The sequence below is a fragment of the Triturus cristatus genome, chromosome 1_2, assembly GCF_964204655.1.
Source record: "Triturus cristatus chromosome 1_2, aTriCri1.1, whole genome shotgun sequence".
Lineage (NCBI taxonomy): Eukaryota > Metazoa > Chordata > Amphibia > Caudata > Salamandridae > Triturus > Triturus cristatus.
Window position 1 is genome coordinate 1,042,809,665 of NC_140580.1, and position 72,089 is coordinate 1,042,881,753.

A 72,089-nucleotide genomic window follows, 5' to 3' on the forward strand; every position below is an offset into this window, starting at 1 on the left:
AGGGCCACTGCAAATCGGCATTGACCCTCATATATTTGTGCCATAATGTACTAAACATAATAGGGCCAAGACCATGTTTCACATACATATCAAAATTAGGGCTGCCTTCAGGAGGCTCAGGCTGAGCTTCTTCCAATCGAACAACAAATTCCAAAGTTTGCTTAGGCCAGGCATTTTGAAAGGGAAACAAAATCGTTAGCATTACCTGGCAAAGTATTTGCAAATACTTTCAATCAAAACAATCCTCAGACCGTACTAAACTCAAACCCAAACGATACCGTATCCACAAAGAACCAAAACAAACTCACCTGATATCAGTGGTGCAAACGAACCGGTTCTCCACTGCCGATTCTTCAGACCAAACGGTCAGATCCAAATTCCTGAGTTCCATTTCCATGCTTGTAGGCAAGAGTTACAAGTGCACAAATGAAGAAGGAATACAATTTGGAGAAAAAAGGAAAAATAGCCAGTCAAGGAGAATTTAAAAAGGGTTGAATCTGATGTCAGATTATTTATATGGGGTTTTAGATTTGCGCATATTGCTGAGTTGCACTGCACGAGCACAAGTACTAAACCCCACCGCTGAACACTAATGGAAGAGATTGGGTTGAGGAGCGTGGAAGCCCTACTTAGGCCACAACGGCAATATGTGTCAGGGTGACAAGGTCACTAAATTAACCTGTGCCTAACCTTCTTGTTGCTTGGCACAAAGCAGGCAGACGTAACTTACAGGCAATGTGTAAAGTATTTATGTGGTACACAAACAGCAATAAAGTGAAAACACGGCACAAGAAACATCTAAAACCTATTTAGAAAAATAGAATAAACTGTAATTAATAAAAGAATACTAGAATGACAAAATTCAAATCACTAGAACCAGAGATATTGAATTTTAAAGTTCTAAGTGAAAAAAGCATCAAGAAACAGAAAGGGTCCCAACTGTGGTATCTGGTCATATCAGACGGCCATAATGTCACGAGTTGCATGGGCTGGGTACAAGACAAAGCTGGACCCTCTGGGAGTGGTACCTCAGTGTCCTTGGAGTTGAGATGTGAGGTCCTACGTCGGTCTGCACTGTGTCAGTTCTTGGAAGTCACCGATCAGGAGCTTCAAGGTGCTGTGATAGGAGGCCCGGCTTTGGGCTGCATCATGATGCATCATTCCAATCTAGCTGGCGATCAGGAGCTGGGAGGTGCTGCGAAGCACAGCTCTGAATCGGGTTGTATTACAATATGTCAGTTCAAATTAAACCCTTCAGTTTCGCCGTGAGGAGTACTCTTTGACTCAGGATAAGGTACAAGGACCCAAGGGGTTCCTCTTGTGGATCAAGACTTCCTCTAGCAGAGGCCAGAAGCACTCAGGCAGCTCCAGCTGAAGGTGCCATTGCAGCAGGTCAGCTCAGCAGATGCAGGGAGGTCTCTGAAGCATCTTGTATCCCTTTTAGCTCACACAGGAGGTCAGCCAACTGACCCTTCGAGTCATCCTGGTTAGCTTGGGATGAAGACAAAGAAGTTCATTCTTCGTTCTCAGATAGCAAGGCATTAATTACTTCAAAAAGCAGGGCAACCCTCTAGCAGTGGGGCAGTCCTTCTTCTGTAACTTTAAATGGTCCAGGAGGGTTCTAGGGGCCCAATATTTATATCTGGTGCCAGCCTTTGCAGAGATGACTCCGTGTCCTACCCCATATCAGGTCTCTGAAAGCATTTCTACCCTGGTCAAGGCTCCAAAGTGTCTGGGGGTGACAAAAGGCCGGGCAGGCCTAGTGAATGAATGAATAAAGGCATTTATATAGCGCACAGCTACTCAGAAGAGTGTCCCGGCGTGTCAGATTTGTTTGTGTTTGCCAGAGACAAATCCCTTTGAATTGTAAGTGGGGCAGGGTACAGTTCCTCCCAGTCATCCTGCCAGGATCGCCCATCCTATCCATACCTAAGCCCCCTTTGTGTTATAGTCTGGATGCAATACACAAATCCAAATAGCAGAGCCATTCACAGTAATGTGACTCAAGACACTAGCAGAAGTCATAAATGGTTGGGACAAGGACACATCCCAATCCATCTTTTTTTGCCCACCGTGCTACCTCAGTTTGGAACCAGCCATATGCAAATCAGTCTTGACCCTTCTCCAAGAGGAAAATTCCAGCTCAAACTACCAAGCCAGGTCCTCTGTGAAACAGAACACCAGCAACCCAGGAACAGTTTTGCCCTTACTAGAGCTCATCAGTCATGTATGGCTTGTTTCCCATTGCACAGTGAACACTTGTACTCTCTCTTTCATTCAATGTTTGAAGGAAAGAGTACAAGCACTTATCAATTTTTTATTAATCACAGTCACATATTTAAGTTCTCTGTCCGAAGTCTTCCCTGTGAGAGTATTTTGTTCTCCGTTCACCCAGTTAAGCTGTGCGTTGAGGCTGTCTACGATGCGGGCTTATGTTCTAGGTTATCCTTATAGAGGTTCATATCTTAGGTCTGCACAATAATGGCTTCCCTGATATCATTGTTAACATATTTTCTGTGCGTTGAGGCTGTCCACGATGAGGGCTTATGTTCTAGTTTATCCTTATAGAGTTTCATATCTCCACAGTTGGATCCTATGTTCTCAGGTCACCCGGTTATCCTTTCTGTCAGAGGTCTCCTCAGTGACGGTCTTCTATCCTCAGATGACCCAGTTAAATGTCTTTTTGATGGTCTCCACAGTGGATTCCCCTATTGTCAGGGAACACAGTTAATTTCCATATCTAGTTTCGCCAGAGTGAGTCCTTCTGTTCTCAGAGCACGCAGTTGCTCTTTCGGGCTGTGGCCTCCGCAGCAAAGTCTTCTGTTCTCCACTCACTGCCTTGTCTGGTGCTTCCAAGGTGAGTTCTGCTGTTTCCAGAATGCATAGTTAAGCTTCCTGATCCAGGATCTTCACTCCATAGTGTGGTTCTTTTGACTTCCTATCACCAAATTAAACAACCTGCATGGGTCCTCCACGATGAAGTTTGTCCACTTTTCTTACTGCAAATCAATTTATTGCAGCTAATCTCAGTCTTCACTGGCTCATGGCTTCTGTACGCTAATCCCTGCTGTGCTCTGCCTGTGTCTCCCCTTTCCCGGGTCTTCTCTTCAGCCCTCCCCCCTTGAGCTCATGATATATCTTCCTCCAAGTGGCAACCTGACACGTGAGAAGCGCTTCCCTTGATCCATGGTGCACGCAGGGTCCTGCTGGGGATTGCAGAGTGATTCTACTAAGAAATGATCAGGCTTGAAAAAGTCAATGAGAGCATTAAAAGAGATGGAGAGGAGTCTAACCATTCCCCCTGACTCACGCGCGCAGAGATACGAGAGGCTGAATGTCAGGCGACATCAATTCATCTCCAAGCCCGGCCAAGCGCTCTGTGGAGAAGTCTAACACCAGGTCCCACAGAGAGAGAAGCCTTGATGTCCTCAAGTAGCAAATATAAGACATCCGCAGAGTGAATGGTGGAGACTTCGGGAATGAGACAAAGCATGAAAATGATTACAAGCTTTTATAGGGCAGAGCTCATACACTCGCTTTATTTTCTCTCATTTTTTTTTTTACAATAATAGTGAACAAATAAATAATTTTATTCACTAATTGTGTAATAATAATGGAGTACAATAAGCTGGAATGTGCCCTTCCGTGGAAACTGAGATAAGTAAAGAATGCTTCCATATGATTGCATGTGCATGTGCTTGTGGGTGAGAGTGTGTTTATGTGTGAGAGAATGTATATGTGGGAATTTGTGTGCATGTGTAAGTATGTGTGTGTGTGAGTGAAAGTGGAGGTCAAAGGGTGTGTGATGTCGCTTCCGCTACCCCACGCATTTTTGTGAATTGATGTCTATGAATACATGCTCGGCTGAGTGCATCTAAGACAGTCGTCATACCATCCACAGAGGAGACTTCCTGTATAACAGCTCTTTCAGCTCTTCATTAGGAGCTGCCCCGAGTGGTATTCCCGGGGAGAAACCGCTCAATGTATGAGTTTTCCATGGTTTCTGGACCCGAAATTCCAGGTCCAGAAACACCGGTCCCAATTTTTACATTTGCACCCGGAAAACCGTGAGTGTTCTCCATGGGCTGTGGGCAGAGACATGGGCTGCCCCCCTCCTGCCACCTCTAGTACTACAGGGGGAGCAAACTGTGCTCCCCTCGTCACCCACACCTGCCCCCGCACATATTTTCCCACGCTAAAGCTGGTGGTAAGCATCTACATATGGGTAGATAAGAGATGATGACGTTAATTCAGGATCCAGTTTCTTCCGTGGAAATTATGACGAGTGTGGAAAGTTCATGAAATGCAGGGGCAGCTCCTCCACGTGGGCGGAGGAGTGTCGCCCCACTGCTTTCTCGCAGTGCGAGAAGCAGAAACATAAAATGGTATTTTAAATACTTGTGACAGAAGACTTATTCAGTACAAACCTCTTACAATACAGTTGCCATACAGTATTTAGCTCAAACTACATATTACAAAACACAGCTAACGAGGGAGTAGTCACTCAGGAATGAGCTCACCTACAGGACCATACTTTGCAGAGCTCAACTCAAAATAGAGGTCAGAGATTTTATAGCTCATTCAATACTCATACTTTTTGAAGACTATACATTACAAAGCATATACATTACACAGCTTATTCTTTACAGAACGCATGTATGACTGGGATCTTAAAACAGCTTTAAAACCAAACTTATACTTAATATATTATAAAGAGCTTGCACATTTTTGCGACTCACAATTAGGGACTCGCAAAATGTGATGTATGCGTCTCAGACACATTTAGCAATTCCCATTAGGATCGCAAATGGCCTACCTCATCAATATTCATGAGGTAGGTCACAATTTGCAACCCATTGGGAATGGCCTGTATTCACAGGGATGATGGCCTGCTGGGGTCAGCAGACCACCATGTTGGTGATTATTTAAAAAGCAAAGCAATTTTTTAATTGAAATGCAGCCCGTTTTTCTTAACAGAAAATGGGAGGCATTTCAAAAATAAAAATTAAAAGCTAGCTTCTCATTTTTGAAGAGCAAGCAGAGGTCTGTGGCTTTTTAGCGGTCGGGAACAGCCCGATTCTCCGTTAGCGACTGCTAAAAACGGTCATACATCTGGCCCATAGTTTTTACGTTACAGAACTTATCCAGTGCAGAAATCATATGCTACAGAGCTCATATACATTTCAGAGCCCATACATTAGATAGTTAATATATTACAGTGCCCTTACAATAAATAGCTCACACAACAAATAGTGCATGCGTTTATCTTCTTATAGAATACAAAAGTCATGCAATATGTAACTCATACATTACAGATTTCTTACAATATATAGCTCATGCATTAAAGAGCTTGCACACTTCAGTGCTTGTACAATACAAAAGTCTCGGAGAATATAGCTCCTGACATAAAGGTCACTTGGAGCAGGGCTAACATACTATATGAAGTCAGACAGGCCATAGAAAAAAAAGGAACACTAAAAGGATAATGCTCACACATGACAACACTTACATACACAAATGCAAAAATATAGGTCGTAGATTTTACAGAAGACAGAGATTATGGAAGACAGAGCTCATTGAAATGAGAAGTCACAAGCTGATATGGAAAATTCACTCTCATTGTGATGGATGTGCACCTCTACCCTGAGTTACCCAACTGTAACGATGTCTGGATCCCTGACTCTGATTGTTGTCATGGGCGGGCGAACAAGATCATGCTTGTGTGCCATGACAAAGTCCTGTTTCGCAAACTGCAGTCTTTTTGGATCGGGAGGGGCACCCAAAGTGCTGCCCTCATAGTGGTGAAGAACTACTGGCTTTGCCAGGACTTAAGCAAGCACGAATGCGGTGGTTGCAGCTAATCGACTAGGGTTCAGGAGGACTGAACAGGCCTTTTTACCTGTGTCACTAGAGTAAGGCCTACCGGCTCATTCATTTAAAGTTCTGCTGCTGTGTGCTTATCTCACCCTTGGTCTACATCAGAGTGGTATGTGGAACAGTGCAGTGTGGCTGCGTTATATACATGTGCTGGGCAGTCGCGGCCGGCATAGCTCGTGGGTGGGGTGTCGGGCACGGGGGTCGCGCGGGGGTATGGGGTGTGGCGGGGGAGGTCATGCAAAGGCATTAATACTTTTTTTTTCAAAAAAATAATAATTTTAACTTACCTTGAGGCCCGGTTCTGCGTGTTCTCGGCTCCTGCTCTCCTGTCTCCGACAGGAACAGAAAGCAGGCAGCCAGGCTCCCTAACCTAAGCCAATCACAAAACTGCAAGCAATGTTGTGATTGGTCGGGACAGCGCCCAGCCAGGGGATCATGGGGTGGGCATGTTCTTCATGCAGGCTGCATTTCATGGAGAAGGGCAGTGTGTGCATGACTGGTTTGGGCCAAACAGTCTGCGCACTTAGGGGTGGGCACACCACTCCTCCCCTGCCCTGATCGGAGGCATAGCAGCCACGCCCACCCACATTTGCAAACATAAAATGGTATAACTAAAAGTTATTACCATTTTATGTTTCTGCTACTCGCACTGAGAGAAAGCAGTGGGGCGACGCTCCTGAGCCATAGAGGAGGAGCCACCCCTGGTGGTAGGTGTATGTGTGCCTGTGAATAGTACAAAAGAAGGATGATGCAATGCTGGGCAGTGCACACGTGTCATGTACATCTGCTGGATGAATGTGTGCCTGTGAATGGTACAAAACATGGAAAATGTAGTACTGTGCAGTGTGTGTTATGTTATATGCATAAACTCGGTGCATGTGTACCTGTGAATGGTATAATATATGGTAGATTCTAGATTCCATTTTGGGAGGCCGAGGGGGAACTGAAGGAGCAAGAGGAAGAGGAGGACCTCCCTAGATAGATTTGTGGATTGCTGCATTCCTTTGAGCTGGGTGGGACACAATGGAGAATGGGAGAGCCAGGATCTTCAGTCTACTTCAAAGGGTGTTCTTTGATTCACAGAGAGATCACTGGGAAGGGGCCTGGGCACATCTCAGGAAGGAGATGGGTTGATAAGAGAATCATAAAGAGTGGGGCTAAGGCCCTGGGATATCCTTTTGATACACATATCTCTGCGGCTGACATCCAGGAGTGAACCTCTAGTCATTCCCATGGCCTTTGTTGTGGGGCTATTGGATTTGGAGTCGTTCCTGCGGTGACAGACTGATTTCTGGAGGAAAAGCAGGGAACAGAAGATGGCACTTCAAAAGGAAACAGACCTCCCAATTAAGCTTCAATGACCCAAAATCGAAATCACGTTTGTTGTCTGGAAATCAACTATAAGAAGAGGAGCTCGACGGCCCCAAAATCGTCAATTGTCAAGCAACCAGGTGGGATGTGTGATGAGAAGAAGCTCTGCAAGACTTCCGCCTGTGACCAGGGCTGAGGGCCAAGGTCTGCTAGTCTCCCAGCTGGGTGAGGTGACATCAGCAAGGAAGTCTAACATCACCAGCCACTGGAACCGGGATCACCAGAGTCTGCCGCTTGACAAGACCAGTGCGGTCTGTGGGGAAGAGGAGAGTGTTGGGGAGAGTGAGGTCCAGTGGGGTATCCTGGCAATTGAATTCCTGTAGCGAGGTGTGAGGAGACAGCTGCTGCACTGATCAGGTCAATGCCTGTCTACAGGTTAAAGTCAGGCACTATTGTATGCTGGAGGACATCCACTGTGAAGTGATCCATGAACTATGCTGAACCGACGGGTGTGTAGAGAGCAGAGTGAGGACAGTGACCCCAAATGCCAGGTGGGGCCACAAGAAAAAGGCAGGGAGAATGGTCTGGTTGAGATAGCTATCGAGAATAAGAGGGTGGCATTGAGACCAAGGCCCAACTGAGGACCAATGCCATTTTACTTAAACGCCTCAGTGCGAGGGCAGGGGTGGGCTATTGCAGGAATACAGCTGCTCCTGCAGTGCAGTTGTAGGGTTGGCCGGCTTTATTGCTATGGTCAGCCCTACATGACCAGTGCGCATCCATTCACTAGCTGTGAAACAGCCAGGGGATTGCTGGCACAGGCCCACAGCCTCAAAATGAGTGCTGGGTTAGCTTGCTCCCACCACACCTGGAGCTGCTCTCAAATTGAGACCAGCTCCAAGATTGGTTGCATTGGTGTCTACCTCCCCCCTAAGACTTCTTGGACTGCTCGACCCGCTCTACAACTGTGAGTCAAGTGCTGAATGGGTACTTGGCCAATAGCTCAGGATCCATAGTAGGTTGGGCCCTGGGGCATCAGAAGTAAAAGGTGTCAGCCCCCATGGATGGGCCCAGTAGCTCATGCTTGAACTTTGGTCCTCTGAACGTGGTTCTGACATCATGGAAGTCAGGGAATACAGAGCTCACTGAAGTAAGATCTTGCTGAAACACACGATCCTAAAGGAAGAGAAAAATCATGGAAGCGACAAATCAAGGAATTGAGAGTTCATGGAAGTGAGAGCCCAAGGAAGGTAGAACTCATGGAAGAGAGGGCTATTGAAAGACAGAACTCATGAAACAAGGAGCACACATAAGAAAGACTCAACAAAGAGACACCTCATATAAGACTGAGCTCTCATAAGTCGTAGCACACAAAAACAAAGGTCAAAGACTGGGGGCTGAATTCATAAAGGTAAAGTGAGATGAAAGTCTAACTTTACGACTTTCGGTATTCACAAAGGGCATTTGCTGCTTGTAAAAGCTCCTTGCGAATATCGAAAGTAGAACTTTATGACTTCCAGTATTAACAAAGGGCATTTATGAGTAGGTGATGCCCTTTATGAATACCAAAAGTCATAAAGTTAGACTTTTGTTTCACTTTACCTTTGTGTACCGGGCCTGGATTTGTAACTAACGATAAGGCCGTATTCTGTTTTCGTGTTTCTGTTTAGTTCTAATTCACTCAAGATAATCTGCCATGCCCCCCTTTGCTCTACCTTGTACTCTCTTTGTATTATCATATATATGTGTTCAATGACATCCATTACCACTTATGTTATTTGTCTTTTATGAATCGCTCTTATTATACTTACTATGGGGATCATCAGAACCTTGCCTCTCCTAGCCTTCACCTTAACTTCACTAATCCTGTGCTTCTCTCAGACACATAAAGGCTTCCTCACTTCTTGAACCGCACTTTTTTTATACAGCGGAAATTATTCTCTTGTCAAACATTAGCATTAAAAATAAAAACCCTCCCAGGGGCGAGTTCACCCCCTCTTATCGCCCTGCCTCAAATTGCGTCCCTTTCCCCTTTAATCATTCTAGTGACTACATGATATAGTTGCATAGAAAGGCCGCAGTTTTTTAAACATGTTTTATACATCTCGCAACTTTTGGTTGGTCATTCATAAACATCCATGTCCTTTGTAAGGGATGGGGAAACCAGCCGTGAACCCCTCTGCCAATTTTTGTCTGTCTTCCTTTCTCGGGTAGTTATTTAATAAGGATTAAGGCTCCTGGTTTTCCATTATACTTATTTTTACAGATAAATACAGAGAGAAAACAATGCGTTTCCTGTCTGTATTTATTTTTTAAACGGAAAAATACTGAAAATTGTGCTTTTTGTGAGAGACTCTCCATGCAGTCTTTCATGAATTCCAGGCAACAGCTGAGCAGATAGACAGCATGGAGAGTTAAAAAACAGGATGAGATTTCCTTCAATGCAGGCATATGTTAACTTATATTTGTAGTATAACGCAAATATGAACCTGTGAGTGTGTTGTTTTGTTGAATGTGGCTATTTAATTTCCTATAACGTGACAGGCATCCATATATGAGACACGTTGAAGAGTTTAATAAATGTGGAAATATACCATTTTACGACTTCATTTATTCTCAAAACACAAAATAAGTATGGATAAATACCAATAAGATGGTCCAAAAATAAATATGGCTAAATACAGAAGGAAATGTTGAAAAAATAAATGCCATAAATCCGGGAGCCCCAATAATGATATCAGTCTACGTGTGTTTATGCGAGTTGGCAGTGGTGGTTCCCTGCCCAACCCCTCCCCCCTTGCGCTGTCTCACCCCGGTCGTTATTTCTTTGAGTTGCCCTTGTCTCTGTTGGCACCCGTCGCTTGCAACTGACTGTCTGCATTGTACGGCAGGGTGGTTGCCCCCATAGGTCCCGCAGCTGTGCATACAGTCCCCCATTTGCATTCGTCTTTATCATATGTCCAACATGTTGCCACTTGGGTTTTCCCTGATTTACTGCAAGACTGGCCTCTGCCTCTGAAACCATGTTCTTGGCCTTCATATTTCCTTTTGAACCCTGAGGGACGAAAATTGGGTTCCCGCGTGCATAGCCCTTCCCTGGCTGCCACCATGTGGGTTGTGAAGCCCTCAATGTCCTGGCAGTCCCACTCCATTATCAGCCACATATGCCTCTTCTGCCTGAAACCTTCATCGTACCTCAGCCATGCTTCTCCCTGATACTTCTTCTGTGCTTCATTGACTTTCTGCTCGTAGAAGATTAGTGCTGCCGCTCTCTGGGGGAACTTCTCTATGAACACGCATGCTAGAGTCCTGAAGGCCCTTAGCCAGTTCTCTATGTTTTTTTCTATCCTGGGCTTGCATCTATCCCATCTGTCCTCGTCCTTTTTATCTTGAGCTGTGAGGTCTAAGCCCACTTGGGGCACCTCCAGCAAAGAGAATGTATCTATATATTCCTTTCCCCAAATCATCTCCTTCACTGTTAGTGGGATAAGGTTTGCTAACCCCGGGAATTTTGAGGTGGAAGGTGCATCGCCCAGGGAAGGGCGTATGTACTCACTTCGGGCTTCCCCTGTGGGTCCTGGACCTCTCCTGCCCCGGCCTTGGCTGGGTGTTCTCCCTCTAGCGCTGCTGTGCCACCCTGCTTGGTCAGGGTGGCCCTTTCTGACCCTACGCCCCCTTAATCCTCTCACCCTGTGGGCTTTCCTGCCTAACGCCTGCTTTCTCTTTCGGGTCTCCTTTACATCCTTTCCTTTGCTCAGGCCCATGGCCATCCCCGTTGTGCTATGTATTTGCTTGGGGTCTCCTCATAAGAGGTTTCCGGCCTAGGCCAATGCCACCAAGGCATCCATGCCGCTGGGTGTGGCAGCATTTTACCTCATGCTTCACCCTGGAATTCCTGTTGGTCCCCCCTCAGGTTTGCTAGCCGGGGTGGGGATGAAGGGGCCATGGCCTGTGTGTCGCCTAGTGGCTCACCCCTGGTTGCATGCCATAATGTGTGATTTGCCTGGGTCCTCCATTCCTTGGACCAGTTTGCCCCTGCCCTTTATCACGCCTTCTGCCCCTTTCGCTTAGCACGTGATGCGCACCACATCGGCTGTCCACCGTGAAACTTGGCCCGTTGAGTGCATCCTGAGGGGCCGCAGTGCTGGCCACAGACCCCTCCCTGTCGCTGCTGCCCTCCTTGGTGTCTGAGTTGGTCACTACCTCTGGTGGTGTGGTTGCCCTGTTCCTGCCCCTGTTTCTATTCTTTACGCTGGGGCCTTCCGCCCCTCCTCTTGGGGCTGCAGGGGGATGCTGTGGTGTTTTATTTGGCCCCCCCTTGCCTGGTTTTGATGGGGGTGCTGTGTTGGCAGCAAGATCCTTCTTGCCAGGCCATGAGGGTGGGGGGCTAGTGCCGGTGCCACAGTTGGTTTTGACTACTTCTTGGCTGGCCCTTCTGCTATGTGGTCATCCATCCATGCTTTCCCCTTTAGGGCCACCAACGCCGTTGCTTTCTTTAGCAGGTCTTCCAAATCTCCATCCAGCTCTGGCCCAGTGTCCTCCTGGGGCCTTCTCAGATCTTTTTGGGAGGCCTCGCTGCCTCCAGGTACATCCCTATACCGTGCTGGCATTTTCTTGTCCCTTATTGCCACCCCACATGTCCCTGCCATGCCTCCTGGCTGTGTTGTTTCTCCCTTTAAGGGGAGGGAGGGGGATGGGCCGTTATTTCAGCTCTTGTGCCCCACGTGGTGTCAAACAGATGCCGGTTTGTGGTCTTTCCAATCCAGCGTGCCCCTCGCCTCGCAATGTTTCACTTTAAGACAATGAATATTGCACAGTGTGGAGACCTCTCGATTTCCCATCAGGGTTGCACCGGCTTCCTCAATGCCTCAGTTCCTCGCCCTTACTTCTTCCGCCTGCTTGTTCCTACCTCGCTGCAAGGGGCTCCACCTCTCTCCTGGTCCCTGTGGGGGCTCCAGAGAACAGCAAACTTCCCTGGTCCATTGAGAGGCTAGACCGCTGTCACGCTTCTACTGTAGCCACCTTCGTGCAATAAACAGACCACGCTGATGTCTTTAATTGTAAAAGGCCATTTATTAGGACCAGGCTGCTCTGTCACTTTTGTTGGTTCCTGTGTCCTTTGCGGTGAGGCGTGTCCTGCTGAGGATTTTGCAACTGACTACGGACTCCAGGGGATCAGGTCAGGACTGCGAGGCCCAGGGAGCACTGCACCATCCTCATTGTCCGCACCTGGAGACCTCTTCTTGACTCCTCCCCCCCAGGGTACTTTACGCCTCGCGGCCCCCGCTTCGCGGGTGCCTCTCGCAGGCTCTGTCACTGTTGTTGGTTCCTGTGTCCTTTGCGGTGAGGCGTGTCCTGCTGAGGATTTTGCAACTGACTACGGGCTACGGACTCCGGGGGATCAGGCCAGGACTGCGAGGCCCAGGGAGCACTGCACCATCCTCATTGTCCGCACCTGGAGACCTCTTCTTGACTCCTCCCCCCCAGGGTACTTTACGCCTCGCGGCCCCCACTACGCGGGAGCCGCTCGCAGGCTCTGTCACTGTTGTTGGTTCCTGTGTCCTTTGCGGTGAGGCGTGTCCTGCTGGGGATTTTGCAACGGACTACGGGCTACGGACTCCGGGGGATCAGGTCAGGACTGCGAGGCCCAGGGAGCACTGCACCATCCTCATTGTCCGCACCTGGAGACCTCTTCTTGACTCCTCCCCCCAGGGTACTTTACGCCTCGCGGCCCCCGCTTCGCGGGAGCCGCTCGCAGGCTCTGTCACTGTTGTTGGTTCCTGTGTCCTTTGCGGTGAGGCGTGTCCTGCTGAGGATTTTGCAACTGACTGCGGGCTACGGACTCCGGGGGATCAGGTCAGGACTGCGAGGCCCAGGGAGCACTGCACCATCCTCATTGTCCGCACCTGGAGACCTCTTCTTGACTCCTCCTCTGACTATTTAAGCCACGCCAATTCCCCGCGTGAGCGGAACGCGAGCGGGCCGTAGACCGGGGCGAAGCCCGGGCAAAGGGCGGGCCCTCTTAGGCCCTCAGAGGCCGAGTGAGGCCGGGCAGGGCCCGGTTATTTACTTGTAATTCCCCTGTTAGTGACTTCAGCACTGTACTTCCCTGGTTATACTGCTATCATGGCCCCAAGCCCTGCTAAAAATGTTAATGAAATGCCGGGGGTTATGTCCTCTGGTCCGCTGGACAACTATTTTAAAAGGGTATTGCCCGATGAGGATAAGGATAATACTCTGGCCAAACGAAGGACTGAGCGTCGTCGCTCAGTCGAAAATCTAAAGCTTAGGGCTCCTGACGGCCTCATTTCCCAGGTCTCTCTTTGCGTCGGCGCTAGTCCTAACGTTTTTGGTGATCCTCCCATACAGGTGAGCGACCCTCTCTTGTCAGGGGAGTGCACTCCTATACTTAGTGCCCATAAGGTTCAGGATAGTAGCGAAATTTCCCCCCATAGTCTCCTTAGTATTCCTGATGTTTTAAACATACCCACCCCCTCTCGTGGTAAACAGGCTAAGAAGAACACCAAGATCTCTAAAGTGGTTAAGACTCAAGGCCCACCTCCGAACAAAAGAAGACGTAAGAAAGGGGGGGACCTGGCTAAACCTAAGTTTAGCCACTCCGAGTTTGGGAAGTACTCATTGAAGGCCGTTAGTTCTGCACAAGGGAAAGCAGCTGCAGGGATTTCCATGCTTAAATCACCTCTTCCTTCTTCAACTGCTATCCTAGAACCCGAGGTGAACCCCACTGAGTTACCCCCTACCCTTGCTGAACCATTGCTATTAGCTGTCCCTTCTGCTGTCCAACAAGATGCTCTGGGCCATCTGATCAAGTCTCTCATCTCTCCCATCATTGAAAGTTTAGTGAGATTGGAGAAAAGACTTGCGGATATAGAATCCGCCATAAGCAGAAAGGTGGACCCGATTATAGATCAGGCGAATGTGGCTGTGCCCATTGACTTAGTACCTATTACTGAGGTACTCAAATCTAACCCCCACTCTACTAAGGTCATATCCCAGCCCACTAACCAGATAGTTTCCAACCACCAAAGGTTATTGCCCCCCACGATTGTGAATACTTTGGATGAGACTACATCTAGTGACCTTGGGGGGGGGAAGAGCAAATGCACCCAAAGGGACCTCGTGGGAAGAGAGGGAAAGATCTAGTTATAGCAGATCTTTAATAAACAACATGCCGCAAGTTGATCTGCCCCCTGAAGCTGCGCCCTTGGTGGTTGTTTTGACGGGGGTGCCGCCTTTGGCCAATAACAAAAGAGAAGGGTATACCCAGCTGAAAAACAAAACCATGTATTGGCTTAGTATTCATAGACCAATTGAGGAGAACATTAACGGTGAGATACTATATGTTAGGCGCCTTTCCTGGTTGGGCGGCAGAAGCAAAAACATCGAGGGAGACATTGTCGTAGTAAATTTTAGAGACCCTCGTGCAGTTGACTATATCCTGAATTGGGATTCAGGAAGTGTTAACAACTGCATCAGTCCACGCGCACTAACATATTTTTATCCTAGATCCTTGGTGTTCCCCTCATCCTCTATAAATAAGCAGGCTTTATTTTACCCAAACCCACCCGACAGTATCCATTCCTAGTCATCAAGCACACAACCCTTACACAGCTTTTGCTGCTGATATTCCAAGGTGGAACTTTGTTCCCCCTAGATCTAATAGAAACTTCAACAGGAGATGGGACCTCTCGAGGCCCTTTACTCCTTTGGAGGTAGTGAACCGGTTTGATGTGCTTACTAGCATGGAAGACTGCGATTGAAGATTACAGGCCCCGCAGGGCTCGGAGGGACGAGTAGGCTCAGCTAGCCCTGAGGCCAGTGTTTGTGAGATGTATACAGAGGCCACTGGTTTTGTCCCTGGGTTCAAGGGTTTAACCCTGCCAACTGGATTCGATACTGGAGGGATTGTAACCTCCACCCTACCCGTGTCCACGGGCTGCAGTGTTGTAGGTTCTCCTTCGTTAAACTCACTATATCAAATAGATTCCATAAATGTCTTCACTCCACAAGTGCTGGATGAGAATGTGGGGGTCTCTTCTGACTTGCAGGTAGAAGACAGTATGGTTATCCACTTGGTCTCATGGAATGTGGCTGGTTTGCAAAGAAAGTTGGCTCTCCCTTAATGGAACTCTTTCATCGAGAAGGTCGATGTATGTATGTTCCAAGAAACCTGGAGTATGCTCCCAGTACACAAATCCGGTTATACTACCTTTTTCCTGCCAGCTCAAGGCTGTGGAAGGGGTAGACCAGCCGGGGGCCTACACGTTTGGATAAAGATTTCTCTGAACTGGGATGTTACTAATCACGACTCTGGGAGTTGGGACATTCAACACATATCATTTGCGGGACCAAACAAGGCCAGAAGGATTGATTTATTTAACATCTATTTAAGAGGATCTACGGGGGATACAACTTCAAGCACAGTATCCATTTTAGATCAGGCATTAACCAAGTGTCCCCCCTCCTCCAAAATCATCGTGGGGGGGGACCTTAACTGTACCTTTGAGCCCCTTGGTGGAGACGACCCATTGGGCACTGAGGAGGTGGACTCTAGATGGTCTATCCCGGTCCTGTCCTTGGCCCCAATTAAAAAGTGGTCATCAAAGGTAATTCAGATCAACGCTCTTACTGTGGAACATAACCTTAGAGCTCTTAATGGCAGGACTCCCTCTGATCCCGACGGTGCGATGACCTTTAACAGGCTCAGTAGCCCGTCGAGAATTGATTATATTTTAATAGACGTGTCACTGTGGTGTGAGTTAATAGACATGGAGGTGAGACCTTCACAGGACAGTGATCACAATTCTTAATGTATGAAGCTAAGATGGGGGAAGCGAAATGATGGCAAGAGGTTAACCCATCTGCGGTCCACCAATGAGGTGGTACCATTCCAAGGTAACAGTAGGTTGAAATGGGACAAAGTTCAATCCCAGGTTGACAACTTGGTAAGGATTAGGGCGTTCGTAGTAGATCTGACCACAGAACTGGTGGCCCTCGACCAGGGTCCAGGGAGCACCCAGGGTAAGTCCTTTGCACAGGCATATAAAAATGTAATAGAGGAGGTAGGGAATTTTTTTTCAATCCAGAATAAAAAGGGCAGAGGGGACAATAAAAAAATTAATAAGACAAAACCAAGTAATCCCTGGTACTCGGCCCAGTGCAAGGCAAAAAGAAATGAGATTAGAGTTGCCCTGCGTAAAAAGAGTCAACCTCTAGTTAGTGTAGCCAGAAAAGAATATGCAAAGGCTTTGGAGCAGGCCAAACGAGAGTGGGAGGAACAATACTGGCAGGATCTCAAAGCAGCTTCCAAAAGGAAGAACCCACTGCTGTTTTGGGAACTGATCAATAAAGCTAGGTTGTGTAACTCTCCTCCACTAGTTAATCACATAACCAGCCAGCAATGGCTTTCCCACTTCTCAGTATTGTATGGTGGGTCAGAAGTGGCCCACTCCCCCCTCGATCTTGCTTCTAGGGTTCCCCCCTTACTGCCGATTGAGGATCCCTTTTTGACTTCTGAGGTGGAGCTGGCCATCAGACACCTGACCCCGAAGAAAGCTGCTGGCCCAGACGGGATACCAGGAGACCTTCTATTGGAAGATCCGGAAATATGGGCTATACTTATTGCCCAAATAATGAATCTGATCTCCAAGGGATTCCCTGTCCCAGATTCATGGAAGGGAGCAGAGGTGATCACTGTGTTCAAGAAGGGTGCCAGAGAAGATCCTGCCAACTACAGACCGATCAGTTTGATCGACGTGATACAGAAGGTGGTTGGCAGGGTCATTATTATGAGGGTAGGCATCTGGATGGAAGAGAAGCATGTTTTGTCTTACCTCTAAGCTGGGTTCCGCCAAAGGGTGGGCACGATGGACCAGGTCTTCCGCTTCTTTGCGATCTATTGGAAGACAGTCACCATCAACAAAGGTAGTTTATACCTGGCTTTCATAGATCTCAGGATGGCGTTCGACCTGGTCCCTCGTGATAGGCTGTGGGAAGTTTTAGAGAAGATGGGCTTCCCAGGCTCTCTTTTGGGCCTTATTGTGCAACTCCATGAGGGGAACTATGCGAGGATCAGATGGGGTACTCAAGGTCAACTGACCGAGAGGATACCCGTGAGGAGGGGTGTATGCCAGGGATGTGTTATGGCTCCAACGCTGTTTTCTCTCTTTGTGAATGGAGTGGTGGACCACCTGAGAGAGGTTCCGGCTGATGCTCCATCCCTGGCAGGCGAAAAAATCCCTACACTCCTCTTCGCGGATGACTCCATTCTGATCTCCAAGACCCCGTCAGGCCTCCAAAAGCTTTTGAATCGCTTTAGCACCTTTTGTACTGAGAGAGGTCTTACCATCAATACCTCAAAAACAAAGCTCATGGCCTTAGCACCCTCTACCAGATTCAGAAATAATCTCTTGCTCAATGGTGAGCCTCTGGAGCTGGTAGACTCCTTCGATTATTTGGGCATCAGGGTTAATAACCGGATGAGCTGGAAAGATCACTTGGCCAAAATGTTGCTAAATTACAAAAGAGTTTCAGGGGCGGTCTTGAGAGAACATCGGGAGTCCAAGAGCAAGCCTGTGGCACCGCTCCTTGCTATTTATGAGGGCCAAGTTCTACCATCTGCCCTATACGGCTCTGAACTATGGGGGTTCGAAAATATCCCAGAACTAGTAAAGTCTGAAAACAAGTTCTTGAGAGATCTGGTTGCCCTTCCTGCTTCTACTCTGCTAATTCCCTTACGGGCAGGCGTCCTCTCAAAGATCTAGTGCGCCTGCGCCCACTCCTTTTTTGGGTTCGCTTGCGAAGGACTAGGGAGCTCCAAAAGTATGCCGCTGCCCTAGATGAACTAATCTTGCTTAACACTAACAATAGGATCAAGTGGTTGAGCAATCTGAGGCAGTTGGTTGTCCTACTGGGTCTGAGCGATACTTGGAAAAGTCAAACGCCACCACCCAAGTTAGTGATCAAGCAGCTGTACTGGGATTGGGTTCAGAAAGAGTCCCTCAGTAGAAATCTAGGGGGCTCTCTAACAGAGCGGTTCTTGTCGTTTAAATGGGTTAGGAGTTTCGAACCGTTTCTGGACTTTATAGAGATACCCCTGGACAGAGCACTTTACCTAAAGGTTAGGTTCGGGATTCTCCCGGTTAATGATTTCACTTCGGGGTGGAAAAAGCAGGGTGGCTCACTGAATTCATGCCCAGGGTGCGCAGCTCCTACAGAGTCTGTGGCGCATTTCTTTTTTGCCTGCCCAGCATATAGGGTAGCCAGGAGGACATGGCTAAAGCCGCTATGCAAGGGGTTGGGCCTCAGATGCCATAAAACGGCACTGCGGATTCTCTGCACCGATACATCTTCTATTGCTATGGTATGCGGAGTAGCCAAATTTTTGGGTAGTGCTTGGCGGCTACGCATGAGGCGTATCAAGGCCCTCCCCCACTCCACCTAATTGCGGAAAGGCCCTGGGCAGGATGCCCCCACCCTGTTTGACATTGTTCCCTTCGTACTTCTTATCTTAATGGTGAAATAGGAGTTGTTGGATGTATTTTAGGATCGGTGATTCCTTGTTTCATATTTTTATTGTATTGTAAACTGTTTTCTTTTATGATGAATTTTTTATCGAATAAAGAATTGATTGATTGATTGATTGATTGATTGATTGATAAACAATAACCCAGCAACATCAACATCAATAACAAACCCCCACATCTCTCTTCATCCCTTCACTCATTTCACCCACTCCGGACTCACATTTCCTACCACTCCATGCCTCTTCCGTTCCTCATCCATTTCCACAAATCTCCTAGCATCCTCCCCAGTATCATCTGACATTCCACTCATGCCTCCATCTCCCCCACATCGTTCACTCTTCCCCCACCAAGGGATGGGCGCGCCCGCTAATGACTCCCCCCACCCCTCCATAGTATCGCCAACCCCGCAGCCCGTCCTAAACTGGCACTCTTCGCCAACCCTACCCCCAACCATAAAACTGTAAGGAGGGTGGGTGTCCTTCGAAATGAAACCCTCCCGATGGTGCCGAACACAGCAAGAGGAATTCGCCAATCTCCCCAGCGCTCTTATACCCACCCCCTAACTTCACCCCCTTGACCGTCTCTGGTCCTCCCCTGCGCGAAAGACCCCGGGGGAAGACTAGTCTGTGACTCTGCTTCCCCCGGGGCCCAGCATTTCCCTTGCTCCTGCCGCTGGTTGCTGGCTCCGCTTCCACGCCTGCTATCCCAACACCCAGGCGCAGTTCCGATGCTGGGCAGGACATGGGAAACTTCCAAGAAAGCCGCTCTCGTCGCCGATGGACTTCCGATGATCGGTTCCTGCCGGATGTAACCGGGTCCACGCCGTACGCCTGGCATTCGCCCAGCCGCTGCTCCTGTCTAGGCCTCTGCTTCTCGATCTGCCCAGGACTCCGCTTCCCAATCCCGACTCTCTGCTTGGTCCTGGGAGAAAGGGCTCGGTCCTGGGATGATGGACCCGTCCTTCTGGGGCTGCCGACCTCCGTTGCTCCTCCGAGCGACTCCTCGGTGTCCTAGGTGACCGCATTTCCATCCTCGGCAAGCTATTCTCGGAGGCGATGGATCCCTGGCACCAGGTATTCCACTCAGACTGGGGGGTTCATGTGCCCAAATAGGGACCTACACCCCCTTTTTAACCCCCCGGCCGTTTGCCACCTCCCTCTTGGATTAGGTTGGTAGCAGTTTGGGGGCGGCGATCAATCTAGTGTGCCCGCATTTCACGGGCTTGTGGGGGGGGGGTTACCTATCAGTTCCAGCTTCTCCACTCGAGGCCCATGTTTCAGTATCCTGCTTTTATATAACATGTGGAAGTGCAGCGTGGCTGTAAACTGTATTAACATTACTCATACACCAAATTTCAGAAGGATAAAGGCATGACTAAGTCCTGCTACGATATAAACTTGTTACCTGGGATTCACACACAGAGATTTCAGTAACATATCCTTAACTCACTGACCCACTCACTGACATGTCAGAGGGCTAACCATGCATGTCTTATGACCACTTCATTGTAAACCCTGTGTACATTAATGTGAAATCTTTAATGTTCAGGGCTCTACATAGACCATCTGCATGCATATTTCCATCAAAACTCGCTAGGGCATCTATCTCATATCTGCACTAGTCACACCGAGTCCAAACCCTCTTCTCAGGGGGTGTGCAGGCCTGACTACGCCAACTAAAAAACTGTAACTCTGTACATTGTGCTGTCCGAACTTCTGCCTCCACCTGAGAACTGCTTGGCAGGAGTGGAATTGGTCTTCAGTGGAACTGTGCTCTATTTCGCTTTAGATGGGATATGTTTTTGAATCAGAATAGTGATGGTGATGCTTTAGTAATTACAGTTTGACTGCGGTTTGTCAGTGGGAATACTGAGTCTTCGTTCACAAAGGAACATTTAAGGTCAAGCCAGTGCAGCTGAGTGTGACTGTGAAATACCCACAAAGGGCCTCATTTACAAGCCCATTGCGCCACCGGTGCATCACTTTTGTTGACACACCAGCGGCACATTGTGCCTGTCCATATTTACAAGGCCACGTAAAGTCACCCTGTGTGACTTTTCATGGCCTTGTAAATATTGGCCCTTTTCACGCATTACTCTGTGTGAAAGAGGCGTTCCATGGGTGCTGCTGTGGGTGTTCCCAAGTAACATCCATGGAACCTGACATATTCCCAGATTGTCAACGTTTTGTAAAGCTGCGAATGCGTCAGAATCCTATGCCTTCCCATGAAAGGCGTAGGAGTGGTGCAACGAGGTGAAATACTTTTATGTTTCCTTGTTTTTTCCTCTTTCTACGCATGCTGCATTGTGCAGCACTCAGAGAAAGAGGAAAATGCCATCAATAATTGTTTTTGTGCAGGAAGGTGCCCCTTCCTGCTGAAACACAATCCTACTCACAACGCAAGCATCCTTGCAACATGACACAAGGGAGCCTGTGCTGTCGCATGGCAGCCAATTGTGTGACAGCGCAGGGGAAAGCACATTGATGCTTTTTATTTTTGTTAATACGATGCATCCCTGTGCTTTAAATATGGTGCGGTTTGGCGCAGCATAATGGCTTGTGGCACCACCCTGCTTCATTTTGTAGTAAATGAGACCTACCATGTGCTGATTAAACTCTCTGTATGGGGCACTTGCAGTTCAGTGGAATACTCGGAAGGAGGTTGTCAAGGTCTGGACATGACATGGGAGCAAGAAGCGGACTAAAGACTGGTGGGATGTGACGCCTGCCGATTTCCCTCTTATTTAATACAGCACGACTAGTGGGACTGTCCCTTTAATCCCACATATGAGGAAACAGAGGAAAATATGTACGGTACCTTTAACTGGGGCTTCGAGTCTGAGGATACCGCTCACAACGACGACGTCACAACAACCGGACCAACAAGAGTGCCGGGAACCAGGAAGGAGGTGTGTGTCATCACCGGGAGGAGAGAGTACAAGGAGTCAGAAGAGGATGTGCGCGGAGAGGAGAGAAGGACTACTGAGTGGGAGTAGTGGAGCAGAGACGCCTAAAGACCAAAGAAAGCCAGGAGGCCAACGACTCCGTGGTTCACTCAGCCACGCTACAGGAGGAGCGTGGCTCTCTCAGGTACGAGAGAGGTTTGTGGGTTGGGTTGGTTGGAGGGAGAGACCCGATGAATAAGGCAGCGACCTTCCTACCGGTTTCCAACGGGTTACCCCATCCTATGCACTTCACTATCCCGATTAGATGTGCGGTAACCACTGGTGATCCTTCACTCCCCTCCCTTGTGTGAACTTGTTCCCCACATTTACACCGTCTTTTGTATCCTTTTTCTTTTGCTTGACGGACTATACACCGGAACCCTTGTGCCTGCGAGACCCGACGGAGGTGGATGCTGTAGAGAGCCACTCGGCCTCTACGACACAATGCATACATGCACACACGCATCCCCCACCCCTCGAGGCGGGCTCGCCTTGAGGGTATAAATAAAAGTATCGGAAGACCGCTCGGGGTCTTTCCGGTTTAACTATCACTCGGCTCACCGTCTGTTTATTCGGCGACCCTGTCCACAACACGTGGCCTGTCCTGGGTCACCATATTGGCGACGAGGCCGGAGGTCCCGCTGCGTGCTGCCAGCTCGTCCTGCTGCCCCGCGGCGTCATCGGAGCCCACCCGAGACGCTCCATCGCTGTCAGCGCCTTCCGCCAGTCGCGCTCCTGCTCGGAGAGCTGCCAGCTGTCCCGGCACTCCGCGCCGCCCGCGTGTGTCTCCCGGAGGAGATACGATCCAGGGGTGTGCTGCGTCATCGCTAGGGCAGGCGTGGTCTGGTGAGGCGCTGCCTCGACGCGCTGAACGCGCTCCCTCACCCGGGCTCTGCACTTGTCCACGAGGCCCTCGGAGTGCCCCGCCCCCGCTGACATCGGAGGAGAGGCTCCTACGTGCTGCCTGCTGTGCCTCCCCAGGTCTCTAAATGGCTGTGGCCTGGCCGCGTGGTGGGTGATCCCAACACCCAACAAACATTGGCGAGTGCAAGACAAAAACAAGGGGAAATCCTGCCAGAAACAAGCACTGGCTGCTGCAAGAGGGTTCTTCTGTCTTCCCTCATCAAGCATTGGCTGCCACAAGACCCTCTTCTGGTCCTGGTGATTCCTGCAGATGCTGAGCGTCGCTGCCGCCCGTCAGGAGACACAAGGGGACGCTGCTGACGTATCCAGGGTCTGAGTGAGTACGCCTGCCACACGCCCTGCGCATCCTCTGCCGTTCACCTACCTGCCAGCTGTTTCGTGTGTGTGACACCAGGAGTGGTGCACCTGCAGATCGCGATGAGCAACCCGCCAGGTGCCGGAGGAAGCGCCGCGCCGGCTCAGTCAGCTGCGCCGGCTGGAGGGGGACGACAGGCAATTGACCCGCCCCGTCACCATGCGACGACTAACCTGCTCCCGCCATTCAGCGAGATGGCGGACCCGGCCACTGCTGCACCCCGGTGGAGGGCATGGGTCGGTCAACTGAACAACTACTTCACGGGGACCCGTGAGACGGATGGAACTGTTAAGCGCTCCCTGCTGATTTTTTATGGGGGGTCCGAAATCTATGATCTCTTCGAGACCCTGCCGAACACGGGCCGTGCGGATGACTACGATGGTGCGGTGGCGGCCCTCAACCGACACTTCGATCCACAGCTAAATCTAGATTTCGAGAAGTTCAAATTCCGACGGTCACTCCAATTGGAAGATGAGTCCATCGACATGTTCCACGCACGCCTGCGGAAACTGGCGGCCACCTGCGAGTTTGCCGACCAACGAGAAGAGATAAGGAGCCAGATCATACTCGGGTGCAAGTCGAAACTGCTCCTGAAACTGATACTGCGCCAGCCGGGCATCACGCTGGATCAGATCCTGGTGCTTGCCCGGTCACACGAACTTTCGGACGTCAGGGCGGAAGAGATGGCTGCGGCCCTACACAAGCCTGCCCCGGTGCAGACCGCCACCAGAGCCCCCCAGATCAAGGAGGAGCGCGTGGATGTTATCCGGAGGAGGCCGACGCCCGCGCCTGGGAGAACACGACCGCCGCCTGGAGGGCCCTGCGGGAACTGCGGGGAGGAGCACCTCCCCACAGCCACGTGCGGAGCAAAAGGGCGCGAGTGCTCCCGCTGCGGGAGATTGAACCACTACGCAAAGGTCTGCCGCAGTGGCCAGCCACGTCCTACCCCGAGGAGGCCGAGAGGTTTCACGCAAAGGGTCCGACAACTGTCGATTGCGGAGTCCGAGGGGACAGAAAAGGAAGTGCCGCACCAGCATAACCTCGACCTGGAAGAAGAGGACGACGAGATCTACTACGTATCGTTTGTGGGCCAGTCCGGGAGCCGACGAAGGCCGCCTCCCATGTGCTCGGTCAGAATAATGGACACCACTCTTCAGGCGCTCATAGACACTGGAGCGACAGTGAATGTCATGGACTCCCAGCAATTCGAGGCCCTGGAACACAGACCTCCGTTACTCCCAACCAAAGCTAGAATCTATGCGTATGGAGGAGTCGACCCCCTTCCCCTGAGGGGCACTTTTGAGGCAACAGTCACCAGCGGCTCCCTCACCACCATGGCCCGGTTTCACGTGACAGAAGGGAAAAGGGGCACCCTCCTAAGCTGCCACACGGCCGTAGACTTGGGTCTCGTGTTCTTCACGAACGAAGTGCACGAAGCACACGCGGAGGACATACTAAGAGAGTTTCCCGAACTGTTCAAGGGTCTGGGGAAGCTGAAAGGAAAGCAATTCAGACTTCACATAGACCCAACGGTCAGGCCAATAGCACTGCGACACCAACGAGTACCCTACAACCTGAGGCCCCAGGTTGAAGCCGAACTGGCAAAACTTGAAGCGCTGGGCGTCATCGAGAAGGTTTCAGGTCCCACGCCCTGGGTATCCCCGTTGGTGGTCGCCCCAAAACCGAAACAGCCCGGGGCAATCAGGCTGTGTGTTGACATGCGGCTACCCAATGTAGCGGTCAAAAGAGAGCGCCATGTCACGCCTACCATGGACGATATCATTACAGACCTTAATGGGGCCAGATGGTTTTCCAAACTAGACCTCAACGCGGGCTACCACCAGTTGGAGCTGGAACCGAGCAGCAGGTACATCACGACGTTTGCGACGCATGTGGGCCTGAGAAGGTACAAGCGCCATAGCTTCGGGTATCGTCGGCCGCAGAGGTATTTCAGAATGCCATCAAGGAAACCCTGTCTGGCTTAACCGGAGTGATCAACCTGAGTGACGATATCCTCGTGTTCTCATGCACCCTAGAGGATCACCATGCACAGTTGAGAGCCACACTCCAACGGCTCAGGGACCATGGCCTCACACTACACAAAGAGAAGTGTGTGTTTTATCAGGAATCCATCGATTTCTTTGGCTACACATTCACACGAGACGGCCTGAAAGTAGACCTTAAGAAAGCGATCGCCCTGCGGTCAGCCAGCATACCCAAATCACCAACCGAGGTGAGGAGTTTCCTCAGGATGGCGACATATTGCGGGAGATTCATCCCAAACCTGGCGGCGTTGTCAGAACCACTCCGCGTCCTCACGAGAAGTGACCAGCCCTGGCGGTGGACCGTAGAGACGAATGCAGCGTTTGTGAAGATCAAGGCGGCCCTACAAGACAAGACGGTCATGGCGTACTTCCGCCCGGGGAAGCCGACAGAACTTGTCGTGGATGCCAGTCTGGTGGGCCTCGGAGCGGTGCTGCTCCAGGAGCACGAAAAAGGCACATGGAAGCCGGTCGCGTATGCCAGTCGGGCACTGTCTGATACTGAGACGCGGTATGCTCAGATCGAAAGAGAGGCTCTGGCGATCAAGTGGGCCTGCCAGCACTTTCATCTGTATTTGTTCGGACAGGATTTTACAGTGGTCACGGACCACAAACCGCTGGTCCCGCTATTTGGGGGCACCACACGGCTAGCCCCGCCACGGATTGAACGTTGGGCGGTACAACTGCAGCAATACCGACTCACAGTGGTCTTCCGTCCCGGAGCACACAATCCGGCCGACTACTTGTCCCGGCACCCTGAAGACCTTCCCCCTGCGTGCGTCCCTGCAGACGTCCAATACTCTGACGCCTACGTGAAGATGATTGGCAGAGATGCCTGCCCAGATGCAATGACCCTGGAGGAAGTTGGCCAGGCGACAGACCAGGACGGAACCCTGACCAAAGTCAAAGAAGCCCTGGCGTCCCACAACTGGAAAAGGTTCCTGGAGGGTAATCAGGTGCTCACGGAGGAAGAGAAACATGCCCAGCAGCAAATGTGGCAAGTCCGCCACGAGCTGAGTGTTGGTGAATGCGGCACGGTGCTACGAGGCCATCTGCTGGTTGTCCCCAGCGCACTTCAGGAGAGGTGCTTACGCTTGGCACATGAGGGCCATCAGGGGATGGCGAAGACCAAAGCCCGCCTAAGAAACAAGGTGTGGTTCCCAACCATGGACGCAAAGGTCGAGGAGCTGGTACGGAGGTGCCGAGCATGCACGATCACAGGAGCGGACTCACCATCTACGCCGGTCATCACGGAGGAACCGTGTCATCGCCCATGTTGCAATGTGAGCGTGGACTTCGGCAGTTTCCCGGATGGGAGACAGATGCTGGTGATGGTGGACGCGTATACGAAGTTCCCGGTGGTGGAAGTGGTGGAGTCCACATCGTTCCAACACATCCGGATGGCTCTGGAAAAGACCTTTGCCATGTTGGGGAACCCGGAGGTGGTTCGGTCGGACAATGGGCCACCCTTCCAGGGCCAGGAGTTCAGGGACTACATGACACAACGGGCGATCCGGCACAGGCGGATCACCCCTCTGTGGCCGCAGGCGAATGGAGATGTTGAGAGACTGATGCGCACGCTGAACAGAGCCCTTCGCATCGCCGTCGAGCAGGGACAGGATGCGGAAGCGGCACTAACCAAGTTCCTTGATGCGTATCGGCACACACCGCACTGCACCACGAAGTGCGCCCCAGCCCATCTCCTGTTTAAAGAAGCCCCGCGGGATGGAATACCGACGGACCCGTCCTGGAGCCCACCGGCACGGGATGATGATGCGGTACAGGAGAGGAGAGAGAGAACAAACAACAAAGCCAGTGAACACCGAAGGGCCCGCGAACACCGCATAGTGGTTGGAGACAAGGTCATAGTGAAAGATCGACACCCGGGATGGAAGTTCCGGACGCCTTTTGAACCAGAGGTGTGGACGGTGCTATCGGCAAAAGGAACGATGATAACAGCCAGAAGAGGCGATGTGAGGGTGACCAGAAACGCATCGTACTTCAAGAGAGTCGAGGAGGAACTGGCGGGAGAGCCATCGAGTGAAGAAGCAGGGGAGGAGCTCGATGGCTTCCCTGAGCGAGCAGACACCCCGGAAAGGGCGTCCCCGAGGCAGTGGAGAGGCACTCCACCAGGAGCCTCCGGTCAAACCCCGACTAACCATCAGGAGAGTCAAACCCGAGGGGAAGAGCCTGATCCCCGGGGCCGGGACGAGAGAGGTGTGTCCAGCAGGGGAGTGGGCTCCAGGTTGCGAAGTAACCCAGCTCCCAGCCAAAGACTCCGAGACTGTGTATGCCCATCGCCTTGAGGGAGACTCTTAAATGAATGGCACTGTCTAAAATGTTGGAGGGATGTAGAGAGCCACTCGGCCTCTACGACACAATGTATACATGCACACACGCATCCCCCACCCCTAGAGGCGGGCTCGCCATGAGGGTATAAATAAAAGTATCGGAAGACCGCTCGGGGTCTTTCCGGTTTAACTATCACTCGGCTCACCGTCTGTTTATTCGGCGACCCTGTCCACAACACGTGGCCTGTCCTGGGTCACCACAGATGCGAAAGGGGTGGAGAGAAGCCGTAGCTCCGGAGTACCGGGATAAGACGCCATTATCTCCAACGCTCAGCAAAAGACTGGCTACTCAACGGAGACATGTCTTTCATAAGATAAAACCTTCCCTAACCCGACCTGGTCTCCTGCCCCCTCATTTCGACCCACTACAGAGGTGTTCATCACATCTTAATTGTCTTCAATCATGATGGTCTCAGGTACAGTTTTGCTTTCAAAAACCTACCTGAGACTAGTCTCATATTTGTTATGAGAGGGGTCACCAGCATCTAATTTATTGATCGACGTTAAAATGGCATTTTATATTTCAGCACAGTATAACCGCTTTAGATTGGCAAAATATCATCCGAGCCAACGTGGATAAATAAAAGGTCCTCCTGAAGCATATTTTTGCTCTTGTCCGAGCTCATCAGGGGCACTCAGTGAAGGTCCGTGCGTGGATAGTGGTTTAATAACCCAAAACTCTGATATTGTGCTGGAAATGTTAAAGGCTTTGCAATTTCTTATCTTGCAGAGGATGGCACTAGATAATCCTATGCTCAAAGACTTTGCTTAAAAAATGGCAAACAGGTTTTTCACTCTTCCAGATTGTTATGGATGGTATTAGGCTACTTCTGTGCTTAATATTTTGCTACATATAAAGGCATTTAAGGTAGACAGCTTTACAATACAGCAGTGTTATAGATGTGCTACACAGAAAGGAGCATCACTTCGCCTAAAGACTTGGAGCTAGCCAGTGTTCCCTTTTTGGTTTTACATACGTTTTGCAGCACTGTAGATGTGCATGGGCTTGATTTCTTTTTATTTACTTACACCCCACCAAATATATGGTTCCAGTGCCTCAATCAGACATGTAGGAACCACCGTGTTTCCAGTGACAGGGCCTGCACCAGGGCGGGACTGGGAGTCAAAAGTAGCCGTCGCACATTTTACCAGGTCAGCCACAATTCGGCATTTTATGGGCATGCAATCTTAGCCACTGTGAGGGATGTTTAGGGACGTTCTTCCCCAAAAACATTTCCATCATATGCTGCCTTTTTACCCAATATTTTGCCCTCTCTCCTCCATTCTTCAGCTCTTTCATCTTACTATTTTCCTCTCATTTTGACTTCATTTTTATTTGTCTACCGGCTCTCCTCTCATATTTCTCCACATCTCCTTTTCCTTGCCTCCTTCACAATTTCTTCCCATTCCTCTCTCTCATCTTTGCTTCTCTTTCTTCCTTTTGCTCCATTTTTCTTACTAATGTTAAAAACAGGGTCTCTAGTTGGCAGTGGTTTGCACCCTGTCCCAGTAGGGATCCTTGCTCTAGTCAGGGTAAGTAAGGTACACACTAAGAATAACCCATGGTCACCCCCTTGGTAGCTTGGCAAAAGTAGCCAGGCTTATCACCGGAGGCAATGTGTAAAGTATTTGGAACACGCACACCCAGTAACTCAGTGGAAACACCACAAAAGTACTCCACACCATTAAAAACAAATAGCCAATAGTTATCTGAGTAAAGAAGACCAAAACAACAAAAATCCAACATGCACAAATCAAGTTATGAAGTTTTCAATATTAAGTAAAGTGTTTGTTCTTAGGAAACAATAGCTCCATCTGGGGCTATCAGGTCGCGCTTCACCAGGACAAACCCACAAGTTCACTCCGACTGTGAGGAAATGTGGGCCAGATACAGCACAGTACCTTGGATACGTCAAAACCCAACGATGATGCGAGCTGCATTGGAGGTGAAATGCAGCGAAAGCAGGTGATGTGTCGGTTCCTTATTGCTGTACAGGGTCGTTGGCATATTGGATCTCGGGGACAGTGCATCGTGCAAAGGATTTGACACGTCACTGTAGCAAGTGAGGCATTGATTCCTGCAGTTGGTGCAAGTTTATTGAGCCGCTAACGGCCAGTGAGGATGCGAGGTCCTGGGGAGGTGATTCGTTGGTTGCATGTGTGATGCCTTGGTTCCTTACTGCTGTGCGATATCTGATGAAGTTGGCAGTCCACCCGCGAGGTCTTGGCTTCGCGGCATCTAGGTCAAACTACTGGTCCACAGCTGAGGCGTCATAGTCAGAGCGGTGTGTCAAGCATATCGGTGGCGCGATGCTCGGGACTCCCAAAGTGGCAATTCTTTGGAGGCGATGCGTCGTTGTAGGAGCCTAAGTTTTAAGTCACAGTTGGGGACCACAACTTCGGTGCAGGCAGTGGCACAGTGTCAGAATTGCAGACAGGTTTTGGTTCCAGAGTTGCAAAGAATCGATTTCTTCTTGTAGCAAGGAAATTCACTTCCAAGGGACCAGGAACTGGAATTGGCACACCCTTGGAGAAACTGCCCAGCAGTTCTTCTTCCTGACAGATTGACCTCAGTCCAGAAGTGTTCCTTACACATGGTATCAGAGGTCCGGTACTTATACCCAATCTAACCTTTGAAGTAGGGAGACTTCAAGAAAAGGACTTTGTAGGTCACAAGATCCTGCCCTTCTTAGCCCTGGCTCCAGACACACCACCGGAATGGAGGCTTCTTTATGCAGGAGCAAGCACAGCCCTATTCAGGTGCGAGGGTCAGCTTCTCCCACCACTTTAGCTCAGGAAGGCTCATCAGCCTAGGGATGGGCCTTCATGATATGCAGGGCACACCTCAGCTCCTTCTGTGTGTGACGTTCTAGAGTGAGTTCACAAAGCCCATATGTCACCCAACCCAGACGTGTATTCTAGAGTCATGCAGAGGCAAAGAATCATTAAGTAAGAAAATTCCAACTTTCTGAAAGTGGGGGTTTTGGACCTGCAATCTAAAAACCACCTCCTCTAAAAGATGTGTTTTTTAAATTGTGAGTCCAGAGAATCCAAACTCCAATTTTCTCTTAGAAATGGGGGTCTCTAGTTGGCAATGGTTTGTCCCTTTGTCCAAGTAGGGACCCTTCTTCCTAGTCAGGGTAAGGGGATACACTTCTAAAATAACCCCTGCTCACATCCTTAGTAGCTTGGCACAAGCATATAGACTTATCTCAGAGGCAGTGTGTAAAGCATTTGTGAACACATACAGTAATTCAGTGAAAACACTACAAATGGACACCACACCAGTTTAGAAAAATACGTGATCAAAAATGACAAAAATTCACAATACAGTAACCAAAATGTAGCTTTTAGAAAATAAAAATAGTTCTGTCCATAGCAAACTATAGATGCAACACTTTCTATACCAAGTACCTTGGATGCGTCAAAATCATAAACAAAAACAGCCACAGGCATGGTGATGCGTACGTTCCTTACGTGCAGGGAAGGTGATGTGTGATGTCCTTACTCCAGTGGAGGTGAAGCGATGGTTCCTTACTACCACGCAGGGGAGGTGATGCGTCGGCTACTTACTGAAGGGGAGGTGATGCATTGGTATCTTACTGTGCAGGGAGGTGATACATCGGTTTCTTAGTGTGTCCCTGTCGTTGATGTAGATTTGGTCTACGTCTTCTCCCTCTGTCATTTTGAATATGGCCCAATACTATGACCATCGTAATCAGAAGGAGAAGGATAAGACTGATAAAAAGCATGAGGATTTAAAGGCGAAGGTGCTGCTGCAGCAAGCTTTTAGGGGAAATAGTAGGGGACGAGGATGTCCCTCTAGACACTTCCGTGTACTAGGCAGCCTTCAGTGACACCTTTGGGCCTGAATCAGTGTGCGTATTGTAAGGAGGAAGGACATTGGCACAGTCAGTGTCCAGTGCTTTTACAGAAGGTTGCATCCCCCAAAGGACGAGGTTCTGGTGTTAGGGGCCGTGGGGCCAACAGAAATCAGAATGCTGCAGCTCCTGTGGGCCGCTCTGACAGTAATTATTCTGATGACCAGTGAGATGGACAGTATTACCATGATGATTATGACATGGATGATGTGACAGGTATGTCTTTTAGTTAGGGCAGCCAGAGACCTGTTCAGATTCCTTATGTCAAAGCAGATTTACAAGGCTCGGCTAAGGAATTTTTGGGTGGATACAGGTGCGATTAATAGTTCTGTTTCTCGACATATGGTCCCCAGGGCATCTCTGTCTGGCCACAATAATGTTTGGGTAGGTTTTTCAGGTGTACCGGTTGTAAGCCCAATTTCCCGACCCCTTGCATTGAGTGTTGGTCTTTTTACGGTGGAATCCCTGTTCTTGTTGACTTCTAGCTGTGGTGAAAATCTGATGGGTTTGGATTTGTTGAATACATTGCATGCTACTATTTATTGCTACCACCAGTTTCTACACAAGTTACAGATAATGCTATTCTACCCCACATTCCTCAGTATAAGATACCGCAGGCAGGAGAACGGGTTCTTCTTCAGATTATTCAAGATTTGATACGAAAGGGAGTGGTTGAGGAAACATCTACCAACATTTCTAATAGACCTATTCTCCCGGTTCTTAGGAGGACACCTTCGGGTTCCCCTGATGTTCTTGATGATGTTAATCATTTTGTGATTGATTTGCGAGAGGTTAATAAAATTGTAGTTCCACAGTTTCCAGTGGTTCCTGATATTACTACGCTCTTAACTATGATTCCATCCACTGTTAGCTTCCTTTCTGTAATTGATTTGATTTTTTTTAGTATTCCTATTCACCCAGACAGTAGGTATTTGTTTGGATTTCCACTGGCTGGCAGAAGCTTTAGATTCTGTCGCGCTCCTCAAGGCTATACGGAAAGTCCTAGTATCTATAGTCAGGCACTAAAAAGTCAGTTTGGATTCACTATCGCTTCCTCCAGCTAATGTATTGGTGCAAAATGTTGATGACCTCTTGATCGCTTCTGATACAGAAAAGGGTTGCAAGGATAGTACAGTGAATTTGCTCTTGCACTTGGCACATCATGGTCAAATTTCAGCATTGTCTACTTAGGTCACCTACTGTCGAAGGAGGGTAGGAGGTTAGCCCCTGAGCGTATGAGACCATTATTAAAATGCCCATTCCACAAACTCAGAAAGATGTACGCGCTTGTATAGGTATTACTTCTACTGTCGACAGTGGATATAAAATTATTCGCTTCTAATCAAACCTTTGCTTGTATTAACAATGAAAGCAGTGTATGAGCCCTTGCCCTGAATGACTAAATGCCAGCAGTCTTTAGAGCAATTGAAATAATCGCTTTGTTCGGCTCCGGTGCTTTGCACACCTAATTATAAATAACCGCTTGTGCTCAATGTCCACGAGATGGCTGGCTGCGTGCTTTCTGTCCTACCACAAAAGTGTGGTGATAAGCAGAAGCCTTTCGCTTACTTTTATGCTGTAATTGACCGTCTTGCTAGGGCCCTTCCTAGTTGTCTGAGAGCGGTCGCGGCTGTGGCCACTTCAATCAGACAATCGTCTGGACTCGTACTTAATACAGACCTCACAGTTATGGTACCCCATGCTGTGGATACTCTTTTGAATAAGACTAAGACACAGCACATAAACAGTGCACGTCTTACTGGCTATGAATTGACATTGTTTACTAAACACATTACGATTAAGAGATGTGCCACACTGAATCTAGCCATGTTACTACCCCTCCCTTCTGAGAATGATGCAGTCGACAAACATGATTGTATTTTTCAGACAGAGAAAGAAACGAAAGGACGGGTAGATCTGACTGATGTTCCCTTATCTGACCCTCAAGGAGAACTATATGTCGATGGCTCTTGTTTTAAATTACCAGATGGTACCACCACTGCAGCTTATGCTATCACTACATTGCGGACGGTGGTAAAGACATCACGAGTCCCCTATCAGTCTGCTCAAGCTGCTGAGCTTGCTGCCCTTATTCGAGCTTGCAAATTGAGTGAAGGGTTGATTGTCAATATTTATACTGACAGCCAATACGCATTCGGGGTGGCCCATAATTTTGTCCGGCTTTGGGTAGAGAGAGGGTTTCTTACTTCTCATGGTACCAAGATTAAGTATGGCCACCTGATATTGAGGATTTTGTCTGCTTTAACGCTCCCCAAGAAATTGGCAATCATTAAGTGCAGTGCCCATAAAAACGGCACAGATTATGTGGGTAGAGGGAATGCTTTTGCTGACCAGGTAGCTAAGGAAATTGCTCGAAGTAAAATGAAATGCTTGTGAAGCCACGATAGATGAATTGGTGCAATGGCTGGAGAGTACAGCACAGTTGAATGAGGAGGGGTGTTGGATTGATAAATCGGGCCAACAGAAATGGATGTTGCCCGATGCATATGTACATCCTGTGGTTACTATGGCACATGGTCCAGCTCATATTAGTGCAGAAGGCATTTGTAAATTGTTAACCCCTGTGTGGCATAATGATAATATCCCTAAAATTGCATATTTGGTGAAATGCTGCATGGTTTGTATGATACATAATCTAGGGAAGGGTACCCCTACACCACCTGGTAATTTTGCACAACCTACTTCTCCTTTTGAAGTCCTCCAAATAGACTACATCGAGTTAGAGAGATGCAATAATCTTAAATACGTTTTGGTGGTTGTATGTGCATTTTCTAAATGGGTTGAGGCTTACCCCACTAAAGATAATACAGCAATTACGACTGACAAGGTACTCTTTAAAGAGTTATTTCTCGTTTTGGCTTGCCCCGAATTATCTGGAGTGACAGAGGAAGTCATTTTAATGGGAAAGTGATTAAATTGATTTGTGATGGTTTACATGTAAAGCAGAAATTCCATGCTGCCAATCATCCATTGTCAGCGGGTTTGGTTGAGAAGTACAATGGTACTCTCAAATTGAAATTGGCAAAAATTCAGGAAACAACGGGGTTGAAATGGCCAGATGCTCTACTGTTAGCTCTTTTGTCAACAAGAACCACTGCTCATTGTAGAACAGGACTGTAACCCTATGAGGTCTTTTGTGGATGCCCGGCGAATGTCTGGGGTGTCCTTCGTCTTCATAGGTACTCCGATATTGAATATCCTGTGTTGCTTGATTATCTTGGCCAGTTAACAGAAAGTTTGCGTTCTATTCACCAACAGATCCGAGAATCTCTGACTTCTGTACCAGAGGGGCCCGGCCACGACATCCAGCCCCGGGACTTTGTGTTAAAAAGAAATTTCCAGTGGAAGAAAAGTTTGGAGCCGCGTTGGAAAGGCCCTGAGCAGGTGGTAATCCAAATACTGCTGGTGGGCTTGCAGCTCTAGTTGTGTCACCCACAGAAGCAGCCTGTAAAAGTGTGTTTAAGGCCTGCCATTGCAGAGCCTGCGTGCAGTCTGGTATTGTCATGCTGACTGGGAAAGTGCACCCACTTGCCAGTCCCTAAACCTTCCCTTTTCTTCATATAAGACACCCCTATGGGCAGGGTGCATTGTAAGTATAAGGTAGGACATGCCCTGGTGTGTGTGCCATGTTCTAGTAGTGAATTACAGCCATTTTCGTTTTTCACTATTGCAAGGCTACCTGTTCTCCATAGGCAAGAATGGGCAGTTTGATTATTACATCTTATAATACTAACTTACTCAGGGAACATGGTAGAAATTAAAATTTAGTATGCCTGAACTCACAATGATAAAATACATATTTTAGTGAAGTTGGTTTTAACATTCTGTGTTTGAAAATACCACTTTTAGAAAGTAGGTATTTTCTTGTCTAACTATTCAAACCTGCCTCTGCTAGGCTGTGTATTCCTTGTCTGGAGTTTGAGTGACAGGGCTGGGGAATTCCAGGAGACAGGGTGAGTCAGCCCAGTAGTGAATAGAGAGATCTGCATCTAGATGGGAGGAAGGAGTTGCACCTGGGACCTGAATAGGGCTGTGCATACCCTCCACAATGCTGGCTCCACCTCCTGTGGTGCGTCTGATGTCTCTGCCCGGCACTCTGAAAGGAAAGAAGGAGTCAGGTAAACAAAGTGTTCCAGGACTGACCAGAACTGGTTTGGACTAGGCAAAGGTCTCTCTGCCTTGAGAGAACAAAGGAAAACTTAGTATAAATATTGAGACCCCAACCCAAGATCTTTAGATCACTTTGGGAAACAAGAAGAAATCTTTGCTGATGAGTGGAACCAGAAGAAACTGAGGAGAGACTATCCCTAAGCTGAAGTGCTGCTTGGGGGATTGGCCTGCAGTGGTTGCCTGACTGCCAAGGAAAGGAGAAAGGACTTTTTGTGCATTTTAATTCAAGGATCTCCAAGGGCTTGGAAAGGAGCTTGCCTCCTGCTGAAGTCTCAGGGACAACAGACTTCAACCCCCAGCTCCCCAGAGTTCTTTGGAAGTGCCTGCTGCTGTTTTGGGCCTTCTGAGGAACTGCGTGTCGCAAGGAGCTGGAAGCACGACTCACGGAGAAGAAGCGTATCGCCGTCGCAGCTGCTGCCGTCGCATCACTGAACAAGGGTGTCCCCGCTGTAGCTGTCGTATTGCACCACATCACAAGAAGAGTCTCGCAACGAAGAAGAAGCGTGTCGCCATCGCAGCCGCTGCCGTTGCATCTCTGAACAAGAATGTCGCCGCTGTAGCTGTCGCATTGACCGAATCAAGAAAAGCGCCTCGCATCCACAGAGAAGCGTGCCGCCGTCGGAGCTGCTGTCATCGCATCCATGAACAAGGGTGTCGCCGCTGCATCTGTCGCATCGAGCCGAGATCTCTCACAACATCGGAGAAGCGTGCCGCATCAGGAAGATCTTCACATCTTTATTTCTTTGCACCAAAATCTTCAACGCATCACCGTCCTTGCAACACTTTCGTTGCCCTGCGTGTCGCATCTAAAGGTACATTGAACTAAAAGTGTAGCATTTAATAACTAAAGAGAACTAAGCTAAAACTACCATTTTAAGTAACAGTATTGTGGATTTTTGTCGTTTATGGTCAGGTGTTAAATCTATATAAGGAATACGTATTTTTGATATAAAACTTGTGTGTTGTCCATCTGTAGTGTTGTCACTTGATTACTGTATGTGTTCACAAATGCTTTACACACTGCCTCTGAGATAAGCCTGTCTGCTCATGCCAAGCTACCAAGGGGGTGAGTAGGGGTTATTTTAGGAGTATACCCCCTTACCATGACTAGAGGCAAGGGTCCCTATTTGTCACAAGTACTTACCTGTGCCAACTAGAGACCCCAAAATCTAACAGTTACCTTATGATCAGTGGGTGAAATAGGGTGTGGGTGACCCAGAGGGCAAGCAGGTGCCCAGGTTTGTCCCCTTCAGTGACACCCACTTGATATGGACGCAAATGGATAAGAAAAACAAAGACGTTTTAAAAGAGGCTGTCTCGCCAGAGATTCGAGCTATCCAGGAGCCTTTTTTGTTTGTTTATCACATGGTGCCTGGAGCTACCAAGTACAATTTGCGCCCTTGGCTGAGGGACACTGAGTCCAAGGAGAAAAAAGACTAGGGATAGACTGCACAAAATAGGTAGTACTGAGTCATAGTGCCAACAGCATTAATTGAAATTAGTGGAGAATTTAGTGCTCACTTTGCCTTTGATGTTTGCACTATTAGCTAAGGAGACCAGAAGTATACTTTGAAGGTCTGCCACCCATATCGACGTGGGATAGATTAAAGAGCTTAGGACAGAGCAAGCTACACTGCCGGTGCTCAAGAGCGCAACTTATTGATGGACAATAGGAACCTGTACCAGTGAGGCTCTGACGGAACTTGTATATTTTCTTTGCGTTCTTGCCTCGTTGCAAATCCATTATGCACCCTTTCGGTAGAAAGGTTGCTGATGAAGAGCACACAATGGTTCTTGTTGTACGGCATAATTTGGTGTGGACATAAAAAAGAAAAATAATATGTGTTGTTCTGTTGCTTTTATTGATAATAATATTGTGTGGGGTGTCATGGGTTTTGGAACATGATCAAAATGTACCTTTACATAGTAAGGGTAAGATTATCTCCCAGAAAAGAAATAAAAGAACGGCCCCAAACAATGTATTTTTAGAGACACATTAGAGGTTCTTCAGAGAAGGGACTGCTTGTTAGCCCAACTGAATCTGTCACTAGTTTGTGGACTGCATATCCCTTGTCACTTGTAAATTATACTCATACTCGGCCATCCCATTTCACTGAAATAAAAGGAGTATTTGGTGTTGGTTACCCGGGACCATGTCTGTATCATCGAAAGCCACTGGGAATGGGTTATCCAGGCTTTGATAACAACACATATTGTGATAATTTTTATATGGAGAAACAGAATGTCATATTGGTGGGTTGTGAATATAAGGGAATTGATAGTTACCCGAGAGGATGGTTATTACCCTGCCTGTTGCCCCATTTTGAATAGTACTGACACTTTGTTGTATACATATTGTTCAGGAATGGTGATATACAAAAATATGATTCCTTTGGTAAATGCTGAGGACCCCAGTACTTTTGGAATGAACTCACGGTATGCAGCAGTGGACTATGAGGGGACAATTTACGCACACCCAGGATTTGTCTTTTTGTCTAAGTAATGGGACGTATTGTAATGTTCACAATGGTACAGATAATGTAGCTCTTGGAATGGTACTGCCTTTAGGAGTTCCTTGTAAATATGCTAAGCCTAATATAAGATGGGTTAAAAGGACTCTCACAAAAGAATTCTGTGAGGGAGTGACCGATATAGAGGTCAATAATTATAGTAATGGGGTACCTTTTGGATACATTCTTTCTTCTATTTTCACTCTGGGTGGTACTTCCATGGCCAGGGGTGAAAAGGCTAGAGAATATTCCGGATGCAGCTGCAAATTCTGTCTAATACCACAGTAGCAGTTTTGCGTGACATCACCACTCAGTTGGAGAGTATGCAAATATATTTAGAACAGACTAGATATGCAGTGGATTTTATTTAACTCAGAGTGGTGGTGTATGCATGGTAGTTGACGATCAGTGTGTGGTCAGGATCAAGAATATGGTAAGAATATTACCAAACATATTTGAGATATTCTCAAAAATGTCAAAGGAATGGAAAGTGGGAATTGGAGTTCTATTTTTGGTATCTGGGGCTGGATTATTGGAAAAAGTGATTTATATGATTGCGGTGTTGGTGCTCTGTTGTGTTCTTATTCGGTGTCTTCCCTTTTGCTGTTTATATCGTACTACTATCCTCACACCCAAAAACAAAATATAAATTAATGACACAAATGCCGCAATAATGATCCAGAAGGTTATTGAGGATATGATGAACATTGATGAGGCAATTTTCAAGACTTATTCCCTCCTTATTGTTTCACTTCCTGATGTTGACAATATAGAGTGCTCATTATTGTTTATCAATTTAGTTTTTTATTACTGTTTAAAGTTTTGTTTCTTCTTGTTGATGTTAGAAAATGTATTTCACTGTTTTAGCTGCAGCTGCTTGGAAAAGTCCACTGTGGGCGTGTTTTAGCCCAGTTGCGAAACGTACGTAATGTATCTTTATGCTTGTTGATTTCAGTTCCCTCTGCAGTACTCCTAGTGACTGGGCAAATGGGGCTCCGCTCTAAGTGTATATGAATAAACAGTTATTGGTTTGTATTCTCCACTGTCTGACCGACTCTTCATTTAGTACGGAAGGCTGAGAGGTGGTCATTAGTGACCAGGGTGGCCCTAAACGGGTCACTTCCTTCAGTAGTTGCATCTCTTTTTCAGCTCCCAACAGCAAGAACAACCTCCAGAGGCGCAAGACAGCAACAGGCACCTCTTGGCAGGTCAGAACTCCCAGCAAGGAGGTTCAGGGGAGCTAGTGGTGAAGTTTTTTTTGTCCCTGAGACTTCAGAACAGGAGGCAAGCTCTACTTCAAGCCCTTGGAGAGCTTCGTCCAGCAGGATACACTGCACCCCACACCACATGCCACTTAGCAGTCAGGCTTTCCTCAGAAGCAATGTGTAAAGCAAAGACACAGCAGCCACTCATGATAAATACAGTGAGCGTCAAAAAAGAGATTTTACATAGGATGTGATGTGTAATAAACTGCGGTATGCAGGGACTCAAAATGACTTATACAGCTTGGAATGTGTGATTTGTTCTCTTTTTATTTAAGGTATTTATTTTCCCAACTGTCTTTTAATTGTTTCTTTCCTGTCTCTGTCTTCATTTCAGGGTCTTCTACGTCAGTCCCTGGGGCGGAGTCTTCCTGGCCAACGACCTCCCTCGGAGAGCAGAAATGCTCAGGTAAGTGCTTTTGTGTTTTGTTTTAGTGTAAGCATTCAGGGAGGAGAGTGGGGGACCACCAAACCAGGAAAAGAATCCAGCCAAACGTGATGAGAGAGGAAGGGGGGGCTGGGGGGGGGCGGACTGGACCAAAGAAAAAAAAACGAAAACAAAAAGGCATTCAGTAAGCTTAAAAAAACACTTTTTCTTTATCCTCCTTTTTCCCATGCGTCTTTTCCCCTCGTTCCCCTTTTTCCTCTCGACCCCCGTCCGCCTCTCCCCATAGATATCCCTGCAAACGCCCATGCACCTGGGAGAGCCACGACCCTCCGGGGCCGTGGCCAGATGCTTCAGCTCTATTCGGAGATGGCTGGGCACCTTTGTCTGATCCGCCTCGTGGAACGCCTGCTCTTCTCTTTATCCCGCCATCTTCTTCCCTGGACACGGGGAAATCCCTCTTCATGAAGGTTGCCTCTCCTCCTTGCTTCCCACTTACCGGCATTTCTAGCCTCTCCTCTCATGCCGCTCCACGACTCCTCTCTTCCTCTTGTCGCACTTCCTCATAGCCCACGTGTCCTCCCATGTGGGCCGATTCAGATGCACTCTTAAAGGGCCCACAACTATTTTTCTTGTCTCCTGTTGCGGTCGATGGAACGTCAGCTACCATACTACACCTGGGCAGTAAATAAAGGAGGGGGGAAATGTGACATGGAATGGAGTCCTTGTCTTCCGTCTCTTGTATTCCCCCATCTATGACAGGGGCTTTCTGACAGTCTGTGAATAATGTTTATATTCAACACACATATTTAATCATTATAACATGAACACCATATACTTTCGGACATAAAACACATTTGGAAATATTACTAGCCCACTCGTATTGTTACAATAGCAATCATATATTTGCACAGTGTGGACAATTCCTAATCTAACCCCTCCCAGAGAGAGAGGGAGAGAGCACCCTTATGCAGTACCCCACGCTGCCCACCCTAGGCCCACCCTAGCAATCCTGATAATACAGTCCCGCACCATTATAGGGTACACCCTAGGTAGCAATGGTATCCAAGATATCTACATACATGAAACGAAAACACTTTTTAGCAGCACCATGGTCTGGGGCCATGAGGGTAAACCCAAGGTCAAATGTATTGTGCTATTGGAATTAAATCAATGTATAAAGCGGCTCCGCTGACCAGTGTCATAAATCACAGTCGGTAGGCAGACTATCACACACACTCACTACACACGACTAAATGGTGCAGCAGGTATCAGCCCAGTCTGTATGGAATGGTCTTACACACGTACGCACTGAGCACCCTAATGCGGTGCTACTAGTACCAAGCAGGTCAATGAAAACCACCCTGCAGACTCCATGGCCCCTGCCTCCCTCCACCCTTTGTTGTTACCCTGATTGTCCTATGCCCCAGATGGAAGATAACCAGCCCCATCTCCCGGATACTAGGCAGCATGTGGCTGAAGTCACACTTAGTCTGCGTCCTCGGGAAGCAGTGAGGGACATATAGCATGTTTTAATTAGGAGGTAGACGTAAACAAGTGGAGTTTAGCACCAAGTCGGGAAGTTCACCCACAGGTCTTAAAACACAATGGAGTCACGCAGTCTCTTGACACGCTTCTTAACTGTCTCAGAAGCGTTCCTTCAACACAGTCAATCTCTCTTGCTGCTACCTGGCACCAAGATTTATTCAGGAGGGGCCAGGTGTGGAGAGGGCTGTTGGTCTGCCACAATGATAGTCAAAAGGAAGCAACTGAACAATAGGGTGAAATACAGGGGAACCTCTCGGTAGGCGGAGGCACCCTGAGCGGTATACGAAGATCAGGTTTGTGCCGAGGCAATCCACGTGCATCGTCTGGTGCATGTTGGTTTGGGTCGCCCCAGACACTTCAGGTCTCCAAAATAAAGAATTGCAAATTCCGTACCTCTCAGGGAATGAGGCACTATGGCCGTTGCACGTTAACATGGGTTTCACCAGGCAAATCCGCTCACACACAATGAAGAGTTGCAATTCCGTACCTCCCTATAAATGAGGCACAATGACCGGTGTACATTAGGATGGGTTGGCCCAGGCAATTCTGGTCATTCACAATTAAGAGTTGCAATTCCATGCCTCCCTGGCAAGGAGGCACAACGTCTGGTGCAAGATGATACAGGTTGCACCACACCTGTTCAATCACACACACAGCTGCAAGTTCAGCAGAGCCTCTTGAGGTAGAATGAGGCACTACTATGGGTACACCCCCATCTCTGAGAATCGGACACTGCACACAATGAGCATGCAGTTAGGTTGTTGCACGAGAGTGATGCGGCACGATCGGCAAAATGGGCCATGCAGGGTCCTGAAATGGGTGAATCTGTTCACTGGCAACTAGATGCTTATGAGAATCAGGGTGCCTGCGATACAGGCACCACAAGCCTTCGATGTGGGCACAATGTCTGGGCCTCCACACTAGACAATCTTAAGACACAAGTCTTAATTCATCACTCACACTGCACTACCTGGCGAGATTCCATAGCCGATGAGGGCTCTTGAGAGGGCACCGCTCTCCAGATGTCACGGGAATATGGTGTAGGTCCCTCGTGGTACATCCTTTATGCCCCTGAGATCTCTGGGAGAACAGGAGGCCCTCATTAGGCCCCTCATTAGGCAGGATAGCTTGAATCCAGTGGCAGAGTGAGCCCGGGACCCACGTCTGGGCATACCCGGCACACTTAGGGTGAGAAAGCAAAAGAAAAACAATTGATAGACAGAATGCAGAACAAATCAAAACATTCACTGTTTTGTGCCTTTGAAGATAGGGTTGGTTTCAGGAGTATTCCTTTGAACCACAGATGTCTCCCCTAAATTGTTAGCCTGTCTACCATGGGGCAGTGGAATTCTTGTCTTAATCTTTAGTGGGGCTATTATCTGGCTAGGGAGGCTAAGTGTCAAAACCTCTCTCTTCAGTCTATCCCATCCGGCCCTCAAATGGCAGACGTCTTGTCGTTCTAGTGGTATGTCCATGGTTTATGATGGTCACTGGGAAATGCACAGATGTGCTCTCCCAACCTCTTGTATCCACCAGAGCTAGACACCATAGAACACAAGACTCTTAGAGCATAAAATGCCATTATTCTATAAGTGGCATTTCAAGGTGAGTTAGGCCAAGCCCCCCTTTACCATTGGAAAGGGTTTGGCATGTTGAATCCATTGATAGGAAACATCATGAGGCTGTTCCATTACAATCCACTATTGCTATGTTAACTACTTCCCCATGTTTTCATATGGGTAGAGGAAGTCTCATAAGTAGTGGAAACACACATAGGTATTCCTCACTACCTGGATGCACATGCGCTAGTGCGCAGACAGACCTGTGTTGGCAAGTTGGACACATAGTCCCCAGCGGATCACTGACGAAATATCGAGAAGAAGAATATCGAATTGCCAAAATATCGAAGGAAAAATATAGAATGCCAAAATATCGAAGCCCTATGTCCAAACAGGTAAGTACAAAAATATAGAATCCTAAATATCGTTGTAAAAAATATAGGGGCATATTATTAAGCACGGCGTTAAAATTATCGCCACATTAGCGGCAGAAAACTGCCGCTAAAGCGGCGATAATGGGCTTGATTCCCATAGAAGCCCATGTTGACACCAGAACATGGGCTTCTATGGGAATTCCCAAGGGCATATTATCAAGCCTATTATCGCCGCTTTAGCAGCAGTTTTCTGCCGCTAAAGCGGCGATAATTTTAACGCCATTTCTTGATAATATGCCCCATAGTTAGTCACAATATCGAATTTTTTTAAATATCTTAAAATTAATGTAAAATTAATGAAATAAAACATATAATTAACGGAAACATACTTAAATATACTCAAATTACTTTACAATTAATAAATAATTAATGTAAGTTAAAAAAAAAAATAATACATATATATTAACGTAATATTTATTTAAAAAATGCTATATTTTTTGCGTAGGATAGCGGGCGGGTAAAATTTACTATTACCACTCCAGTAAGTGCAATAGTAGGGAAAACGGTGGATAGCGGTAGGGCAAAAATTACTATTCCCACTCCAGAGAGTGCAACAGTAGGGAAAGCGTTGGATAGCGGGAGGGTAAAAATTAGTATTCCCACTCCAGACAGTGTAATAATAGGGAAAGCATTGGATAGCGTAGGGGTAAAAATTAATATTCACACTCCATAGAGTGCAACAGTAGGGAAAGCATTGGATAGCGGGAGGGTAAAATTTACTATTCCCACTCCAGTGAGTTCAACAGTAGGGAAAGCATTGGATAGCGTAGGGGTAAAAATTACTATTCCCACTCCAAAGAGTGCAACAGTAGGGAAACCGTTGGATAGAGTAGGGCTAAAAATTACTATTCCCACTCCAGAGAGTGCAACAGTAGGGAAAGCGTTGGATAGCGTAGGGGTAAAAATTACTATTCCCACTTCTGAGAGTGCAACAGTAGGGAAAGCGTTGGATAGCGGGAGGGCAAAATGTACTATTCCCACTCCAGTGAGTGCAACAGTAGGGAAAACGTCAGATGGCGTAGGGGTAAAAATTACTATTCCCACTCCAAAGAGTGCAACAGTAGAGAAAGCATTGGATAGCGTAGGGGTAAAAATTACTATTCCCACTCCAGAGAGTGCAACAGTAGGGAAAGCGTTGGATAGTGTAGGGGGAAAAATTACTATTCCCACTCCAGTGAGAGCAACTGTAGGGTGAGCGTTGGATAGCGGGAGGGTAAAATTTACTATTCCCACTCCAGAGAGTGCAACAGTAGGGAAAGCGTTGGATAGCGTAGGGGTAAAAATTACTATTCCCACTCCAAAGAGTGCAACAGTAGGGAAAGCGTTGGATAGCGTAGGGGTAAAAATTACTATTCCCACTCCAGTGAGTGCAACTGTAGGGTAAGCTTTGGATAGCGTAGGGGTAAAAATTACTATTCCCACTCGAGAGAGTGCAACAGTAGGGAAAGCGTTGAATAGCGGGAGGGTAAAAATTACTATTCCCACTCCAAAGAGTGCAATAGTAGGGAAAGCGTTAGATAGCGTAGGGGTAAAAATTACTATTCCCACTCCAGTGAGTGCAATAGTAGGGAAAATAATAATTTAATATTTTATTAAAAATAAATAAATTAATAATACCAAATAAGAATATTAAAATTAATTACCAATCACACCATATTTAATAATTAATGTATTATAAATACCAATGTTTTTATTAATAACCTATTAATAATTAATTAACAACTAATTAATTTTCAATACCAAAAATGTATAAATAAAATTAATACCAATTAATAATTATTTAAGAATAAATTTATTAGCAATATACAAAAATTATTTAAATAATTCATTATTTACAATTAAATTAATTCCCACCATATTCCCCTATAAACCCACAACCCACTACAAATAATATATTAATACAATTAACATAATTATCAATTAAAAAATTAATACTAATTAATTACCAATTAATACAAATTATTTACCAATTAATAATTAATCAACAACCAATTAATTGTCGATACTAATTAATAATTACCTAATAACAATTAAATTACTTCCCACCCTATTCCCCTATAAACCCACAACCCGCTACAGAAGTAAAACACAAAATTAAATTAAACATAATTAATAATTCCTAAAAATTATTATTTAATGTACTATAATTAAATTACTTCCCACCCTAATCCCCTATAAACCCACTACCCGCTACGGAATTAAATTACACAAAAATTAAATAACATAAAATTCATTACTTTAAAAATATTCAAACATACATTCCAAAATATATACATACTTTTAACACATATACTAACACTTAAAACACTATAAAAAAAATCGATATTTTTAACAACTATATTATGACTGTCGATATTACTTACTTCTATATTATTTAAATCGATATTTTATTTCTTACCTGATTTTCGATATTCTTCACCACTATATTTTGGCAATTCGATATTCTGTCCATTCTATATTAAAAACTCAATATTCTGTCCTGTCGATATTTTGAATTCGTTATTATGTCTGTTTACCGTCCCCAACACCAGGAGTGCAAGTGAGCCCTCCCTAGTTTGCAACAGCAGACTGGACACAGGTTTAAATAAATGGGTGCCCAGGTGCATGCATCAGCCTGCGATGGTAGGTGGTACATGCAATCATGGCACCATCAGTGCAAGAGCGCACATACAGCCTTCTGCAATGGCAGGCTGCTCATGAGGTTACTCACAATAGATGCCAGCGTGCACACACCATTTTGGAATGACAGGCTGGGCACATGGGTTTACCCAGGCCCTAGCACCTTGGGTACAAGTGAGCACACACCACCCTGCCCAGAACTGTCAGACATGGGTTGCTTCTTTACGGGTGTAATTAAGACAGACGGCCTGATCCTGATGTGAGACACCAGGGATGCAGGTTTCCCCTCACTGACCTACGATGGCAGACTGAGCACATATCCAAAATGCTATAGGTGCCAAGACATCTCCTCGAGCCTGCAGCAGCAGATAGGATGCGTATTTGAAACGCCATGAGGGCTGGTGCGCACACCCACAGGTATAAGTGCACACTCCCTTGTCTCCATTGGCAGACCGGCCCATGTTTCAGAACGTGTAAACGCCTCTTTCCAGCCTGTGAAGGGAGGCACATGCACTTCCACCTGGCCTGGACAGTGGGGAAGTGCTCAGAGCCCTAAGGCCACACAAGAGAATCGGCAGCACCCCCAGAGTATCCTATGGAAAGAGCCAAACTACAAGTCGGAGGAAGCCCCACGTAGGGGGGTTCCTCACTACCTGGGTAGGGAACATCCATGTGACCTGTCCGGCCTTCAGCCTACCACCCCCGCACCCTTCAGGGCTTCCCTAGGGAGTTGCCCTCATGGTATGGGATGACCCAATTAGAGTCAGCTGAGTCGTAAGGGATATTAACCTAGGCCGAGACGCAATGGCACCCCACCAGCCTGCTCCTACAGGCTTGATTCATTGTTGACCAGCTATCCAGTGGGTGGCACACTCAGTGCTACATCCCACTATTAGTCAGTACAATGCCCACCCCAGATATATGGTGTACCTGTTTATGGGGTGCACGGAGGAACGGTACCGAAACACATCACGTGAGCACCCCCTGCCCAATGCGGGCAAGGTGGGCATGCATACTTTCCCTCTGCAGTACATGGTGAAGGAGCCCAGATTCCTAAAGTTGTGCAAAGAGTCGACAAAGACTGAGACGAAAAAGCAAAAGGTTTTGGGGTAAATTCCATGTCCACGGCCTCATTCAGTCGAGCCATTTATTACCTATTATTTTTTTACCCACCATACATGCCTTGCTTTTTTCTGGTTCTGTACAACTACTGTGCCATCCAGTGTGTCAATTTCAAGCCTTTTCTCAGCTTTGAGACCCTGTATGTCTCCAGCTTCCACTTCTTTACTCAGATGCTGTAGGGATTATTGGAATTTGATTGTCAATTTAAGAGGAAAGAGAAAAAGAAGTAATCTGAGAAAGAAGACAGGGATACAAAGGAGAATAGAGAGATAAGGTAACCTGAAATGGGCAAAAAGAAGGGAAGAAGTGAGGGGGTGAGAAGGAAAATGGAAGGTAGTGAGAAAAATGGGAGAAAGTGGGAAAAGTAAGGATGAGGGCTAGAGAAGGAGAGATGGTTGCTAGATTACAGAGGCTAACAAGTGAGAGAAGAAAGAGACAGAAGCAAGAAAAAGAGATGAGAAGAGAGAAAAGGCAGAGGAAATGATGACTGTGGAAGTAAGCACGTAAAAGGAGAAAATGTTATTAAGAAGAAAACAGATGAAAAGCAAGTGAAAGCCCAAATTAGATATTGTTAGAGAAAGGAGAAAAGAGGAGATGAGATAGCTAAAGGAGTGGGTAAATGAAGATGAGGAAATGTAGGAGATTGGTTGAGAGAGTGCAACTCTACTCATGCAGCAACCATAATCCTTGCCAGGGTGTAACACAAGCAAACCCCAATTTAACCTGTGCTAACCCTCTGGAGCCTAGGTCGCGACCACCGCAACCGATGGCAACCTGATTTACGCGTTTTTCTTCAAAGAGGCTCAAACTCATACCTGCTCTTTTTTGGTTACGAAGGCAGTTCAATTACCACGGCGTGTTGCGTGCTGCAGGGCGTGCTGTGGCAACCCCCGTGGTGTTCGTGTGGAGGAGTGCGGTGTGCAGAGGACGTTGCCGGGAGTACTGGTAGTTGATTCCAGAAGCTGATCGGATGGCAGGCTCTGAGCGGGTGCGGAGTCTCTCACTGGCTCGGCTCTGACTCTTCCGGTTCTTGGCTCGCGGCTCTCGGCTGGAGTACTGCTGGGAGTGCTGGGAGTGCACCGCTGCTGGTGGTCGGGGGATCGGAGGATCGGACGAGAATTTCCTTGCCGGCACTTTCTGGATTTCGGCCCCTCCGGCTCTCCCTGCTTTCAGCTGCTTTCAGCTGGAGTATTGTCGGTGCTTTCGGATCCCCTCGCTTCGTGACCGGGTGAGCAGGGTTCAAGAGGGGGCTGATAGACGTTGTTTTTGGTCCAGCTGCTGATATATGCGGGGTCATTGTGATAAAGGGGGCTTTGCTGATGACCCGGGTCCTGGTGGGGCTACTAAAGGCGGGTTCCCCTTAGTGAACCGTTATTTAGTAGACAGAAATGCTGAATATCAAATAAGGAGGGGGTTTTGGTCTAAAGCAGCAAACTCCTACCATCAAGTACGAGTTTCAGTGTTTAGACAAATGCTTAAGGGTCCCCCCCATAAAACTCATGAAATTCCTGAATATTACAATAGAATTCCAGGCTATACCCAGGGTATACATATTCAAGTTACTCCAAGCACTCCAAGTAACCTGGAATTAACTAATAATTCTCAACTTGCGGATTCTTATGACTTCCTACTTTCTCCCAAAAAAGAGCTAAGGGGCATTGCCTGTATGAATGCAACTAGGAAAAAGGGACGTGGCAATAAGAGGGGTCTCTCTTTATCTAAATCACTGGCACCGTCCACACAGGATAAAAACTCTAGCCTGGACACTAAGCCAATTTGAAATCCCAAAAAGCTTGCAAACTTCGATCCAAGCGACCCCTTTGAAGTCAATGATAATTATAGTGGCTCTGCTTCATTGATCCCAGTATCAGGTGGGGGTGCTCCTATAGCCTCGGATGAGATCCTTGATCTCCTTCAAAAACAAAAACATGAGGACGACGGGGACATATTACATCCGAAGCGCCCGGTCAAACATACCAATAAAAACCAGAGGGCTCAGAATACGGAAAGAACTAAAATAGTGGTAGTTTCTACAAGGGCTGCTAAAACAGCAATAAAAGAACAATTAAAAAAGGGCTCATACATTAAAACCACCCCCTCACTGCGCTCCTTCTTTAAAATACAAGAGAAACCACTATTAGGGACTGTACCGTCTACTGAAACATCTCCAACCATACCACCTACTTTTCTGACCTCAATGGAGTCTCCCAACAAATATCAAGCACTTTTGTTAAGTGAACAGGAAGAAGACAAAGAGCATTCCACAGGAAAGGAGTTAGAAGAGCTCTCTCAGATGGAGGGCCATATATTTCCCTCAACTTCTGAAGCTCCCTCCTTAGCACTAGATAGTGATCATTCTACGAATAGAGCTGTGGGGGGCGACATTGGAGGCCTTGTGGCCACACTACTAAACAAAATGAAAGCGGGTTTTGCCAAATCTGAAAAAACCCAGCAGAAAGTCCAGGCCACATGTGAGACTTTATAGGTGAAATTCAACGCACTATTAGAAAGGGTAGTGACAGTGGAAGCGGCCCTGGAACAACTCAAGGAGGAAGTGAGACTCTGCCAGAGTAATAATGAAAAAGCCTCGGTCACTGAGAGAGAGCTCCGAGATAAAATCGAGATTTTAGAAAATAACTCCAGGAGAAATAACCTGCGCCTAATGAACATCCCGGAAGCCTAAGAAGGACAAAATATAAGGTCCTTTGTAGTAAACCTCTTAAAGCAATTTGTTCCTGAAATGGATGAAAAAGAGCTGGATGGTGATATACAGAGGACCCATTGGGAACCATTCAGACTAAACAAGGATAGGAAAAATCCGCGGAGGATTCTAGTCAACTTTAAATCCTATACAATAAAAGAATGCATTTTGAATAAAGCTTTAAATTCTGGTATTCTGACTAAAGATGGCTATAACTATAAAATTCGCTCTGACATCTCAAAGGCTACGTCTGACAGGCAATGGGCTTTGGGGAAATTCATGCAAGATATCAGGGCAGAAGGTGCCACTGTGCAAATGAAATTTCCAGCACTTCATCGCATAATGTGGTGCAATAAAACGTATAATATAAGAGATCCACAAGAAGTAGAACTGTTCCTGGAACGCATGAAATCCAATAGAAACAGTTTAACGAGCCAATTCGTCATAAACAAGGCCTCGGTTGCAGGTTCTCAAACAGGGCAACTAGGATTGCTCATGATAGTGGGGAGGGTTCTCCAGGGTGGGCACACTTATAGGTTTGTTTTTTCACTTGATTTGTTTTTGTTTGGCGGGGAGCATAGGGGAGAAAATAAAAAAAATAAAAATTGTCCGATATGCAAAAAGTATAGCAATTAGGGTCAAAGCCCAATTCAGTAAAAATGTAGCTCAATGTCTGATTTGAAAATATTCACATGGAATGTAAATTGCTTAAGAACGAGGGGGCGGAGGCAAAAGATATTTGAGTATCTTAAACCCTTAACTCTAGATATAATTATACTACAAGAAACCCACCTTCTTAGGGAAGAATGGCTTGAACTCATAAAATCTGAGATTTGGATTGGAGAATCAGTCTGCACAACCCAATCATGTAATACTAAGGGTGTTTCTATCATAATGAAAAAATCTCCATATTGCACGTTGGTTACACAAATCGTAGATACAAGAGGAAGATGGGCCATAGCCAATATTAAGTACAGAGTTTGTGCTTTGTCTATAGTGGGTTACTATGGTCCAAACATAGATGATGCCGAGCCTTTGTTTTCTTTGGATGCTCAGTTGATAATGCTACATACACCAATTATTTTGGGAGGAGATTTTAACATCCTACTTGATCCTAAAACAGACACCCCCCTAGTAAAATTCTTAATCTACCCAAAATGCGACAATGCTTGACCACGCTTATGGAAGACTTGGGTTTAGTTGATATATGGAAAACTAGGGGTAATCGACTTAATAAATATACTTACAGGAACTATAAATATGGACACACCTCTAGAATAGATTTCTTTTTGATTGACAAAACTTTAAGCAATAGAGTTAGTAAAGTGCAGCATAACCCTGCACACCTCTCAGATCACTCTTCGGTCCAAATAAATATAAAATATGAGTCACCTCAGAGCGAAAAAAGGTGGACCTTAGATCGGACACTCTTATTAGACCAACAAGTTATTGATATTTTAAGAACAACAACTGAAAACTATTTTAAGGAAAATAGTGGGGGTGAAGTCTCAGACATAATAGTGTGGGAAGCATTTAAAGCAGTCATTAGAGGAACACTAGTTGGTATAGCAGTGGGCAAAAACAAAATGAAGAGATCTAAGATCTTGAGGCTAGAATCCGACCTATTAGAATTACAAACAAAAATAGACTGTTCAACTTCAGAAGAAGACCAAAATAATTTTAAAAATGAGAGTCTGGAAAAGAAGCAGGATTATCACTTTTCCTAGAGGAAAGGATAAGGAAAAGATGGCAAGCTAGTTCCTTGTCAAACTATGAATGGGGGGAGAATTGTGGAAGACTCTTAGCTTGGAAGCTTAAAACTGATTCCAACCGAAGTAAGATAACCGCCATCCACAAGGGAAACAGCACCCAGTTAACTGAGGATAAATCAGGCATAGAAGAGGCTTTTGAGTTTTTTTTTCAGACACTATGGTGCCGATTCCGATCCGTTAAAAAACATTTACCGTTCGACTCGTATCCGTATTTTTTTACGTACGAATCGTACAAGTACCGTACAAACTGCGAAGTACGATTCGTACGTGAAAAATACATACGAATTACGTCGGGAAAATGGTCCGAGAGGGATCCGTAATTTTTTACGTCCGAATAGCGTCGGGAAAAGTGTCCGACAGGGAGCCGGACATTTTTACGTGCAAATCGTAAAACAGAAGACCGAGCGCGCAAGTACGATCCGTACCGCCCGTCCGAATACACAACCGCATGTAAAATGCCCTGTACGGAGCGAACGCTGTAGCCTACATGTACACGGGTAAACTTGTGCCCGGATACGAGTCGTACAGCCCCCCTCACCCCGCACATGTCAGCACTGTACCCCCGTATGTCAGCACCGTACCCCCCCTCCGCACCGTACCCCAACACTGTAGCACAGCCCCGCACCTGTACGCGCTGCACCCCAGGCCCGTCTCCCAGCCCCGCACCTGTACACCCCATACTCCAGGACCATACCCTAGCCCCCCACCTGTACGCGCCGCACACCAGGCCCGTCTCCCAGCCCCGTACCTGTACGTACCGTACCCCAACACCGTAGCACAGCCCCACACCTGTACGCGCCGCACCCCAGGCCCGTCTCCCAGCCCCGCACCTGTACGCCCCACCCCATACCCCGGGACCATACCCCAGCCCCCTACCTGTACACGCCATGCGCCACGCCCCAGGCCCGTCTCCCAGCCCCGTACCTGTACGTACCATACCCCAACACCATAGCACAGCCCCGCACCTTTACGCGCCGCACCCCAGGCCCGTCTCCCAGCCCCGCACCTGTACGCCCCGTACCCCAGGACCGTACCCCAGCCCCCCACCTGTACGCACTGTACCCCAACACCCTAGCACATCCCCGCACCTGTACGCACCGTACCCCAACACCGTAGCACAGCTCCACACCTGTACGCGCCGCACCCCAGGCCCGTCTCCCAGCCCCGCACCTGTATGCCCCGTACCCCAGGACCGTACCCCAGCCCCCCCACCTGTACGCACCGTACCCCAACACCGTAGCAAATCCCTGCACCTATATGCACCGTACCCCAACACCGTAGCACAGCTCAGCACCTGTACGCGCCGCACCCCAGGCCCGTCTCCCAGCCCCGCACCTGTACGCCCCGTACCCCAGGACCGTACACCAGACCCCCACCTGTACGCACTGTACCCCACCACCCTAGCACATCCCCGCACCTGTACGCACCGTACCCCAACACCATAGCACAGCCCCGCACCTGTACGCGCCGCACCCCAGGCCCGTCTCCCAGCCCCGCACCTGTACGCCCCATACCCCAGGACCGTACCCCAGCCCCCCACCTGTACGCACCATACCCCAACACCATAGCAAATCCCCGCACCTGTATGCACCGTACCCCAACACCGTAGCACAGCCCCGCACCTGTACGCACCGTACCCCAACACCTAGCACATCCCGCACCTGTACGCACCGTACCCCAACACCCTAGCACATCCCCGCACCTGTACGCACAGTACCCCAACACCGTAGCACAGCCCCACACCTGTACGTGCCGCACCCCAGGCCCGTCTCCTAGCCCCGCATCTGTACGCCCCGTACCCCAGGACCATACCCCAGCCCCCCACCTGTACACACCGTACCCCAACACCCTAGCACATCCCCGCACCTGTACGCACTGTACCCCAACACCGTAGCACAGCCCCGCACCTGTACGCACCGTACCCCAACACCCTAGCACATCCCCGCACCTGTACGCACCGTACCCCAACACCCTAGCACATCCCTGCACCTGTACGCACCGTACCCCAACACCGTAGCACAGCCCCACACCTGTACGCACCGTACCCCAACACCGTAGCCCAGCCCCGTACCTGTACGCACCGTACCCCAACACTGTAGCCCAGCCCCGTACCTGTATGCACCGTACCCCAACACCGTAGCCCAGCCCCGTACCTGTACGCACCGTACCCCAACACCGTAGCCCAGCCCCGTACCTGTACGCACCGTACCCCAACACCTTAGCACAGTCCCCCACCTGTGCGCGACGCACCCCAGGCTCGTACCCCAGCCCTGTACCTGTACGCACCGTACCCCAACACCGTACCCCAGCACCCTCACCCAGCATCGCGTATGTACGGACCTTACCTACGCGAAAAAGACTCGTACAGAACCAGGACACTGTAAAACAGCACAAGGAGGGTCAATTCGACTCGCACAACACCACAAAACACGTCACCATGACAAAATACATCTCTATGACTGACCTGGCACATCCAAACAGGCAAACAGAGGCCCTAAATCACAACCACCTCTTATAACACACCCACCACAAATTCAAACCCAGCCACACCCACTAATGGACCAATAAAAAGGGCCCACACACACAACCCATGAGCCTTTGCAACAGACTCACTGCTGTCAGACCCCACAGACAAACAACTGCACCTTACTTACACCTTAACTACACCTTCACTTACACACCTTCACACAAACACCCCCTCTTCACATTCATACACACACCTACACCTTCACACCCACACACCCACAACCATCCACATCCATACCCCACACCATGCCCACAGACAAGAATCCAAAGTTCACAAGGGCGGAGCTGGACCTCCTCATCAACGAAGTCATCAGAGTCGAGCCACAGCTGTTTGGAACATTGGTCAGACAGACCAGCATAGCCCAAAAAACAAGCCTGTGGCAGAGGATCGTCAATAAGGTGAATGCTGTTGCGCCTATCCGAAGGACAAGGCATGAATGCCAAGCCAGGTGGTACGATCTGCGCTGGGCAGTCTAGAGGAAGATGAACGAGGAATACGCCCAGAGTAACATCACTGGAGGCGGGCTGCCCCGCAGACCCGTACATTACCATCCCGGGGAGGAGAAGGTGATGGCCATGCTTCCGCCGGTGGGAGTACACGGAGTCGAAGGAGTCGCAGAGCCTGGTGAGTACACAAACAACTCACGTAACATGGGGGGAATGCCATCCACACCACAAATACACAAAATGCACGCAACTTCCCCCAAGCCCTCACCGCACACAACCACACTCCAAAACCACGCTCATGCCACTAACGTCTCCATGCCCCATTCACAAATAAAGGCAATGCCATGTCCCAGGCCACACCAACCACAAACCCAGGACTGGATGTCCGAGATGCTGGGAGTGTGGGGCTCACACAACACATTGTAACACCAATGCCCTCAGCCCATATGGCCTAGGTACATACCCTAGCACCATGCCCAATGCACAGGGACTGGCAAAGTACTGACAAGGTAGCTGACACTTGGCCCTGCTGTATGCAGCGCAAGGCCCTTCTGTGACCACTGTACACTCAAACCCCAACTACACAAGCTCAGATATCTAGCACAGGCACTCAAACCCACTGTCATGCCAGCATGCACCATGAGGGGACAGACACATCACCTGGGAGACCCAATGACAAATCACACTACACCCAACAGCAGGCCCGGTCACACACCCCCCCCTCACACAAGCACACACCCCCGGGGCAGGCAATGGATTAACCCACTCTCACAATGGACATGTGACACAACAAGACCAATCCATCGACAAAAAAGCATCCGAGCCAAAATTCTACTGGTCAAACACTCAGGAGAACATACCAATCTGTCCCCAGCAACATACCCATCCCCAAGTGGACATTGAGAGGAATGCTAGGCACATCCAACTACCTGGAGGATCTGTGACAACTTGAATATGTATGAAACATGGATGTGGCATGAAACAGCATTAACATTGTCTCTCTCTCACACACAGGGCAACGTCATCGACCTCCCCCCAACAATGGGGGGGAACAATCACAGTCCCAGGCTCAGCGTGAAGATGATCCCACCGGCAGCGACGACTCTCACCACTCCGTGGATGACCCCGACCAACCTGGCCCCTCTGGTGCCCAAGCCCCTGCAGCACCTGCGTCAGGTACATCTGTGCCAACCACCACCCCCATTCCTGCCACATCCCAGGAGACACACCCAGGAGCCCTGCTCGCACTGAACAACACAGCCAGTCTGACCAGGAGGGACAAGGTTCTCCGGGCACCCAGGAGGAGGCAGACAACCCCGATAATGCCATCCCTCAGGGGTCCCGTAGACCCGATGTGCCCACAACGGCAGGCCAGGCTCGTGTGGGCAGGGGTGGTGGGAGTGGAGGCAGGCGGAGGCGCGAACCTGATCAGCCAGCTGAGGGAACCGGTATGTCACACATACGCCACATCCTGGACACATACCGGCGTGACACTAGGGGCATCAGCCAGGTAGTGTTGAGCCTCACAGAGATGAAGGGGACACTCGATGAGATGAAGAACCTGCAGGCCGAGCAACATGCCAGTCAACAACAACACCAAGGACGGATGGAGGCAAGACTGGCTGAGCTCCTGGCGGTGCAAACGGACATGAGCCGTTCACTCCGTTGGATTGCCGACAACATGGGCAACCCTCTCTGTGACACCAGGCGAAGACCAGCACCAGCCACAGGGAGGGAGGAGGATTCGTCCAACGGAGCATCACAGACATCGTCAAGGCCTGCATCTGAGGGTCCCTGGAGGAAGGTGGGTCGTCCACGGAAAAGACCGTGAGAGTCAGCGGACCATCCACGTCTCCCAGGTCACCTGGCCTGGCACCTGGCCCTCTGGCGCAACAGCACCACCTCACCCAATGTCATTCTCTGACACATTGTCTTGCTGGTCACAGTCTGACCAATGATGACCAACACTGTGGTCTGGACTCTGATGACTCCAACTGACAAGAATGCCATCTCCCCCTGTGAACTTTGGATTCTATGCACCCGGTAGAGCACCTTACTTCATCCACCAAAAGACTTACCCCACCAAAAATAAATACTTTGTTTTGTCATGAGATGTTGCTGTCATTTGGCATTATTCCCCAACATATGTGTGTGTAAATGTCAAAAGAATGCCTGAGTGTTGAACTAACTCCACACATCCATACCCTGGGATAGGAGTCTGGTACAGGACACACATGGGTCACAATGTATCATTCAATGTAGACATGGAGCACAATACTCACCTGTGATGGCCTCAAGCTGCTGAGGGGGTGCATGCAATACTGTGCCGACAGACCTATTTGGAAGAGTACCATCAAGGCGTAGAGGTCATGCCTCATTCGGAGGTTCCCGGGGAGGGAGTCCCAGGTATGTGTTCCCAGGTGGGAGAACTATGTCCTGCATGCTGGAGTACGGTGGATCTGAAGAATGGTGGCCAGGTCAAGGTTGGATGCATGGGGATGACAGTGGTACAAGGTTGGTGTTGGGTCGGGGTTGTGGCCTGCCTCCTGAGTGTGGGTGGGGAGTCTGAAGGTCATCCTGCAGCACACAGTGATCCATTGCAGCTATCTCTGCTGGACGGTGATGTGGATGGGGCGCGGGATGTTGCAGCTGAGGTTTGCAGATGCAGCCTGGATGTGGACAAGTGTCCTGGGAGTTTGGATGTGGCTGCCCCGTAGAGGGCAGGGCAGTATTTGACACGGATGTTGTCGTGGACCTGGGGGATGGTCCGTCTTTCCTTGGAGTGGATCTATCTGGAGATCATGTGCATAATGCAGAGGGTGTTGCAATCTGAGGCACAGATGCTGGTGATTACCATGGCAAATGTGAGCAAGCAATCCATGATGCACACCATCTTGTGTGCATGGACACTGGGTGCTTGTGCGGGGCCTCTGCGGGTGGGACACAAGCAGTTGACCCAGCTGTAAGGGGACAATCCTCAGAGGTTGACTTCAGTCCTGTACAAGTCCAGCCTCAGGTGGCTGCTGTTCTGCCATTCATCAATGGATCTCATGCAATCTAGAATATTGGAACTGGCACTGTCTGCGCCCTTGGTGAGGGTGAGGAGCACCTGGCTGTCAATGGCATACGAGTTGATGATGAGGTTGTGTGCGCATGTGATGGTGGAGAGGGGGGTCCTGGACACATTGTAGTTTGACACGCTGACAGATGATACCTGTGCCATGTGCCTCACAACGACAGCATACTACATGCAGAAGCCTTGAGTCCCACTCCCATGTCCTTGCCGGGGTACAGAGCCGGTGGGGAGTAGGAGGGACATGACCTGGTAGGTGTGACAGGGCCTGGAAGGCGTGGCAGCACTGTGTAGGCAGTCGGAGTTGCACACTCATCATGCAAAAGTGTTGTGTGTGCGCTTAGTGTATGCCTAAGAGGTGGCTGCAGATGTGTGGATGGACATTGCTTGGAGGGTGGCTGCAACATCAGACTGCAGTGTGATGTGGGTCATGCAAGGACATGAGGCTCGTGCAATGTGCACGTTGCATGTGCAGACGGTCCAGCCTGTGGGACGGCGTGGCCGCAACTGTGGCACAGACAAGCTGATGACAGCCAAATAAATGGGTTGATGGAGGAAGGGAGGAGCATCTTTGATGTGTGTGTGTTGCCAAATCAGGAAACTTCATGTGCCCTTGCTGCAGTGGCTGCAACTGCAGGCGGCATGTCCTGGGAACTATGCCACTATTTCCACACAAAGACTAGGATGTCAGAAAGGACTACTGCAACAGGTGTATGTCAAGGAAGGAGTGACCGGTTTTCAATGGCTCACCCAGAGACAAAGGATGCACAATCCCCAAAGATGACTGACACCGGATCATGAAACTGAAGGCCAAGCTGCGCACAGGAAACACACCCCAGAAGGTGTTGACGGCCCGTTGTGGGGACCAACATACCAAAACACATAAACAGCCATGGACGTCATGCCCAATAGAGAATCAAATACATGTAGAACAGCATGCAGGTTGCTAATCTACACATAGACACATATGCACAATCCTTGACAGCCATGCCAGAGATGGCGCATGCACAGTGGCAAGACACCTGCATTGACAGAGGTGAGGCACCTTGGAGGCTGAGGAACACCTTTATTACTCAGGCTCACACCTATGGAAATGCATCAATATTAACAGACACACATAGTCTTTTGGATTAACATGTGGGACCTACACTGGACACCCCCTTCCCACCACAGATACTGTGAATCCATGGGAGTGGCACACAAGTGAAGGGGTGAGCCAAACATCCCCTGCTGCACACGGAGAGGCTGCAATTCCCCATTGAGCCTCTCATGGGGATGTCCCGCAATATGTCCACCCGTAGCCTCCCGTATGTTTCCGAAGGAAGTTGTACACACATAGATGCCTTCATCAAAATCCACAATCCCATAACAGATGACTGTCACGAAGTGTGACTATCAATTCATGTGAGTCATGCTACATGTGATGTGCCCCATGGTGAGTCGACATGTATGCATAGTAACAATACCTGCACAGGAGCAGTGCCCACAAATTACAAACAACTACCACACCCAAAAAGCCTTGTTGCAATCCTTACCCAAAGGAGACTTTTCACCATGTCCGTGCATGTAACGCTGATTCAGCACACGTTGCATTACTCATGAGGAATAGCAGGAGCACAACGATGCCACGAGCAGACAGCATGCGCAAATACCTGGGGATGAGAGACACACAAGAAGTCAGGAAACACATAGTCATCCGCATGCATGGTCATGTACTCTACATGAATAAGGTTGACACCATGCTAGTTGTCAATTGAGTGTGTCAGCTAAAATGTGTGGAATGACATCAGCACTCGAGTGACACATCAGCACACACCTCAAAGTCACTTCGCATACAGTCAGCTGGACACACACATTGCAACACATGCCACACAAGGCTCCAAGCGTGCACACTCAGACCCAGGGACTCACCATTATGAGAAGAAGTTGCGTATGAGCTGACTCCGGATGTCCTCCTCTTCCACCTCCTCCTCACTTGCCTCGTGACCAAGGCCGTCATCCTCCACGGGTGGATGTTCCTGCTCATCGGGATCCAGAATGAGTGGCACAGCTTTCTCCACTGCCATGTTGTGCAGCATGCAGCACACGAGGAAGATTTTGCAGACCTTCACCGGTGCATATGGGAGGGACCCGCCGGTCTTGTGAAGGCAACGGAATCGGCTCTTTAGGAGGCCAAACGTCCTCTCAATCACTCGCCTGGTCTGCCCATGGGCGTTGTTGTAACGGTGATCTGCAGCTGTTCTCGGGTTGCGGAGAGGCGTCACCAGCCATGGCATGTTGGGATAGCCAGAGTCCCCTACATGGAAACATCATGTAAAGAAGTGGGTCAGGAGATGCCGTCACATACTAAGATACCGCTGAATACTGGACAAACAGAGTCTACCCACCAGCAAGACATGCTCGTTCGTTGTGCAGCTGCAGCATAATTTCTGGCACCCTGCTACGCCTCATGATGTAGGCATCGTGTGCTGACCCTGGAAAACGTGCACACACATGGGAAATCACCATGTTAGCAAGCACACCCCAAGGGCATTAATGGAGTGGTAATGTTTACGGTTATGAAAGGCTACCTCCTGTGCCTGTGCCTGTGGTGGTACCAAAGCCACATGTGTCCCATCAATGGACCCAATTACATGGGGCATCCCTCCCAGGGCATAGAACTCACCCTTGATACCTGTCAACTGCTCAGGAGTTGGAAAATGGATGAATTCATCCAGGTGCTTCAACATGGCTTCTAAAACATCATGCAGGACATGGCTGAACATGGTCTGGGACATGCCACCCACATCAGCTATGGTCAATTGAAACGTACCGGTGGCAAAGAAATGTAGGGCTGACATCACCTTCATCTTGGGGGTCAGCGCAGTTGGATAACTGTGTCGCGGTTGGAGATGTGGGGCCAGCCTGTTTGTCAGGTCCACAATTAACCGTTGGGGGAATCTGTAGCGGCGTATGCAGTCGCGTTCCCTCATGGCAGCCAAGTCTGGCATTGGTCGGGGGAGAGGCGGTGCCCTGCAAAAATTTGGAAGGAATAACGATGATTGAGTACATTACTACACCAATGTCAAAGAACTGAGCACATGTTCAACAGCTAATACACATATGCTACATACAGAGTCTGGTCTGTGCAATACATCCTGCACACGTATGCCAGCCAGGTGATACTCCTACCAAGAGCCAGCTACAAACGTGGATTGTCAAGGTCTACATGACATGCCATGAAAGTAGCTGTGGGCCAGTGTGAGTGAACAGCCAGACACATTACAGGAGTGACATACATCCACATATGTGCATTTGAAGGATCTTATCTCATACAGACAGCTGCCTGCAAGCTAGACGCACAGGTCACATGTCGTGGAAAAAGGACAGACCACACACCTTGCCATGAAGGGGTACATGTCAAAAATGATCACACAGACATTGAGACTACGCGGATATGTCCTAAGCTTGCAAGTCCCTGTTCGATGCATACAGACACACGTTACGTGTTATTCCACATGTGTCCTGGTGTGCATAATAGTGTGACATGGGCATCTACACACAGACACATGTTGGATGCAGCTACAGCAGATGCCGTTGACGGAACACCAACAGCAAAATAATGGAAACACATGACACACACATGACATAGTCACATCGGGGCACGCTGGTAGTGAGATGTCAGGTGTCATCATCCGTGTACCTGGCATCAGGGGACAGTTGCGGGTGTTGGTGACTGTGCCATGCCACTGATGCAGTGCTTGACAAGTTTGAACTACATGCACACATGTAAAAGGTGTGAAGGGGAAGTGCGCCACATAGTGCCCCATCACACATGACATGTGTACACAGGTCATCACACAACTATTGGGTTAAAACATGAGGAGACATGTGCCAGCTCACTGCCTGACACACCTAGGCCCTACACATGAAGCCCTGCACTGACAATGACTTGATGTCCATCCTTGTGCGAGTCTGACACCTCCATTCCTTTCCTGTGCGCCTCCTATCACCAGTGTGAGCTGTGAAACGCACCGTACACACGCTCTGAGGGCGTGTGTACGGTCGTATCACTATATGGGGTTTGGGTAAGAGTACGCGTGTGTGTACGGACCGTACACACGTACGTGTACACACTGGTCCTATCCCTATGGGAGTGTCGCCGTAGGCGTAAGGCAGCGTAAGCCATAGAGATACGGCTCGTACACGCGTGTGTAGGGCCCGTAGCACTATGGCAGTGTTACCGTAGGCGTACGCCATAGAGATACGGCTCGTACACGCGTGTGTAGGGCCCGTAGCACTATGGCAGTGTTGCCGTAGGCGTACGCCATAGAGATACGGCTCGTACACGCGTGTGTAGGGCCCGTAGCACTATGGCAGTGTTGCCGTAGGCGTACGCCATAGTGCTACGGGCCGTACCCGTGTGTGTACGGCCCGTAGCACGATTGCGTACGCCTACGGCAACGCTACCATAGTGATACGGACCCTACACACGCGTGTACGGACCGTATCACTATGACGTACGCCTACGGCAACACTATCATAGTGATACGGACCCTACACATGCGTGTACGGACCTTATCACTATGGCGTACGCCTACGGCACCACTGCCATAGTGCTACGAGCCCTACACTTGTGTGTACGGACCGTATCACTATGGCGTACGCCTACAGCAACACTACCATAGTGATACGGACCCTACACACGCGTGTACGGACCTTATCACTATGGCGTACGCCTACGGCAACACTGCCATAGTGCTACGAGCCCTACACATGTGTGTACGGACCGTATCACTATGGCGTACTCCTACGGCAACACTACCATAGTGATACGGACCCTACACACACGTGTACGGACCGTATGGACCCTACACATGCGTGTACAGACCGTACCACTATGGCGTACACCTACGGCAACACTACTATAGTGATACGGACCCTACACACGCGTGTACGGACCGTATCACTGGAGTAGTGGTGCCCTAGGGGTACGTGTGGAACGCACCGTACCTGTGTGTGGATAGTGAAATTACATAGGGAACACATGAGGGACAAGTATAAGGGCCTAAATGCATGCTGGTTGTCATGGAGATCGAGTTTCCAGTTCAAAATTTTTCATCAGGTGGCCAGCAAAAGTCGGTTGGAGACAATATACTATGTTGCAAAGTGGTTGTTGACTTGACATCATGCTCAAATGTTGAACCATGCAAAGGCCCTCACTGGGGTAGGTTTAAAGGGATTGGAGGAAACGTAGGATGCAAATGAGATTGACCAATCACTCTGTACTCCTGTAAATGAAACAGCCCAGCAAGGCAGATATAAGGCAGCCAGGACCCATGAGAGAGCACTTACCTGCACAACCTTTCATTCCACACCACTGCTGCTGCTTGTGATTCCTCTGGGACCATGTCCAGGTCTGTGGAGAGGGCCCAGCCTTTCACCCAAGAGGAGAATGAGGCGTTGCTGGACATCATCCTCCCACAGTACCCCTGCCTGTATGGGAGACCAGGGGAGCAGGTGAGTGCTGACTCCACTAGCTTTGACTGTGCCCCTTTTTTGTGTCTGTCACTTCTGGCATTGTGTCCAGGTGTGACAGACATGCAATGTTGTTCATGGTGGGTCCCAGGGGGGGAATGCCTTATGTCTCCCATGCAGAGCATGATGTGGTTCACATCTGCACTCCTCACTTGCATTGTGCTCACTGTGACTATCACTGCATGGTGCATGCCACATTCAGCCTGGCTGATCCTCTTGGGAATGTTGTTTCTATAGTCCTGATGTGATTATGTGGTCCCCCCTGTGTGACAGGTGACTGTACCCACAGATGTGTGTGAGTTGAGTGTACCTGTGGTGAGAGTGTCCAAATGATGTGTACGGGCCATGGACATTGGTGTGTGTGTAAGTCCCCTGTCATGTGGGTGAGTGTCTATGTGGAGTGTTGCACCCCAGCTGCATGGAGGATGCATATGCCCTACCCATCTGATGTGAGCAGGGAGCTGTGCTGTGTGTCTGACGTGCGAGCTAGCCCCACACCTGTGACACCCCCCAGTCAAGTGGCACATGTGCAGAGTGAGGTTTTTACCCACAGTTGACAATGGCAGATGATTGGCCTGTGCCTGTGTGTGTCTGTGTACTCCTCTGAGGTTGCGTAAGTGGCCTGGGGCATGTGACTGCTTTGAGGTGCTGTCCATAATCCTGGTGTTGCCTGTGATGCACAGTGTGAGCCATGATCAGTGATTGTGTCGCACCCCTCATGCCACCTGTGTACTTTCAATGTCACGTAGTGCTTTTGGCCTTCCCCAGAGGATAATGTCCCTATGACAAAGGTGCAATGAGTTGGCTGCATACTATGCCCTGTTCAAACAAGCCAAATTGTTCTATTGTGTGTCTCTGTGACATGGAGCAGGTGTATTGATGCTGTCTCACTTTGTCATCCTCACAGGTAGCCGCCTACGCCAAGGGTGAGATAGGGAAGCGGGCCGTCAGGACCGTGAGGTCGGTGGAGGGTCGCAGTCGGCGCCTGGCCCAGGTGAGGAAACGCTGGCAGGACATCCGGTGCTGGACCAGGAGGATCGCCCGGGTCCTGCTGGGAGACTCACCTGCACGCAAACACGGCGGGCGCCGGCGCCTGACCCACCAAATGAAGCGTGTCCTGGCGGTGGTCTTCCCTGACATGGATAGGCGGCTACAGGAGAAGCAGCAGCAGCAAGGGGGTAGGTACATGTGTGTTTGTTGTGTGTCACAAGATTTTGGAAGTGCTCAGTCACCTGGATACACTGCCAGGGTTTATATGTGCAGTGCATATCCTGTTCCCCCAAGTCACCCGGTGCTGTTCTTCCTCCCTTCCCCTCCTTGACATGTGTTCCCTGGTCTGTGTGTAGTCACTCTTGCACAAGGTAATCTAGGCTGCCAGTTAATCCAAGTGCCCAAAGCTTGCAGCATCATGTGTGGGGGTGGTCTGTGACATGTGTTGGGACCTTTCCTCTGCCCTGTCCAGTTCTGTCATTTTGGGGTCCATGATTGTTGGCATTGATGCTGAGTCTCAACATAGGAGTGTGAGGCTTGAAATGAACAGAGTTGCAGCATGCATGACCGATGTTGTGGCCTCAGACATGATGTGCATGAGGGGGAGATATGCATAGTGCGGGGACGGTTGCTCCTGTTGCAGTCAGATCTATCCAGGACCATGGAGCAGTGTGGCCACTACAGTCCCCTGAGACACCTTTTCCTAGGAATCATGTGTGTCATCCAACACTGTGGACATTCTCTCTGTCTTCAGCATAGGTTGGGCTCTGTGGCATTTTACCCTGGCCTCATTTGTATTTACGTAAAGTGTGCTACATGTGTCCACTGTATAGGGTGACCCAATGTGGCTTGTGCATACTCACTGTGGCCAGTGCCTGTGTGTCTCGGTACAACTATCTGATGATGGTTGTTTGTCAATAATATGTGTAGTCAGCCCCACGAGGGGTAGTTAGAGTGCACTTTGGATTTCATGAAGCCCATTTTTGTGATCCCAGATGAAGAGGTGTAAGTCCTTCCTCCGTCTCAATCACATAGTCTCAGGTAGGGGGGGTTTGTGCGGCCAAGGCCTACATGTCCAAATCTTATGTCTCCTTTCCAGGTCTGGCCTGTGTGTGATGACATTCTGAACAGACACAACACGTATTGACCCAGTCATGTTGTGCAGGATTTAATGTTTGTGCTTTGCAGCATGTGTCTAAAGTTTAAAGACATGGTTCATGCTCATCCTTTTTTGGCAACGGTGTGTGGTCCACATGCTGTGCTCGACTGTCCACAGACACTTGCTTCTCTGTATAATTCGATATCAAGTTATTTGCTGTTGTGTCATGCTCTCCATTGTTTCCAAGTGGCATGGTGGGTCAACCAACTGTGTAGTGCAGGGCCTACATATGTGCGTAGTATTGTAGATGTTACTCATGATGCTTTTTATGCTATGCACTGTGACCTATGTAGTTTGGACTCATGTGTCATATGTATACAGGTGTCTGATTATTTCCTGTCTCTTCACCTTGCCCACAGCATCGTCGGGGGACACCGAGGGAGACACCGGCACGGACGTGGAGGAGGGATCCAGCACCGGTGCCACCAGTGCTGTGGAGTCTGGCGCAGCAAGTGGCACGGAGGGCGAGGGGAGTCAGGCGGAGGACCTGTCCAGTCCCAACACCGACTATGATGCTGACGGGTCCGAGGCTGAGCTCCCAGAGGGGGCGGAGGCTGCTCCCACAGCTGAAAGCGGCACTCCATCTCTCGCTGCACCCTCCATTCCCATCACTGCCCTCCCACTTGCTCGGGTCCCTTCTGTCCGTGCTAGGCGACAACATGTCTCCTTCGTGCCAGGCACCACACCCCCTGCCCCTGTCTCCCCTGCTGCCGTCAATGCCGAGTCTGTGGACATCCTGCGGCAGTTGCAGGTTGGTCAGACATCGCTGCTTAATGTCCTCCATGGCCACACCAGACTGCTGACACAGATGGTGTCGTACATGGAGGCCATGTCAGCAGCGATGTCTGACCAACGGATGTTGCTGAGGGCCATGGACTCGTCACTGACGGCATCAGTGGGGCTCCCGCAGCGCTCCGTCCCCCCCTACCCCTGCACCATCCACACTTCCCACTCCCATGCCTGTTCCAAGCACACCCAGACATCCCCATGCACGCACCCCACCAGACACAGGCAGCACACCAACAGGGAAGGCCAAGCGCACACCTCCTGTCACGTACACACAGGAGGAAGTAGGCACACCCACTGGGTCGGGGGGAAATGGCAGACACGCAGCCACAGTGGGAGTCCGCTGTCCTCACGACCCACTTCCTCCAAAACCACTCCCCTTAGCTCCCCTGCCCAACAGTCAGACAAAGAGTCCTTCATGCCCAGTCTGTCCCTCAGCCCCAGTGTGACACCACCCCGCTTGCGGTCGAGGAAGTCCCCGGGCAGGGGAGTTGAGTCCCCCCCCTGTCCACACCCTCCCCCAGTAGCGCTGCAACCCATCCCTCCGACCCCCCCCCTCCTTGGGGCCTGTGGTTCCTTCGGTTGCAGGAGAGACGCTGGAAGACCTTGCGACCGTGTGCAGCGCTATCCTAACCACCACCTTTCGCGCTGCCCCACCCCCTGTGGTGGAGTCGTCCGTCCCTGCACCCACAACACCTACCCTTGCCCCTCCTGTCCCTGCGGTGCCTGGTCCTTCCCCCCCACATGATGCCCCCCCCTGTGGGTGAAAAGGAACTCTGAACTGTGCAGGCAAGCTAGGGGAGACGCGTCCCAATGTGTCTCCCCCCAGGAGTTCGGATATGGACTGGCCTCTGGGCCTTGTATATAGTGTACATTTCAATTCAAATATTATTTTTATGCTGAATAAAGCATTTTGTTTTTCATTTGCACACTAATGCTTTTCTGGTATTGCTGTTGGTGCTGCTGCTCCATGAGTTGGGGTGGTAATAATGTGTTAGGTGTCTGGGAAATGTTGTAGTGTGCTGCTCATGGGGTGGACCCTGGTATCTGCCTGCCATCACAAGGTCTCTGCAAATAATCTTTGGTCATGTAAGCTCTTACTGTATGGTGACATTGTCCCAAGGAGTGTTCCTTCCTCTGTGGCACCTGACATCTTCCCTGCAGGGTGTTTCCCAATTGTTGTGCTGACCTGTGTCTACATTTCCCTGGTGTGTGACGGATCCCTTCAACTTTGGCCATGCCTGCTCAGCAATGTCTCCGCCTGCATCGTCTGTGCCATCCTTGGTAGTCACTGTACTTGTGTATGAAGTATGTTGCCATGGCTTCATGTGGACATGGTCCATTTTCCACACTATGCATGTGTGTACTCCCAGCCTAGCACACATGTGTTACTTGTTCTGCAGTGTATTTGGGCACCTGACTGACAAATGTGGGCATTGTATCTGTGGGTACTCCACTCTTTTCCTTCCATGGGAGGCAACAACTTGTTGGCTGCCCCAGCACCTGTACATTCCTATCAGTCCTGGAATGTGCGTGACAGTGTGTGTTCCCTTAGGCTCTCTTAGTTTAGTAGGGTTTAACATGAGTATACAGTCTTGTTGCATGATCTCAGTGTGTGTATTGTGCTGCCACCGCCAGGGGTGGGTATGCATGTGTAATTTGTCATCACACCCACATGTGGTGTGTAATGCAGTGGGGGAAGGACATCCATCCTCATGGGAGTGGGACACTGCTGTCAGTGATGTGTTGTCATGGCACTCTCAACATAGTCGCACATTGTGGATGCCTTCATGCACACATGGAGTTTTGGTCATCAGAGGATGATGTACACACCCCCATGTCTCTGTCCACTGCTGGGAGTCCTCTGCACCCACCCCTCATATGTCTGGGCACTGCTGGGAGTGATAGGCACCCACCCCTCATATGTCTGGGCACTGCTGGGAGTGATAGGCACCCACCCCTCATATGTCTGGGCACTGCTGGGAGTGATAGGCACCCACCCCTCATATGTCTGGGCACTGCTGGGAGTCCTCTGCACCCACCCCTCATATGTCTGGGCAGTGCTGGGAGTCCTCTGCACCCACCCCTCATATGTCTGGGCTCTGCTGGGAGTCCTATGCACCCACCCCTCATATGTCTGGGCACTGCTGGGAGTGATAGGCACCCACCCCTCATATGTCTGGGCACTGCTGGGAGTCCTCTGCACCCACCCCTCATATGTCTGGGCACTGCTGGGAGTCCTCTGCACCCACCCCTCATATGTCTGGGCACTGCTGGGAGTGATAGGCACCCACCCCTCATATGTCTGGGCACTGCTGGGAGTCCTCTGCACCCACCCCTCAAATGTCTGGGCAGTGCTGGGATTGATAGGCACCCACCCCTCATATGTCTGGGCACTGCTGGGAGTCCTCTGCACCCATCCCTCATATGTCTGGGCACTGCTGGGAGTGATAGGCACCCGCCCCTATGTCTCTGTCCACTGATGTGGATCGTAGTCCACCCGCCTGCACCCTTGGTGCAGTACACTGCTCACCTGGGCATACACCTGCCCCAATTTACTGGTCAGATGCTGCACCAGGCCCTATCCCATCATTCATGGCGTGTGTACGCCTTGTATCAAAGATGTGCTGGTGCCCTAGGGGTACGTGTGATGCACTCCGTACCCAAGCTCTGAGAACGTGTGTACGGGTCGTACCACGCGTACCCCTACGTCACCCCAACAATGGTGGTACGGCCCGTACCCACGTTCTAAAGGCCTGGTTACGGGCTGTACCACCATTCTTGGGGTGACGTAGGGGTACGCGTGGTGCGACCCGTACTCACGCTCTGAAGGCCTGGGTACTGGTTGTACCCCCAATGTTGGGGTGCCATAGGGGTACGGCCTGTACCACAATTGTTGTGGTGATGGGACGCGTCCACGTCCACTTCCGTTGTAGCGGGACGCAGGCCTTGGTGGACACGCCCCCACCCCCCCGAAGTGACCAGACCCTGGTGGTAAGATATGTACAGGGCATGTTTACTTGTTAACTTGGGTGGGTGTTATGTATCCTGCCCCTGCCCCCCACCTTTGCCCCTGGGTGTTGTTCTGACCTTCTGCGGCGTCTGCGTCGGTTCCTTGCACCAGGTCGTAGGCTATGAGGGCTGGGATGACACGTAGGATGGGGTCCATGGCTGTCTGTCGCGTACAGGTGCTCCTTCTTCGCGTCGTCCTCAATTTCCCGGCAGTTTTTGGCTCCCGTAAAAAATGCTACGTGCAGAGTGACGTAGGCACGAATCGTACTTGCTGGTTCGTAAAACGCTGCCTGACTCCGTCCGGACGTCACGTACGCGATGTCCGGGATCGGAATTGTGGGTATTTTTTAGCCGGTCGGTGTTTTACGACTTGTACGGAAATGGCATTTCTGTACGAATCGTACTTGCGGGTTTGTAAGGTGGTTTTCCCGGGTACGAGTCGGACGGAGAATACGCTCTGTACGACCATTCGTACCCGGGTTTTACAGGATCGGAATTGGCACCTATATGAGAAGGACTTGGCACCTCTGCAAACAACAGTTGAAGCCTATCTGAATAGGTCACAAACCCCAAAACTAGACTGCGTTTCCTGCAGTATTTTAAACGCTGAGATTACCCAGAAGGAGGTCCTAGATATAATAAATAATCTAAAAGAAAACAAAGCGGCAGGCCCGGACGCCCTACCTAATGAAATCTACATTGTCCTGAAAGATCTTTTAGGTCCTATATTGACAAATTTATTTAATACTATTTTTCTTGAGGAGGTATCAATCCCTAAATCTTGGAACAAAGCAATAATTAGTCTCATTTTAAAACCTGGAAAAGATCCCACCCACTGCGAATCATATAGGCCAATTTCGCTTCTCAATACAGATTATAAAATGTTTACCCAGGCATTGGCTATAAGACTCGGCTCTCTCTCTGATAAATTAATACATGAGGACCAGAAGGGCTTCATCAGAGGGAGAGAGTTGCATGATCTTACACATCAACTGATAGGAGCCATAGATGTTGCAACTCACGAGAAGCTACCTCTAGCAATATTTACATTTGACGCGGCCAAGGCCTTTGACCGAGTTAACTGGTCTTACCTACAACAAGTCATTATATACAACAACTTAGGCCAACACTTCTCCAGGGCGATAGCAAATATCTATTCTGCCCCGACTGGGAAAATACTGATCAATGGTTCTACAACAAATAGCGTTCAAATTAAAAGGGGCACAAGGCAGGGGTGCCCTCTCTCCCCATTACTGTTTAATCTATACATAGAGCCCTTGGCCAATACGATTAGAATCTCAAATGATCTTATCCCCTTTAGCTTTAACAACTGGGAGACAAAAGTGGCATTATTTGCTGATGATTTGATGGTTTACTCGAGCAATATAATTGAGACATCTAATACCATGAACACATTGCTGCCAGACTTTGGTGAAATATCTGGGTACCAAATAAACCACCAAAAAATATACCCCTTTTCCAATCTGACCCCAAGAGGGAAATACGATACCTTGGGATCCAAATTTTAAATAACATTGATGAAATTGCCCAGGTGAATTTGCAATTAAAAACTAAAGAAATGAGGAAATTATTGAAATCATGGTCCTGTCTATCTTTATCCTTCATCGGGAGAGTTAATGTAATAAAAATGGCTATTCTACCCAAGTTTACTTTTGTCTTTAATGCTATCCCCTTGGAGTTCAACTCATCTCAAATAAAGAAGATCCAAAGTGAGTTGAACTCCTTCATTTGGTCGTCAAAAATGTCCAGGATAGCTTGGAAGAACCTAAGCCAGAAAAAACACCGAGGAGGGATAGCTAGCCCGGATCTCCTGATGTACTATAAGGCTTCTCATTTCAAAAACATAAGGCATCTTTTTCAAGAATATGTTTCATACCCCTCCTATTGGAAAGCAATAACAAATCATAGTAACTGCCTGTATAAGTTTGGGCATCCAAAATTTTACAAAAAAATTAAATTAAAGGTCCTAAAATCTGCATTTAAACTTTGGGCTGATATAAGGAAAATCTGGAGGTACCCATATTATAGTTCGCAAGCCCCGATATGGGATTCGCCCGGTACTCCTGAATGTTTGAAGGATTCTTTAGCTCTTCCCTTGAAAAGAGCCGGAATAACAAAATGGGGAGATCTTCTAGAAAATGGTAATTTAAAATCATGGGAAGACTTGGTAGTGTTAACTGCAAATGGAATCTCGAGGTTCAAATTTTACCAGTTGGCTAACTGGGTTAAATCTCAAACTATTGGGCCAGAGGATTTTTCAACTGCAGGGGGCGAACTACATAAAGCACCTGGAAAAAAAGTAGTTGCGAAGTGGTATTGGTGCCTGGTGGAGAAGAAGAAACTAGACTATGATATCCCAGACCGTAAATGGAAGAGGATCTTTCCGGCTGAAGACCTGCAACAGGCTTGGCAAGTATCTTACACTTATTTATGGTACACTACAATTTCTGCACCTCTGAGGAAAAATCAATTATTTACCTTGTACAGATCATATTGGACTCCTGAGAAGCTTTCTAAAATGAACATTCAGGTGACGAAAAAATGCCCAAAATGTGGTGAGAAAGAAGCAAACGATATTCATATGTTTTATTCTTGCCCTCAACTTGATCAGATCTGGAATGAAGCTGGTAAGATCATTGGTAAAAGCTTAGATTTTACTTTTAAGGTAAGACCCTTCACTGTTATTTTTGGGAATCTTTTGATTCTATAATCAATTTGACTAAAAAACAGAAACATCTTCTATTTATACTTATGCTTGTAGCCAGACGAGAAATTTGTATAAAGTGGATACTTCCTTTTCCTCCACTGATTCATGAATGGGTGGGGTCTGTGCAAAAATTCAGGAATATGGATAAATATAGGGGGGTATGTAAACGTACAGAGTTTTGGGATTTATAGGATAATTCTAAGCGGTTGGGCAGGGACGGATGTCCGATGATTTAAACACTGCGATCAAAATCGATGGATCCATGAATGCAGTAACTACCATCTTTGGTTCATGGAATCGGTGGATTTAATGCAAGGCCTCTATCTCTGGTCCAAGGGCGCCCAAACTGAAGAGGACCCGATTGCACTTTTTTTTTTTTTCGAGATCGCATAAATGAGGACAAAAAAAAGAAAAAAAAAAAAGAAGAAAACAGATGAAAAGCAAGTGAAAGCCCAAATTAGATATTGTTAGAGAAAGGAGAAAAGAGGAGATTAGATAGCTAAAGGAGTGGGTAAAT